The sequence below is a fragment of the Engystomops pustulosus genome, chromosome 3 (genome assembly GCF_040894005.1).
Source record: "Engystomops pustulosus chromosome 3, aEngPut4.maternal, whole genome shotgun sequence".
Taxonomy (NCBI): domain Eukaryota; kingdom Metazoa; phylum Chordata; class Amphibia; order Anura; family Leptodactylidae; genus Engystomops; species Engystomops pustulosus.
In genome coordinates this window covers 236,350,727-236,411,674 of record NC_092413.1, presented here as the reverse complement: position 1 = coordinate 236,411,674, position 60,948 = coordinate 236,350,727, and the positions used below count along the sequence as shown (strand labels likewise).

Genomic DNA, 60,948 nt, shown 5'->3' with positions numbered 1-60,948 from the left:
GTGTATTACATGTGTGATATTACATGGGGGGAGGGGGGTGTATTACATGTGTGATATTACATGGGGGAAGGGGGTGTATTACATGTGTGATATTACATGGGGGGAGGAGGTGTATTACATGTGTGATATTACATGGGGGAAGGGGGTGTATTACATGTGTGATATTACATGGGGGGAGGGGGTGTATTACATGTGTGATATTACATGGGGGGGAGGGGGTGTATTACATGTGTGATATTACATGGGGGAGGGGGTGTATTACATGTGTGATATTACATGGGGGGAGGGGTGTATTACATGTGTGATATTACATGGGGGAGGGGTGTATTACATGTGTGATATTACATGGGGGAGGGGTGTATTACATGTGTGATATGGTGGATGTTGAGTCTCTGTGTTACTCCCGTTGTTACGCTGTGATATCTCGGGGCTGTGTAGTTGCTCGGGGTATGAGGAAGCGGCTCGTGCCCTCCCTGTACATTCCTGCTCCGTGTCCCCTTGTTACTTCCTTGTAGACGCAGTCAGAGGCTGGAGGTGCAGGCGGAGGAGATGTGGCAGGTTTTCTGCAGAACATGTTGTCCCTGCTGTCCGTGCTCTCCCGATGACAATGAACTGCATCGAGATCCGAGCACCTTCTACACACCCCATCCCCCTCACATTTTGGAGGCCAAGGTGGATAATGAAACCAGCAAAACCCAAAAATTACCTGTGCAGGTCATCGATCTCAGGAAGGAGGACAACATGCTGGTCGGTCAGGATAACCCAGGATTTACAGACGTGCTTGATAATCCAAGTACTGAACCCCTTCATCTTAGCTCCCCAATACTGACCATTACACCGAGCTCCCCAAAACCCGAACTCAACCCCCAAAATACGCAACTAGTACAAGCGCAAAAACCAAGAGCACTGAGACATAAACACAGTATGGGCAACCTACAGCGACAGGTGTCAACCTACAACTACCCCCCGCGCTCAGCCCTGGACCTGGACATTGTGAAGGGGCAACATCTGGAAGTGATAGAAGACCAAGGAGAGTGGGTGATCGCGAGGACCATCGACGGCCAGGGACAAAGCAAAACTGGCTACATCCCCAAGACCTTCCTGGCCAACGAGGGCAGTCTGGAGGCGGAGGAGTAAGTAGTCGCTCATATCTCTTATCTTACACTTATAAGATCACATGATATGCAGATAAATCTGGTGAAACTTAAGGTCAGGGCCACCAGTACAGAGGAGATCTCAGGGTCAGGGCCACCAGTACAGAGGAGATCTTATGGTTAGGGCCACCAGTACAGAGGAGATCTCAGGCTCCAGGCCAGCAGTACAGAGGAGATCTCAGGGTCAGGGCCACCAGTACAGAGGAGATCTCAGGGTCAGTGCCACCAGTACAGAGGAGATCTCAGGGTCAGGGCCACCAATACAGAGGAGATCTCAGGGACAGGGCCACCAGTACAGAGGAGATCTCAGGGTCAGGGCCACCAGTACAGAGGAGATCTCAGGCTCCAGGCCACCAGTACAGAGGAGATCTCAGGGTCAGGGCCACCAGTACAGTGGAGATCTCAGGGTCAGGGCCACCAGTACAGAGGAGATCTCAGGGTCAGGGCCACCAGTACAGAGGAGATCTCAGGGTCAGGGCCACCAATACAGAGGAGATGTTAGGGTCAGGGCCACCAGTACAGAGGAGATCTCAGGGTCAGGGCCACCAATACAGAGGAGATCTCAGGGACAGGGCCACCAGTACAGAGGAGATCTTATGGTTAGGGCCACCAGTACAGAGGAGATCTCAGGCTCCAGGCCACCAGTACAGAGGAGATCTCAGGGTCAGGGCCACCAGTACAGAGGAGATCTCAGGGTCAGGGCCACCAATACAGAGGAGATCTTAGGGTCAGGGCCACCAGTACAGAGGAGATCTCAGGGTCAGGGCCACCAATACAGAGGAGATCTCAGGGACAGGGCCACCAGTACAGAGGAGATCTTATGGTTAGGGCCACCAGTACAGAGGAGATCTCAGGCTCCAGGCCACTAGTACAGAGGAGATCTTAGGGTCAAAGCCACCAGTACAGAGGAGATCTTAGGGTCAGGGCCACCAGTACAGAGGAGATCTAAGGGTCAAGGCCACCAGTACAGAGGAGATCTTATGGTCAGGGCCACCAGTACAGAGGAGATCTTAGGGTCAGGGCCACCAGTACAGAGGAGATCTTAGGGTCAGGGCCACCAGTACAGAGGAGATCTTAGGGTCAGGGCCACCAGTACAGAGGAGATCTTATGGTTAGGGCCACCAGTACAGAGGAGATCTCAGGGTCAGGGCCACCAGTACAGAGGAGATCTTATGGTTAGGGCCACCAGTACAGAGGAGATCTTAGGGTCAGGGTCACCAGTACAGAGGAGATCTCAGGGTCAAGGCCACCAATACAGAGGAGATCTCAGGGTCAAGGCCACCAATACAGAGGAGATCTCAGGGTCAGGGCCACCAGTACAGAGGAGATCTCAGGCTCAGGGCCACCAGTACAGAGGAGATCTCAGGGTCAGGGCCACCAGTACAGAGGAGATCTCAGGGTCAGGGCCACCTGTTGAGAGAAGATCTCAGGCTCCAGGCCACCAGTACAGAGGAGATCTCAGGGTCAAGGCCACCAGTACAGAGGAGATCTCAGGGTCAGGGCCACCAGTACAGAGGAGATCTCAGGGTCGGGCCACCAGTACAGAGGAGATCTCATGGTGAGGACCACCAATACAGAGGAGATCTCAGGCTCAAGGTCCCCAGTACAGAGGAGATCTTAGGGTCAGGGCCCCCAGTACAGAGGAGATCTTAGGGTCAGGGCCACCAGTACAGAGGAGATCTCTGGCTTAAGGCCACTTGTACAGAGGAGATCTTAGGGTCAGGGCCACCAGTACAGAGGAGATTTTTCGGGTCAGGGTCACCAGTACAGAGGAGATCTTGGGGTCTGGGCCACCAGTACAGAGGAGATCTTCGGGTCAGGGCTACCAGTACAGAGGAGATCTCAAGCTTAAGGCCACCAGTACAGAGGAGATCTTAGGGTCAGGGCCACCAGTACAGAGGAGATCTTAGGGTCAGGGCCACCAGTACAGAGGAGATCTCCGGGTCAGGGCCACCAGTACAGAGGAGATCTCCGGGTCAGGGCCACCAGTACAGAGGAGATCTCCGGGTCAGGGCCACCAGTACAGAGGAGATCTCCGGGTCAGGGCCACCAGTACAGAGGAGATCTCTGGGTCAGGGCCACCAGTACAGAGGAGATTTTTCGGGTCAGGGTCACCAGTACAGAGGAGATCTTCGGGTCAGGGCTACCAGTACAGAGGAGATCTCAAGCTTAAGGCCACCAGTACAGAGGAGATCTTAGGGTCAGGGCCACCAGTACAGAGGAGATCTCCGGGTCAGGGCCACCAGTACAGAGGAGATCTCCGGGTCAGGGCCACCAGTACAGAGGAGATCTCCGGGTCAGGGCCACCAGTACAGAGGAGATCTCCGGGTCAGGGCCACCAGTACAGAGCAGATCTTAGGGTCAGGGCCACCAGTACAGGAGGAGATCTCCGGGTCAGGGCCACCAGTACAGAGGAGATCTCTGGGTCAGGGCCACCAGTACAGAGGAGATTTTTCGGGTCAGGGTCACCAGTACAGAGGAGATCTCCGGGTCAGGGCCACCAGTACAGAGGAGATCTTAGGGTCAGGGCCACCAGTACAGGAGGAGATCTCCGGGTCAGGGCCACCAGTACAGAGGAGATCTCCAGGTCAGGGCCACCAGTACAGAAGATATCTTTGGGTCAGGGCTACCAGTACAGAAGATATCTCAGGGTCAGGGCTACTAGTACAGAGGAGATCTCAGGGTCAGGGCCACCAATACAGAGGAGATCTCAGGCTCAAGGCCATCAGTACAGAGGAGATCTCAGGCTCAAGGCCATCAGTACAGAGGAGGTCTCAGGCTCAAGGCCATCAGGTTACAGTGGAGATCTCAGACTCAGGGCACCAGCACAGGGTCAGGTCCTCAATCAGGAGGGCACATCCTTCCAATCAGATAAGGAGACTCTTCACTGTCCAGAAGAGGGGATTGTTACTTAAACACATCCTATGGATGCAAAATGTATTGGAGGCCCCCACTGAACATAGCCCAGAGGGTGCACATTTAACATCCTTGTAATAGACGGTGTTCCCCTCAGTCTATAATCCATGTAATAGGAAGGTAATAGTCATGCGCCCGTCTGCTGCTGGTAGGGGCCACCCTTAGGAGTAAATTGGTGGGGGCCCCAGGGCACGTGCCCCGGGAGAACTCCCAATAATCCGGCCGTGGGAGCGATGAAACCAGAGATGAACCCCTACCAATACCTTTTTCCATTTTGCGTTTCAGTTTCAGAATCCATAACTTTTATTATTTTGTGTATGACTTTCGTTTTCCATGTAATAATTTGTTCTTTCTTGAGTCAGTATTTAATATTCCCTACTGTGCACTGGGAAACTTGGGGAAAAAAATTTGAATGCAATGAAATTGACAAGACAAAAACACATTTGTGCCGTTTTCTTGTGGGCGGGGTCTTTACGGCTTTTAACTGTGCGTCCAGATGACTCCTCGGACCATCACGGAGATACAAGCTGTGACATTTTTCTTGCTAACATTTTGGGGACTGTGTGACCTGTTGATTGCTGATTTTTTAGATTTTTGTATGTTGCAAAATGGTGAAAAAGTGACAATTCAGACATTTGGGCGTTTGTTCCCTTTCAGGGTTCAGTGCCGGGAATAATCGTTTTTGATCATTTTTATAAACATTTGGGACTCGGTGATACCTGACATGCTTCTAGGGAAAAGGGGTAATATGAAGTATTAGGTTTTTTACATTGCTTTAAAAAATGTTTCTAATTATTGCTTTGTAGGCCCCCTATGGTACTTGAAGCCTAGGGGGTCTGATCCTCATACTAACGGACTGCAGTTATGGTGAATATATTGCAGTCCATGTTTTTAGATAAAGACAATAAGAACTCCTGAAGGTCTAGGACAGTGGTGGCGAACCTATGGCACGGGTGCCAAAGGCGGCACTCAGAGCCCTTTCTGTGGGCACCTGGGCCATCTCCCCAGCACACCAAACAGGACTCAAAGAATCTTCCTGCAGTTCCAAGAAACTTAAAAGATGCTGCTTTCAGTCATATTTTGATACTTCGCTACTTGGGACTGTAGGAAGAGGGAAAATTAGACAGGGTCGAATTTTTTTTGGAGGACCTCCTGCTGGCCCCACGATTCTCTGTGTACAGAGGGAAACTGGAAAGAAGCTAAAATGATGAAAATTTTCCATCTTTATACTGTGTTGCTATCCTCAGGAGGCAAATGTGATTGAAAGTTGTTGAACATGGAGCAATAAGATACTGCTTTAATTTTAGGTTGGCACCTTGTGATAAATAAGGGGGGTTTTGGGTTGCAGTTTGGGCACTCGGTCGCTTAAAGGTTCGCCATCACTGGTCTAGGAGATGAGGTCCAGACAATTCTTTCACTAGACATGTCCTCCAGATGAAGACCACTAAAGAAGGACAGAGAGCTGATAGACTGTGGCCTAAACTGTTCATAGTCACGAAGGCTCTTCATAGATGTCTCCACTGGGGGTACTAGAGGACACCATATGGAAGCACAGATGATTGAGTCATAAGGTTATCGCTGCACTTTAATCTCCTATAACAAGAGTGCAGCTGGTGGGGAGGAGGTGCCCAGGGTGCGGGAGGTTTGGTGAGATAGGAAGAGCTGGGTTGGTTGTGATCGGTGACTGCTCCACTTCTCCAACCTCCAACTGTCCCCTATTCAGTATCTTTGCTTATGTCAACAGAATAAGGGTCCCCAGGTCACCGAGGATCCTGAGATTCCAGTCTTTCCATGTCTATGGAGTCTTATATTCCTTGATTTATCTTCAATTTTTCATCTAAAGGTTCACTTTTCCTGAACCAGCGTCCTCCTCGCTCCTCAGGTTGTTCTTCTGAGTAGAATGATTTCTTCCAAAACATTGATCACTTCATAAACTGAACCCTTGATAGTCTGAGTACAGCAGGCCCCAGGCTCCTCCATTCTTGTATCGTGATGTCCTCACAAGGAGGAGACAGAACTCAACCTGGAACGTCTTGCCTTGATGTATAACGATTGTGTACTGCTATTACGTGATAGTCCTGAGACGTAGGTCATCCAGTTGCCTCCAGACAATCACCATGGAGAGCCCATTAGATCTTTTCCCCAGAGTCCCCTCCTTCACCAGGGATCCTGGAGGTGGCCATAGCCCAGTTACTGTAGACGTCTCATATCATGGATTCATCTTCCGTCTGGATCTTTGCAGCTCTCCATTATTTCAGGAGGGCTTATAGCTTGGTTCTGTGCACTGACCGGTCATGTAGGATGTAAAATAAGAGAAGTCCCCAGCCATGTATGAGGAGGGTGGAGGGGACGGGCTCCCTCTCTTTAGGACACCCCGAGTACAACAGCCCCTTGATATGTAAGACATCTCCATAACCAGAGACACAGAAGAACATGAACGGTAAGTGAAGTAAAGGGCACCACCGCCCTACAGCCGGGGTATAAACACCTGGGGCAGAAGGACGACTCTTCTACAGAAATCTCCAGGTGTTTATTGCTTATTCTGGATGCCCTAAATATAAGGATGGAAGGAGGGACATGACTCAAGTGATCCATAAATACTGTCAAGGGAGAGAAGAGGCAGGCCCTGAACTCCCCCAAGAGCCCTACCCCCTGCCTAACCAGCCCCGCAACCCTAGTGCTAAAGGACTACTGATTGACAATCCCTACTCTTAGCATGTGTTCAGCACAGAAGGAAAATTACCAGAGAGACAAGAGGATCAGAGAACAGGCACATGATCGGAGGTTCAGGGCTTAGACTACATCTAGGCTCAGAGTTCCTGATCAGGCTGGGGTTCAGGGTTCCAGACTGGATCCGGGCTCCTGCATAGGTTTGGTGTTCCTGATAACACTTGGGTTTGGGGTTCAGGCAGGATCCAGGCTCAGGTACAGGTTTGGGATTCCTCGTCAGCCAATTCTTTATGGTTCTGGATCAGGCTGGGGGTTCGGGGTTCCAGATAAAGCAAGACACAGATTTTCAGATCAGACAGTTGTTTGAAGTTATGGGTCATGGAAGAATACAGGGTACCAGATCAGACAGGATTCAGGCACAAGTCTGGGTCCAGGGTTCTTGATAAGGCTGGGGTTCAGGGTTCTGGATCAGGTCGGATCCAAATTCAGGGTTCCTGATCAAGCAGTAGTTTAGGGTTCTGGATCAGGTAGGATTCAGGTTTAGGAACAGGATTCAGGGAACGGGTCCACCAAAACCACAAAGACACTGTACTGCAGGTCACAGGAGAAAGCATAACCGTTACTCAGTGAACTTGGGATTAGCTGTTTACCCCCCCCAGCAGCTGACTGCCTAGACCCTTCATCACCTACACATGAGAATTAACTCACCCAGCTTTTCAGGGTTCAAATACTGCAAGGCAGTCCTGAGTGTGGCTCGCAAGCTACGAAGTCAGCAGCCAGAGTCCAATCAGAGGACTCACTGCCCCAGAGAACCCTGGAGGATTTCCAAAGCCATGGTCTTCTCCAGTTCTTTACAGACAGCCCCCAATGAACGTGGTGTCAGAAATAAAGGCCATGGTAGCTCCACAGGTAATGGCGCTGTGGCTGAGAAGATTTCCCCATTAACCGCGGCTGCTCAAAACTTTATAAAAATATACATCTCCCAGGCATCGTACCCGCAGGTGCATAATGGTGGACAAAACGTGTCTGGTTCTATAGACTCCCAATACTAAAGCCACAAGCTGTAATATGGTCACCATGAGCTAGAAGTTCTCTGTAACTCCCCCCTTCCATAGAGTCTGACCCTCATCATGGTATGTAAAGCTTTAAGTCTTTCTCCTCTTCTTCTCAGCTGGTATTTTGGATCCATGACAAAACTCGATGCCAAGCGTTGCCTCCTGCAGCAAGAGAACTGCAGCGGCTCGTTCCTGGTGTGGCAGAAGGTGGGAGACAATGGCTATTACATCTCAGGTGAGCGTCCAGGAGGTGCCATCTGGAGGGGTAGAGGACACTGGATGTGGACTAGATCAGCAGAAGACGGGACACGTCATAAGTCTCCCACATGGCACAGACACTAGAGTTGCTGTCCGTGGTCACAGTCCACATTAGTAACATGGGAGAGGAGACTGATGGGTAACATCACATGAAGTTACTTTCCTGATCACCACCCGCACATTCTTCTTACATTTTTCTCAGAATTATTTGGTCTTGGTTTTTTGGCGGCACGTTCATGACCAGCTCCGGGTGATGTTTACATGACAGATAGGGTCAAGTCCTTCCAGTTACAGCTGAGAACCAGTTATTCCACTATTGAATGTGATTACAATGTGACAAGACCATCGTCATACTGTCCTGGAGCACCACAGGTCCCTGACCCTACACATTATCTTCTTCTGGCTCATGGAGGATGTTCATGAGGCTCCATACTGAGCAGGACCCCATAATAATTTCCCAATACTTGTCCCTCTATAGAAGCTGTTCTTTGGTTTTGATAGGATTATTACAGTGATGATAGTTATGATGATAGTTACAGTGACTGGATGTGGTTATCTTCTCCTCCAGTGCGTGTGGATGAGGTGGTGAGACATTACAAAGTCCATCAGTCCACCAATGGCGACTTCTTTCTGGTGAAGAGAGCGTCATGCTCCAGTCTGAAGGATCTCGTCCATCACTATCAACAGCAATGTGACGGACTCTGCACCAAACTAGAGACGCCATGTGTCAAGGTGAGAAATCCCGTCATTAGATGATGACATTAGAGGTGATGCACTTGTCCACAGCACTAAGATCTCCACCAATCACAAGGTAAAGACCATTTTCTGAAGTGTAATCCTACAGAGCTCTAGTATCTAGGATCCTGATATGGGTACAACGTTACTTGAGATCTGTAGGCGCTATATAAATAAAGAACTATTATTATTATTATTATCCTTGCCCTTGGAAACCAAATTGGGGCATCTAAGGTTATGCCGCAATGCTGGGAATAAAACCTGTATAATACTGGTCATCACCATTTTAACACATTGGGGGTCATTTACTATGGGCCCGAATTGCGTTTTTCTGGCGGGTTACCCGAATTTTTTTGTTTTGTGCTGATTTTCCCTGAATTGCTCAGGGTTTTGGCGCACATGATCGGATTGTGGCACATCTGCGCCGGAGTGCACGCAAGGGAAATCGGGGAGCATGACCGTAAGAAAACCCGACGGATTCGGAAAAACCACCGTATTTTTTTTAAAAAGTGTCGCTGGACATGCACTTACCTGCACCCAGCATAGCTTGGTGAAATTCAGGGCAGCAGCGACACCTAGTGGACATTGGGGGAACTACCTTAGTAAATTGCCGGAAGACCCGAATCCTCCGCAGAGAACGCGCCGCTGGATCGCGAATGGACCGGGTAAGTAAATCTGCCCCATAATCGTAAAAGAGCAAGTTCCTGCAGCTGCAAACATTCACCATATGGGAACATGAAGCCCCCACCTCCATATCACTAGACTTTCCAGGAAGAGTGCTTCCTAACACCATAATAAGCAGTATAAATAGTCCAAGTGACCTGCCCTAAGGTCTATGGATCTTTATCCACATCAATATGGAACTATGGTCTAAGTTCCAGGTAAGAAATACCCCCCCCCCTTCTTTTATTTGGGGAATCAAAGAGCTTGAGCCTACGGGAACCTCCAACAACCAGAGGCACAAGTGATAAGCTTGTTGTATTTTGTTCCTCTCCACATGAGAATAATTTACCTTATTACCTCCTTCCCAGGATTGATATTAAGTGATTAGACCTGATTTTCCTTTAGACTTGGAATCTTTAGATTAAAGATAATCAGGGATGTTCATAGAGGACAACAACGTGAGATTTGGTGTCACCGCCCAGGAATGGAGAACCTTCTGACACGCTCTCATATACATGTTTATCTGGTGGCTTTATGACGTTCAGCAATGTTCTCCGAATGTCTTTGTGTGTTGTAGGGTGTTCAGTATCAAGATCTTATAAGTAAGTGTCAGGACCATCAGAGCCGAATGCTCTCCTCACCATCTGGGTATTGGAAATAATCTTCTGATGTCTCGTGTTTGCTATCCAAAGCATCTCCTGGTTCCTGGTGAGGAGATCAAGCACCTCTTCACACGTGTTTTGGGTCTTAAACAACCTAGAGGTTCCTCTCAACAAACTCCTTCCAGAGCGGTCCATCGATCCATCGAGAACACAAGGGGCCGTGGTGAAGCACACATATGTTTATCCAGATATCTTGGACCTCATTGTTAATATCACAGGGACCTGAGGCGGCTCAGTAAAGCGAGAGAACATCTTGTCTACCACGATGAATACTCCTTTTTGGCTGTTGTTTAGGTTGAGGGATTTAGCAGCTTGTTGAGGGCTTTGCCTTCATACCCTGTGGTGGAATCACTTGTCTGCTTTGACGAGGTTTGCAGGCGTAATACATGCCAAACGATGGAAAGTACCGCATTCTTCTCACTCCTGTAGTGGAAGAGCCGGTTCTGTGTGATCTTTGTGAAATATCTTCAGCATGAAATCTAACAAATATTTTACTCCGTCTCGTTTCCTCTTTCCGGTATAAGTTCTAGCGGCCACCTCCATGGTACCAGGATGGTCAGGCTGCAGAGGACTGTTACTGAGCTTCTCATGTCATCAGTGCTAAAGTTAAAGGATTCGGATTGTTATAAAACCTTTGTGGGCTCAGGAGAAGACCCACATGTGGGAACAGGCCGGTCTGCATTGTCCTCTAGGGAGGCTCAGGGGAAGACCTTGACATTGATCTCTCCATAATAAGCTAAAGATTTGTCGATATTCTGTCCACAGCTGGATCTCCCGTCTGTGAACAGCATCTGTTACACCACGGTAGACCACCTGGAGATCCAACCCAGCTCCATAAAGAAAGTCACCAGGCTGGGCAGCGGCAAGTTCGGCATGGTGTGGCTCGGCTTGTGGAACGGGACCACAAAGGTGGCAGTCAAAGAACTACAAGGTGCTTCTTAACGTCTTACCAGATTTCTTCCATAGTGATCTCAATCAACAATGGTTACACAGTATCACAGTATCATAGTTTATACGGCTGAAAAAAGACACTTGTCCATCCAGTTCAGCCAAGGAAGGGAAAGGATTGGATAAGGAAGGGATTCAGGGGAAACAATTCTATATAACAACCATCAATGTTATTCAGGTGTAAAAAGGCATCTAGACACTCCTTGAAGCTCTCTGCTGTCCCTGCTGTGACCAGTGCCTGAGCTCTCTGCTGTCCCTGCTGTGACCAGTGCCTGAGCTCTCTGCTGTCCCTGCTGTGACCAGTGCCTGAGCTCTCTGCTCCCCCTGCTGTGCTCTGCTCCTGAGCTCTCTGCTGTCCCTGCTGTGACCGGACCTGAGCTCTCTGCTGTCCCTGCTGTGACCAGCACCTGAGCTCTCTGCTCCCCCTGCTGTGCTCTGCTCCTGAGCTCTCTGCTGTCCCTGCTGTGACCAGCGCCTGAGCTCTCTGCTGTCCATGCTGTGACCAGCACCTGAGCTTTCTGCTGTCCCTGCTGTGACCAGCACCTGAGCTCTCTGCTGTCCCTGCTGTGACCAGCACCTGAGCTCTCTGCTCCCCCTGCTGTGCTCTGCTCCTGAGCTCTCTGCTGTCCCTGCTGTGACCGGACCTGAACTCTCTGCTGTCCCTGCTGTGACCAACTCCTGAGCCATCTGCTGTCCCTGCTGTGACCAGCACCTGAGCTCTCTGCTGTGACCAGCTCCTGAGCCCTCTGCTGCCCCTGCTGTGACCAGCACCTGAGCTCTCTGCTGCCCCTGCTGTGACCAGCGCCTGAGCTCTCTGCTGTCCCTGCTGTGACCGGCGCCTGAGCTCTCTGCTGTCCCTGCTCTGCTCCTGAGTTCTCTGCTGTCCCTGCTGTGACCAGCACCTGAGCTATCTGCTCCCCCTGCTGTGCTCTGCTCCTGAGCTCTCTGCTGTCCCTGCTGTGACCAGCACCTGAGCTCTCTGCTGTCCCTGCTGTGACCGGAGCCTGAGCTCGCTGATGTCCCTGCTGTGACCAGAGCCTGAGCTCTCTGCTGTCCCTGCTGTGACCAGCACCTGAGCTCTCTGCTGTCCCTGCTGTGACCAGCACCTGAGCTCTCTGCTCCCCCTGCTGTGCGCTGCTCCTGAGCTCTCTGCTGTCTCTGCTGTGACCGGACCTGAACTCTCTGCTGTCCCTGCTGTGACCAACTCCTGAGCCATCTGCTGTCCCTGCTGTGACCAGCACCTGAGCTCTCTGCTGTGACCAGCTCCTGAGCCCTCTGCTGTCCCTGCTGTGACCAGCTCCTGAGCTCTCTGCTGCCCCTGCTGTGACCAGCGCCTGAGCTCTCTGCTGTCCCTGCTGTGACCAGCGCCTGAGCTCTCTGCTGTCCTGCTGTGACCAGCGCCTGAGCTCTCTGCTGTCCTGCTGTGACCAGCGCCTGAGCTCTCTGCTGTCCTGCTGTGCTCTGCTCCTGAGCTCTCTGCTGTCCCTGCTGTGAAAAGCGCCTGAGCTCTCTGCTGTCCTTGCTGTGACCAGCGCCTGAGCTCTCTGCTGTCCCTGCTGTGACCGGAGCCTGAGCTCTCTGCTGTCCCTGCTGTGACCAGCGCCTGAGCTCTCTGCTGTCCCTGCTGTGACCAGCCCCTGAGCTCTCTGCTGTCTCTGCTGTGACCGGCGCCTGAGCTCTCTGCTGTCCCTGCTGTGACCAGCGCCTGAGCTCTCTGCTGTGCTCTGCGCCTGAGCTCTCTGCTGTCCCTGCTGTGACCAGCGCCTGAGCTCTCTGCTGTCCCTGCTGTGACCAGCCCCTTAGCTCTCTGCTGTCCCTGCTGTGACCAGCGCCTGAGCTCTCTGCTGTCCCTGCTGTGACCAGCGCCTGAGCTCTCTGCTGTCCCTGCTGTACCCCTGCTCCTGAGCTCTCTGCTGTCCCTGCCTCGACCAGCACCTGAGCTCTCTGCTGTCCCTGCTGTGACCAGTGCCTGAGCTCTCTGCTGTCCCTGCTGTGACCAGCACCTGAGCTCTCTGCTGTCCCTGCTGTGACCAGCGCCTGAGCTCTCTGCTGTCCCTGCTGTGACCAGCGCCTGAGCCCTCTGCTGTCCCTGCTGTGACCAGCGCCTGAGCTCTCTGCTGTCCCTGCTGTGACCAGCGCCTGAGCTCTCTGCTGTCCCTGCTGTGACCCGCGCCTGAGCTCTCTGCTGTCCCTGCTGAGCTTGGCTTTTCCACAGACAGTTCTCATATTAAAAACGCCCTGTCGCCTTGGTTTCTCCAGACGGAGACCGTGTCCCCTCGTGTTTTGATTTAATCTGGAAAACTTACCACTATATTTTTTGTATAGACCATTCATATATTTATATAAATTAATCATGTCCCCTCATTATTTCTATACTAAATAAATCTAGTTGTTTAAATCTTTCCTCCCTCCATACTTATCAATCTTATCAATTTTGTGGCTCTTCACTTTACCAACCCCTGCCCCCCCCCCCCTCTCCCCCAGACAGAAGCGGAGAATGCTTTGTCATTGGCTCACTGCTGCAGATATTGGCCATGTTATAAAAGTTATTGCCCCTCTTTGCTGGGTGACTGCATGTGTGGAGGCAACACTCCCCTCACTGTATTCTCTATCTGCTCCCTATGACAACAGTCAGTGCCGAATCTCTGCAGCAAACATTGTATGGAGAGGCCGAGACCATGTGGAAGCTGAGCCACGAGAAGCTGCTGAAGTTATATGCTGTGTGTCTGCAGACCAAGCCCGTCTTCATAGTCACCGAGTACATGCCACAAGGAAACCTCAAGAAATATCTGCAAGGTGAGTCACCCATGAGAGCGGCCCGATACAGTGTGACGCACGACTGATCACAAGATATCACAGAGTCACCACCATACTCGGAGAGTCCTTGTCTTATGTCCATCTCTGCTCCATGTTGTGATGTGTTACAACATCAAAGTTTTTTGTTCCATCTCAGCTCATGACAAGTACAAGGACCTGCCCTTTTCCCAGCTGGTGGACTTTGGTGTCCAGGTAAGAACATTCCAATATCATTCTTGTAAGGTTAAGATTTAGGAGGCTACAAAATCTTGGTGCCCTAAGGAGTCCTGAGCATGAACGTTTCATGTTCTCTTCAGATAAGCCAAGGAATGGACTACATGGAGCAGAAGGGCTGCGTTCACCGAGATCTCCGAGCTGAGAACATCTTCCTGTCGGCCATGATGAACTGCAAAATCGGAGACTTTGGCCTTGCACGATTCATGGACAGCACTTCCATGGCTGTCACCGCAGGTGAGCTGTGATCCAGGAGATGGCAATGCAGACCAGCACATGTCCATGTAGATGAAGGGGAAGGCTTCACAACAACAAACACAACAGGTGGAGGATGGTCCAAGTCTAGATTATGTCTAAGGTCACAAAGTATCAGGGGTGTCCTCTGCAATGAAGATAGCGGACAAAGGAATAGATGACAAGGAGCTGATGACAGAGTAGATCACCCGGCACTCCTCACAGGGAGAACTGTGGGTCAAACAATTGATTAGAGACCCCAATGTGATGACCGAGAGGAGGAAACCGGTCACCAGGAGTCACTGGCAATGGTGAGCACTGGGAGGGATGGAGACAGGTAGGTGCACAAAATGTGAGACCAGCGGGGCCACTGAAGTCACATGATCTTCTATACCCAGTTATCACAAGTCCAAAATCTGATTAACCCTTTTGTTACCTTGTTTTCTCCAGATGTGCAGATTCCCATCAAATGGACAGCACCAGAAGTTTTCCAGGACCAGAAATACACCAGCAAGTCTGACTTATGGTCTTTTGGGGTCCTGCTGGGGGAGATCTTCACCTATGGAAAAATGCCCTTCCCGAGTGAGTAACTGAGGAGGACAATTGATGAACTCATGGAGGGGACTGGAAGGATCTAGGCCAAACCAGAGGTCATCTCCCCCCCCCCCCCCCCTTCCCAACTCATCTGCCATCTCCTATCTAAACCTTATGCCTGCTAGGCCCTTCTGTCCCATTCCCTTTCTCCTCCAAACCCCTCTATGTTCCCCTCCACACTGCCATGATCCAGATACCATGTACCGGTCCATATGAGAATGATAAAGGAAGTGAGGACATGGATGAGGAGAGCTTAGATGATAAGTTCACATTCTGACCCAGAGACCAAGAAAGGTTCTGGATCTCTGGTGTCATGGAAGTAGCAGGCAGCTGTAGGTGTCCTCCCCATATACCTCTGGCCGGGCACCATCCCCTGATCTGTGTAGGAGGCCTCAGACCAGGTAATAGTCCAGTCAATACCAGAGATGGAAGCTCCATAGTCTCTAACACCCTGCAGCCATCATAATATCCAATAATATGAATGTATCTTAGAATCTGTCGTGTGACCACCGTTTTTATATCCTGTTGTCTTCAGATAAAACCAACAAGGACTACTGCCAGGATATAATCTATAGGAAGGAGCTGGACCCCCCTGAGGAGAGTCCCGAGAGGATCTCATACATCATGAGAATGTGCTGGAGATACGAGCCCAAATCCCGGCCGTCCTTCTGCGAGATCCAGGGGTTCCTCATGGAACTGGTGACCCCGATGCTGGATGATGATGTGGTGGAGTGACCTCTACACACTGGGAGGAGGCCTCCATATAAACTACAAAGCCCCTATACAACCACCGCCCATCGCTGCTACTCTTCATAAGCCTCATGTAACAAGTGATGGGATGTCGCCAGAAGGCGAGACTGCAACAAACAGGTCCTACTCCCACCACACTATATAGCGGTGGAGACAAGACGGCAGGATACTACGGGAACGGGAACCATTCCAAAGTGGATCCGATGGCTGACGTTCTAGGATATGTCATGGCAGATCCCAGCTGGGGGAGTTCATTATGAGGCCCATGGAAGAGATCACGGCCTCCACCACAGAGCCACCCAATGTCTCACCCACCTATATACAGAACAGGTCTTCATTAGAGGCTATGGAGAAGAGAAGTGATGGAAGGTTATTACAGCCCAGCTCGTAATAACATGTGGTCCTTATGCCAGGGTCAATTGGGCCCCATTGGTTACAGGCGTGTGAGATGAGAAGTCGGAACCGATACCTCAGGAAAAGGGAAGACCCTTCGTATGATATAACAGCCAGGTCATGGTATAAACGCCCTCAAGGGCATAGCCTCCAATATATAAGGTGCAACGTGAGGAGGCAGGGGGTCAGGCCTCCAATCTATAGGATGTGACATCCAGGGGAGGCAGGGGGTCAGACCATGGCCTCCAATCTATAGGGTGTGACATCCAGGAGAGCAGGGGGTCAGACCATGGCCTCCAATCTATAGGATGTGACATCCAGGGGAAGCAGGGGGTCAGGCCATGGCCTCCAATCTATAGGATGTGACATCCAGGGGAGGCAGGGGGTCAGACCATGGCCTCCAATCTATAGGATGTGACATGGAGGGGGCAGGGGGTCAGACCATGGCCTCCAATCTATAGGATGTGACATGGAGGGGGCAGGGGGTCAGACCATGGCCTCCAATCTATAGGATGTGACATGGAGGGGGCATGGGGTCAGGTCATGGCCTCCAATCTATAGGATGTGACATCCAGGGGAGGCAGGGGGTCAGGCCATGGCCTCCAATCTATAGGATGTGACATCCAGGGGGGGCAGGGGGTCAGGCCATGGCCTCCAATCTATAGGATGTGACATCCAGGGGAGGCAGGGGGTCAGACCATGGCCTCCAATCTATAGGATGTGACATCCAGGGGAGGCAGGGGGTCAGGCCATGGCCTCCAATCTATAGGATGTGACATTCAGGGGAGGCAGGGGGTCAGGTCATGGCCTCCAATCTATAGGATGTGACATCCAGGGGAGGCAGGGGGTCAGACCATGGCCTCCAATCTATAGGATGTGACATCCAGGGGAGCAGGGGGTCAGGCCGTGGCCTCCAATCTATAGGATGTGACATTCAGGGGAGGCAGGGGGTCAGGTCATGGCCTCCAATCTATAGGATGTGACATCCAGGGGAGGCAGGGGGTCAGACCATGGCCTCCAATCTATAGGATGTGACATCCAGGGGAGGCAGGGGGTCAGACCATGGCCTCCAATCTATAGGATGTGACATCCAGGGGGAGCAGGGGGTCAGGTCATGGCCTCCAATCTATAGGATGTGACATCCAGGGGGGTCAGGGGGTCAGGCCATGGCCTCCAATCTATAGAATGTGACATCCAGGGGGGGCAGGGGGTCAGACCATGGCCTCCAATCTATAGGATGTGACATCCAGGGGGGGCAGGGGGTCAGGCCATGGCCTCCAATCTATAGAATGTGACATCCAGGGGAGGCAGGGGGTCAGACCATGGCCTCCAATCTATAGGGTGTGACATCTAGGGGAGGTAGGGGTCAGGCCATGGCCTCCAATCTATAGGATGTGACATCCAGGGGAGGGCAGAAGGAAGGCCATGGCCTCCAATCTATAGAATGTGACATCCAGGGGGGGCAGGGGGTCAGACCATGGCCTCCAATCTATAGGATGTGACATCCAGGGGGGGCAGGGGGTCAGGCCATGGCCTCCAATCTATAGAATGTGACATCCAGGGGAGGCAGGGGGTCAGACCATGGCCTCCAATCTATAGGGTGTGACATCTAGGGGAGGTAGGGGTCAGGCCATGGCCTCCAATCTATAGGATGTGACATCCAGGGGAGGGCAGAAGGAAGGCCATGGCCTCCATCGCAGGGGGGAGGGGCTATCCTTTATGTAAAATAATGTTAATAATATTTAAAAACATTTCAATAAAATGAGGGAAAACAACAAGAATATAATTATAATATTAAAAATTATACAACAAAATGATAAAGAGTCATGTTATTAGATAATAGGAAGCAGCACAAAACTATATATCACCACACACCTCCATAGTGTGCTCCTCCCCCCACACACCTCCATAGTGTGCTCCTCCCCCCACACACCTCCATAGTGTGCTCCTCCCCCCACACACCTCCATACTGTGCTCCTCCCCCCACACACCTCCATAGTGTGCTCCTCCCCATCACACACCTCCATAGTGTGCTCCTCCCACCACACACCTCCATACTGTGCTCCTCCCCACCACACACCTCCATAGTGTGCTCCTCCCCCCACACACCTCCATAGTGTGCTCCTCCCCCCACACACCTCCATAGTGTGCTCCTCCCCCCACACACCTCCATAGTGTGCTCCTCCCCCCACACACCTCCATAGTGTGCTCCTCCCCCCACACACCTCCATAGTGTGCTCCTCCCCCCACACACCTCCATACTGTGCTCCTCCCCACCACACACCTCCATACTGTGCTCCTCCCCACCACACACCTCCATAGTGTGCTCCTCCCACCACACACCTCCATACTGTGCTCCTCCCCACCACACACCTCCATAGTGTGCTCCTCCCCCCACACACCTCCATAGTGTGCTCCTCCCCCCACACACCTCCATAGTGTGCTCCTCCCCCCACACACCTCCATACTGTGCTCCTCCCCCCACACACCTCCATAGTGTGCTCCTCCCTCCACACACCTCCATAGTGTGCTCCTCCCCCCACACACCTCCATAGTGTGCTCCTCCCCCCACACACCTCCATAGTGTGCTCCTCCCCCCCCCACACCTCCATAGTGTGCTCCTCCCCCCTCACACCTCCATAGTGTGCTCCTCCCCCCACACACCTCCATAGTGTGCTCCTCCCCCCACACACCTCCATACTGTGCTCCTCCCCCCACACACCTCCATACTGTGCTCCTCCCCCCACACACCTTCATAATGTGCTCCTCCCCAACCACACACCTCCATAGTGTGCTCCTTCACCACCACACACCTCCATACTGTGCTCCTCCCCCCACACACCTCCATACTGTGCTCCTCCCCCCACACACCTCCATAGTGTGCTCCTCCCCCCACACACCTCCATACTGTGCTCCTCCCCCCACACACCTCCATACTGTGCTCCCCCCCCACACACCTCCATACTGTGCTCCTCCCCCCACACACCTCCATAGTGTGCTCCTCCCCCCACAAACCTCCATAGTGTGCTCCTCCCCCCACACACCTCCATAGTGTGCTCCTCCCCCCACACACCTCCATAGTGTGCTCCTACCCCACACACCTCCATACTGTGCTCCTCCCCACACACACCTCCATAGTGTGCTCCTTCCCCCACACACCTCCATAGTGTGCTCCTACCCCACACACCTCCATAGTGTGCTCCTCCGCACACACACCTCCATACTGTGCTCCTCCCCCCACACACCTCCATAGTGTGCTCCTCCCCCCACACACCTCCATATTGTGCTGCTACCCCACACACCTCCATAGTGTGCTCCTCCCCACACACACCTCCATACTGTGCTCCTCCCCCCACACACCTCCATAGTGTGCTCCTCCCCCCACACACCTCAATACTGTGCTCCTCCCACCACACACCTCCATACTGTGCTCCTCCCCCCGCACACCTCCATAGTGTGCTCCCCCACCTCACACCTCAATACTGTGCTCCTCCCACCACACACCTCAATACTGTGCTCCTCCCACCACACACCTCAATACTGTGCTCCTCCCACCACACACCTCCATACTGTGCTCCTCCCACCACACACCTCCATACTGTGCTCCTCCCACCACACACCTCCATAGTGTGCTCCTCCCCATCACACACCTCCATAGTGTGCTCCTCCCCCCACACCTCCATAGTGTGCTCCTCCCACCACACACCTCAATACTGTGCTCCTCCCCCCACACACCTCCATAGTGTGCTCCCCCCACCACACACCTCCATACTGTGCTCCTCCCCCCGCACACCTCAATACTGTGCTCCTCCCACCACACACCTCAATACTGTGCTCCTCCCACCACACACCTCCATAGTGTGCTCCTCCCCCCACACACCTCCATAGTGTGCTCCTCCCCCCACACACCTCCATAGTGTGCTCCTCCCACCAAACAACTCCATACTGTGCTCCTCCCCCCACACACCTTCATAGTGTGCTCCTTCCCCCACACACCTCCATACTGTGCTCCTCCACCACCACACAACTCCATACTGTGCTCCTCCCCCCACACACCTTCATAGTGTGCTCCTCCCCCCACACACCTCCATACTGTGCTCCTCCCTCCACACACACCTTCATAGTGTGCTCCTCCCCCCACACACCTCCATAGTGTGCTCCTCCCCCACCACACACCTCCATAGTGTGCGCCTGCCCCCACACACCTCCAACCTGTGCTCCTCCCCCACCACACACCTCCATACTGTGCTCCTCCACCACACACCTCCATAGTGTGCTGCTCCTCCACCACACACCTCCATAGTGTGCTCCTCCCACCATACACCTCCATACTGTGCTCCTCCCCCCACATACCTCCATAGTGTGCTCCTCCCACCACATACCTCCATACTGTGCTCCTCCCCCACCACACACCTCCAACCTGTGCTCCTGCCCTCACCACACCTCCATACTGTGCTCCTGCCCCCACCACACACCTCCATACTGTGCTCCTCCCCCACCACACACCTCCATACTGTGCTCCTCCCCCACCACACACCTCCATACTGTGCTCCTCCCCCACCACACACCTCCATACTGTGCTCCTCCCCCACCACACACCTCCATACTGTGCTCCTCCCCCACCACACACCTCCATACTGTGCTCCTACCCCCACACCTCCATACTGTGTTCCTCCACCACCACACACCTCCATACTGTGCTCCTCCCACCAAACAACTCCATAGTGTGCTCCTCCCACCACACACCTCCATAGTGTGCTCCTCCCACCACACACCTCCATAGTGTGCTCCTCCCACCACACACCTCCATAGTGTGCTCCTCCCACCACACACCTCCATAGTGTGCTCCTCCCACCACACACCTCCATAGTGTGCTCCTCCCACCACACACCTCCATAGTGTGCTCCTCCCCCCACACACCTCCATTGTGTGTTCCTCCCCCCACACACCTCCATTGTGTGCTCCTCCCCCACCACACACCTCCATAGTGTGCTCCTCCCCCACCACACACCTCCATACTATGCTCCTCCCCATCACACACCTCCATACTGTGCTCCTCCCCACCACACACCTCCATACTGTGCTCCTCCCACCACACACCTCCATAGTGTGCTCCTCCCCCCACACACCTCCATACTGTGCTCCTCCCCCCACACACCTCCATAGTGTGCTCCTCCCCCAACACACCTCCATAGTGTGCTCCTCCCCCCACACACCTCCATTGTGTGCTCCTCCCCCCACACACCTCCATTGTGTGCTCCTCCCCCACCACACACCTCCATTGTGTGCTCCTCCCCCACCACACACCTCCATAGTGTGCGCCTGCCCCCACACACCTCCAACCTGTGCTCCTCCCCCACCACACACCTCCATACTGTGCTCCTCCCCCACCACACACCTCCATACTGTGCTCCCCCCACACACCTCCATAGTGTGTTCCTCCCCCCACACACCTGCATACTGTGCTCCTCCCCAACCACACACTTCCATACTGTGCTCCTCCCCAACCACACACTTCCATACTGTGCTCCTCCATCACACACCTCCATACTGTGCTCCTCCATCACACACCTCCATACTGTGCTCCTCCACCACCACACACCTCCATACTGTGCTCCTCCCACCACACACCTCCATAGTGTGCTCCTCCACCACTACACACCTCCATACTGTGCTCCTCCACCACACACCTCCATACTGTGCTCCTCCACCACACACCTCCATACTGTGCTCCTCCCCACCACACACCTCCATACTGTGCTCCTCCACCACCACACACCTCCATACTGTGCTCCTCCACCACACACCTCCATACTGTGCTCCTCCACCACACACCTCCATACTGTGCTCCTCCCCACCACACACCTCCATACTGTGCTCCTCCACCACCACACACCTCCATACTGTGCTGCTCCACCACCACACACCTCCATACTGTGCTCCTCCACCACACACCTCCATACTGTGCTCCTCCACCACACACCTCCATACTGTGCTCCTCCACCACCACACACCTCCATACTGTGCTCCTCCCTCCACACACACCTTCATAGTGTGCTCCTCCCCCCACACACCTCCATAGTGTGCTCCTCCCCCACCACACACCTCCATAGTATGCGCCTGCCCCCACACACCTCCAACCTGTGCTCCTCCCCCACCACACACCTCCATACTGTGCTCCTCCACCACACACCTCCATAGTGTGCTGCTCCTCCACCACACACCTCCATAGTGTGCTCCTCCCACCATACACCTCCATACTGTGCTCCTCCCCCCACATACCTCCATAGTGTGCTCCTCCCACCACATACCTCCATACTGTGCTCCTCCCCCACCACACACCTCCAACCTGTGCTCCTGCCCTCACCACACCTCCATACTGTGCTCCTGCCCCCACCACACACCTCCATACTGTGCTCCTCCCCCACCACACACCTCCATACTGTGCTCCTCCCCCACCACACACCTCCATACTGTGCTCCTCCCCCACCACACACCTCCATACTGTGCTCCTCCCCCACCACACACCTCCATACTGTGCTCCTACCCCCACACCTCCATACTGTGTTCCTCCACCACCACACACCTCCATACTGTGCTCCTCCCACCAAACAACTCCATAGTGTGCTCCTCCCACCACACACCTCCATAGTGTGCTCCTCCCACCACACACCTCCATAGTGTGCTCCTCCCACCACACACCTCCATAGTGTGCTCCTCCCCCCACACACCTCCATAGTGTGCTCCTCCCACCACACACCTCCATAGTGTGCTCCTCCCACCACACACCTCCATAGTGTGCTCCTCCCACCACACACCTCCATAGTGTGCTCCTCCCCCACCACACACCTCCATACTGTGCTCCTCCCCATCACACACCTCCATACTGTGCTCCTCCCCACCACACACCTCCATACTGTGCTCCTCCCACCACACACCTCCATACTGTGCTCCTCCCCCCACACACCTCCATAGTGTGCTCCTCCCCCCACACACCTCCATAGTTTGCTCCTCCCCCCACACACCTCCATAGTGTGCTCCTCCCCCCACACACCTCCATAGTGTGCTCCTCCCCCCACACACCTCCATTGTGTGTTCCTCCCCCCACACACCTCCATTGTGTGCTCCTCCCCCACCACACACCTCCATTGTGTGCTCCTCCCCCACCACACACCTCCATAGTGTGCGCCTGCCCCCACACACCTCCAACCTGTGCTCCTCCCCCACCACACACCTCCATACTGTGCTCCTCCCCCACCACACACCTCCATACTGTGCTCCCCCCACACACCTCCATAGTGTGTTCCTCCCCCCACACACCTGCATACTGTGCTCCTCCCCAACCACACACTTCCATACTGTGCTCCTCCCCAACCACACACTTCCATACTGTGCTCCTCCATCACACACCTCCATACTGTGCTCCTCCATCACACACCTCCATACTGTGCTCCTCCACCACCACACACCTCCATACTGTGCTCCTCCACCACCACACACCTCCATACTGTGCTCCTCCACCACCACACACCTCCATACTGTGCTCCTCCACCACACACCTCCATACTGTGCTCCTCCACCACACACCTCCATACTGTGCTCCTCCACCACACACCTCCATACTGTGCTCCTCCACCACACACCTCCATACTGTGCTCCTTCACCACTACACACCTCCATACTGTGCTCCTTCACCACTACACACCTCCATACTGTGCTCCTTCACCACTACACACCTCCATACTGTGCTCCTCCCCCACCACACACCTCCATACTGTGCTCCTCCCCCCAAACACCTCCATACTGTGCTCCTCCCCCCAAACACCTCCATACTGTGCTCCTCCACCACCACACACCTCCATACTGTGCTCCTCCCCCCACACACCTCCATACTGTGCTCCTCCCCCCCACACACCTCCATACTGTGCTCCTCCCCCTCTATACTGTGCTCCTCCCCCTCCATACTGTGCTGTTCCTATATATTTGCATACACCAGCAGCTTATCTCTCCTGATTGGCCGGGGCTCCTGTCATGTGATCACTTTTACAGCAGTGAGGTGGTAAAGCAGCTCCGAGACATGTGACACCGGACGCTGCAACTCGTAACCGATCAGGACTGGCTCCTCCTCCCGCCGCTAGATGTCTCCGCCCACTGAAGTGTGTACTGTCACCATGGAGATGCAGGAACGCGCCACAGAGGCACGGAACCGCTGCGGTACCGCAACCCCCTGACACTGCTGTACAGGTATGTGCTCCAGTCACCCCCAGAGCTGCAGATACTGCTATACTACATGTCTCATCCTCCAGTCACCCCCAGAGCTGCAGATACTGCTATACTACATGTCTCATCCTCCAGTCACCCCCAGAGCTGCAGATACTGCTATACTACATGTCTCATCCTCCAGTCACCCCCAGAGCTGCAGATACTGCTATACTACATGTCTCATCCTCCAGTCACCCCCAGAGCTGCAGATACTGCTATACTACATGTCTCATCCTCCAGTCACCTCCAGAGCTGCAGACACTGCTATACTACATGTCTCATCCTCCAGTCACCCCCAGAGCTGCAGATACTGCTATACTACATGTCTCATCCTCCAGTCACCCCCAGAGCTGCAGATACTGCTATACTACATGTCTCATCCTCCAGTCACCCCCAGAGCTGCAGATACTGCTATACTACATGTCTCATCCTCCAGTCACCCCCAGAGCTGCAGATACTGCTATACTACATGTCTTATCCTCCAGTCACCCCCAGAGCTGCAGATACTGCTATACTACATGTCTCATCCTCCAGTCACCCCCAGAGCTGCAGATACTGCTATACTACATGTCTCATCCTCCAGTCACCCCCAGAGCTGCAGATACTGCTATACTACATGTCTCATCCTCCAGTCACCCCCAGAGCTGCAGATACTGCTATACTACATGTCTCTTCCTCCAGTCACCCCCAGAGCTGCAGATACTGCTATACTACATGTCTCATCCTCCAGTCACCCCCAGAGCTGCAGATACTGCTATACTACATGTCTCATCCTCCAGTCACCCCCAGAGCTGCAGATACTGCTATACTACATGTCTCATCCTCCAGTCACCCCCAGAGCTGCAGATACTGCTATACTACATGTCTCATCCTCCAGTCACCCCCAGAGCTGCAGATACTGCTATACTACATGTCTCATCCTCCAGTCACCTCCAGAGCTGCAGATACTGCTATACTACATGTCTCATCCTCCAGTCACCACCAGAGCTGCAGATACTGCTATACTACATGTCTCATCCTCCAGTCACCCCCAGAGCTGCAGATATTGCTATACTACATGTCTCATCCTCCAGTCACCCCCAGAGCTGCAGATACTGCTATACTACATGTCTCATCCTCCAGTCACCCCCAGAGCTGCAGATACTGCTATACTACATGTCTCATCCTCCAGTCACCCCCAGAGCTGCAGATACTGCTATACTACATGTCTCATCCTCCAGTCACCTCCAGAGCTGCAGATACTGCTATACTACATGTCTCATCCTCCAGTCACCCCCAGAGCTGCAGATACTGCTATACTACATGTCTCATCCTCCAGTCACCCCCAGAGCTGCAGATACTGCTATACTACATGTCTCATCCTCCAGTCACCCCCAGAGCTGCAGATACTGCTATACTACATGTCTTATCCTCCAGTCACCCCCAGAGCTGCAAATACTGCTATACTACATGTCTCATCCTCCAGTCACCCCCAGAGCTGCAGATACTGCTATACTACATGTCTCATCCTCCAGTCACCCCCAGAGCTGCAGATACTGCTATACTACATGTCTCATCCTCCAGTCACCCCCAGAGCTGCAGATACTGCTATACTACATGTCTCATCCTCCAGTCACCCCCAGAGCTGCAGATACTGCTATACTACATGTCTCATCCTCCAGTCACCCCCAGAGCTGCAGATACTGCTATACTACATGTCTCATCCTCCAGTCACCCCCAGAGCTGCAGACACTGCTATACTACATGTCTCATCCTCCAGTCACCCCCAGAGCTGCAGATACTGCTATACTACATGTCTCATCCTCCAGTCACCCCCAGAGCTGCAGATACTGCTATACTACATGTCTTATCCTCCAGTCACCCCCAGAGCTGCAGATACTGCTATACTACATGTCTCATCCTCCAGTCACCCCCAGAGCTGCAGATACTGCTATACTACATGTCTCATCCTCCAGTCACCCCCAGAGCTGCAGATACTGCTATACTACATGTCTCATCCTCCAGTCACCCCCAGAGCTGCAGATACTGCTATACTACATGTCTCATCCTCCAGTCACCCCCAGAGCTGCAGATACTGCTATACTACATGTCTCATCCTCCAGTCACCCCCAGAGCTGCAGATACTGCTATACTACATGTCTCATCCTCCAGTCACCCCCAGAGCTGCAGATACTGCTATACTACATGTCTCATCCTCCAGTCACCCCCAGAGCTGCAGATACTGCTATACTACATGTCTCATCCTCCAGTCACCCCCAGAGCTGCAGATACTGCTATACTACATGTCTCATCCTCCAGTCACCTCCAGAGCTGCAGATACTGCTATACTACATGTCTCATCCTCCAGTCACCACCAGAGCTGCAGATACTGCTATACTACATGTATCATCCTCCAGTCACCCCCAGAGCTGCAGATATTGCTATACTACATGTCTCATCCTCCAGTCACCCCCAGAGCTGCAGATACTGCTATACTACATGTCTCATCCTCCAGTCACCCCCAGAGCTGCAGATACTGCTATACTACATGTCTCATCCTCCAGTCACCCCCAGAGCTGCAGATATTGCTATACTACAGGTCTCATCCTCCAGTCACCCCCAGAGCTGCAGATACTGCTATACTACATGTCTCATCCTCCAGTCACCCCCAGAGCTGCAGATACTGCTATACTACATGTCTCATCCTCCAGTCACCCCCAGAGCTGCAGATACTGCTATACTACATGTCTCATCCTCCAGTCACCCCCAGAGCTGCAGATACTGCTATACTACATGTCTCATCCTCCAGTCTCCCCCAGAGCTGCAGATACTGCTATACTACATGTCTCATCCTCCAGTCACCCCCAGAGCTGCAGATACTGCTATACTACATGTCTCATCCTCCAGTCACCTCCAGAGCTGCAGATACTGCTATACTACATGTCTCATCCTCCAGTCACCCCCAGAGCTGCAGATACTGCTATACTACATGTCTCATCCTCCAGTCACCCCCAGAGCTGCAGATACTGCTATACTACATGTCTCATCCTCCAGTCACCCCCAGAGCTGCAGATACTTCTATACTACATGTCTCATCCTCCAGTCACCCCCAGAGCTGCAGATACTGCTATACTACATGTCTCATCCTCCAGTCACCCCCAGAGCTGCAGATACTGCTATACTACATGTCTCATCCTCCAGTCACCCCCAGAGCTGCAGATACTGCTATACTACATGTCTCATCCTCCAGTCACCCCCAGAGCTGCAGATACTGCTATACTACATGTCTCATCCTCCAGTCACCCCCAGAGCTGCAGATACTGCTATACTACATGTCTCATCCTCCAGTCACCCCCAGAGCTGCAGATACTGCTATACTACATGTCTCATCCTCCAGTCACCTCTAGAGCTGCAGATATTGCTATACTACATGTCTCATCCTCCAGTCACCTCCAGAGCTGCAGATACTGCTATACTACATGTCTCATCCTCCAGTCACCCCCAGAGCTGCAGATACTGCTATACTACATGTCTCATCCTCCAGTCACCCCCAGAGCTGCAGATACTGCTATACTACATGTCACATCCTCCAGTCACCCCCAGAGCTGCAGATACTGCTATACTACATGTCTCATCCTCCAGTCACCCCCAGAGCTGCAGATATTGCTACACTACATGTCTCATCCTCCAGTCACCCCCAGAGCTGCAGATACTGCTATACTACATGTCTCATCCTCCAGTCACCTCCAGAGCTGCAGATACTGCTATACTACATGTCTCATCCTCCAGTCACCCCCAGAGCTGCAGATACTGCTATACTACATGTCTCATCCTCCAGTCACCCCCAGAGCTGCAGATACTGCTATACTACATGTCTCATCCTCCAGTCACCCCCAGAGCTGCAGATACTGCTATACTACATGTCTCATCCTCCAGTCACCCCCAGAGCTGCAGACACTGCTATACTACATGTCTCATCCTCCAGTCACCCCCAGAGCTGCAGATACTGCTATACTACATGTCTCATCCTCCAGTCACCTCCAGAGCTGCAGATACTGCTATACTACATGTCTCATCCTCCAGTCACCCCCAGAGCTGCAGATACTGCTATACTGCATGTCTTATCCTCCAGTCACCCCCAGAGCTGCAGATACTGCTATACTACATGTCTCATCCTCCAGTCACCCCCAGAGCTGCAGATACTGCTATACTACATGTCTCATCCTCCAGTCACCCCCAGAGCTGCAGATACTGCTATACTACATGTCTCATCCTCCAGTCACCCCCAGAGCTGCAGATACTGCTATACTACATGTCTCATCCTCCAGTCACCCCCAGAGCTGCAGATATTGCTATACTACATGTCTCATCCTCCAGTCACCTCCAGAGCTGCAGATATTGCTATACTACATGTCTCATCCTCCAGTCACCCCCAGAGCTGCAGATATTGCTATACTACAGGTCTCATCCTCCAGTCACCTCCAGAGCTGCAGATACTGCTATACTACATGTCTCATCCTCCAGTCACCCCCAGAGCTGCAGATACTGCTATACTACATGTCTCATCCTCCAGTCACCCCCAGAGCTGCAGATACTGCTATACTACATGTCTCATCCTCTAGTCACCTCCAGAGCTGCAGATACTGCTATACTATGTCTCATCCTCCAGTCAGCCCCAGAGCTGCAGATACTGCTATACTACATGTCTCATCCTCCAGTCACCCCCAGAGCTGCAGATACTGCTATACTACATGTCTCATCCTCCAGTCACCCCCAGAGCTGCAGATACTTCTATACTACATGTCTCATCCTCCAGTCACCCCCAGAGCTGCAGATACTGCTATACTACATGTCTCATCCTCCAGTCACCCCCAGAGCTGCAGATATTGCTATACTACAGGTCTCATCCTCCAGTCACCTCCAGAGCTGCAGATACTGCTATACTACATGTCTCATCCTCCAGTCACCCCCAGAGCTGCAGATATTGCTATACTACATGTCTCATCCTCCAGTCACCCCCAGAGCTGCAGATACTGCTATACTACATGTCTCATCCTCCAGTCACCCCCAGAGCTGCAGATACTTCTATACTACATGTCTCATCCTCCAGTCACCCCCAGAGCTGCAGATACTGCTATACTACATGTCTCATCCTCCAGTCACCCCCAGAGCTGCAGATACTGCTATACTACATGTCTCATCCTCTAGTCACCTCCAGAGCTGCAGATACTGCTATACTATGTCTCATCCTCCAGTCAGCCCCAGAGCTGCAGATACTGCTATACTACATGTCTCATCCTCCAGTCACCCCCAGAGCTGCAGATACTGCTATACTACATGTCTCATCCTCCAGTCACCCCCAGAGCTGCAGATACTGCTATACTACATGTCTCATCCTCCAGTCACCCCCAGAGCTGCAGATACTTCTATACTACATGTCTCATCCTCCAGTCACCCCCAGAGCTGCAGATACTGCTATACTACATGTCTCATCCTCCAGTCACCCCCAGAGCTGCAGATATTGCTATACTACAGGTCTCATCCTCCAGTCACCTCCAGAGCTGCAGATACTGCTATACTACATGTCTCATCCTCCAGTCACCCCCAGAGCTGCAGATATTGCTATACTACATGTCTCATCCTCCAGTCACCCCCAGAGCTGCAGATACTGCTATACTACATGTCTCATACTCCAGTCACCTCCAGAGCTGCAGATACTGCTATACTACATGTCTCATCCTCCAGTCACCTCCAGAGCTGCAGATACTGCTATACTACATGTCTCATCCTCCAGTCACTCCCAGAGCTGCAGATACTGCTATACTACATGTCTCATCCTCCAGTCACCTCCAGAGCTGCAGATACTGCTATACTACGTCTCATCCTCCAGTCACCCCCAGAGCTGCAGACACTGCTATACTACATGTCTCATCCTCCAGTCACCCCCAGAGCTGCAGATACTGCTATACTACATGTCTCATCCTCCAGTCACCTCCAGAGCTGCAGACACTGCTATACTACATGTCTCATCCTCCAGTCACCCCCAGAGCTGCAGATACTGCTATACTACATGTCTCATCCTCCAGTCACCCCCAGAGCTGCAGATACTGCTATACTACATGTCTCATCCTCCAGTCACCCCCAGAGCTGCAGATACTGCTATACTACATGTCTCATCCTCCAGTCACCCCCAGAGCTGCAGACACTGCTATACTACATGTCTCATCCTCCAGTCACCTCCAGAGCTGCAGATATTGCTATACTACATGTCTCATCCTCCAGTCACCCCCAGAGCTGCAGATACTGCTATACTACAGGTCTCATCCTCCAGTCACCTCCAGAGCTGCAGATACTGCTATGCTACATGTCTCATCCTCCAGTCACCCCCAGAGCTGCAGATACTGCTATACTACATGTCTCATCCTCCAGTCACCCCCAGAGCTGCAGATATTGCTATACTACATGTCTCATCCTCCAGTCACCCCCAGAGCTGCAGATACTGCTATACTACAGGTCTCATCCTCCAGTCACCTCCAGAGCTGCAGATACTGCTATACTACATGTCTCATCCTCCAGTCACCCCCAGAGCTGCAGATACTGCTATACTACAGGTCTCATCCTCCAGTCACCCCCAGAGCTGCAGACACTGCTATACTACATGTCTCATCCTCCAGTCACCCCCAGAGCTGCAGATATTGCTATACTACATGTCTCATCCTCCAGTCACCCCCAGAGCTGCAGATACTGCTATACTACAGGTCTCATCCTCCAGTCACCTCCAGAGCTGCAGATACTGCTATACTACATGTCACATCCTCCAGTCACCCCCAGAGCTGCAGATACTGCTATACTACAGGTCTCATCCTCCAGTCACCTCCAGAGCTGCAGATATTGCTATACTACATGTCTCATCCTCCAGTCACCCCCAGAGCTGCAGATTCTGCTATACTACATGTCTCATCCTCCAGTCACCCCCAGAGCTGCAGATACTGCTATACTACATGTCTCATCCTCCAGTCACCTCCAGAGCTGCAGATAGTGCTATACTACATGTCTCATCCTCCAGTCACCCCCAGAGCTGCAGATACTGCTATACTACATGTCTCATCCTCCAGTCACCCCCAGAGCTGCAGATACTGCTATACTACATGTCTCATCCTCCAGTCACCCCCAGAGCTGCACAAACTGCTATACTACACGTCTCATCCTCCAGTCACCCCCAGAGCTGCAGATACTGCTATACTACATGTCTCATCCTCCAGTCACCCCCAGAGCTGCAGACACTGCTATACTACACGTCTCATCCTCCAGTCACCCCCAGAGCTGCAGATACTGCTATACTACATGTCTCATCCTCCAGTCACCCCCAGAGCTGCAGACACTGCTATACTACATGTCTCATCCTCCAGTCACCCCCAGAGCTGCAGATACTGCTATACTACATGTCTCATCCTCCAGTCACCCCCAGAGCTGCAGACACTGCTATACTACATGTCTCATCCTCCAGTCACCCCCAGAGCTGCAGATACTGCTATACTACATGTCTTATCCTCCAGTCACCCCCAGAGCTGCAGATACTGCTATACTACATGTCTCATCCTCCAGTCACCCCCAGAGCTGCAGATACTGCTATACTACATGTCTCATCCTCCAGTCACCCCCAGAGCTGCAGATACTGCTATACTACATGTCTCATCCTCCAGTCACCCCCAGAGCTGCAGATACTTCTATACTACATGTCTCATCCTCCAGTCACCCCCAGAGCTGCAGATACTGCTATACTACATGTCTCATCCTCCAGTCACCCCCAGAGCTGCAGATACTGCTATACTACATGTCTCATCCTCCAGTCACCTCTAGAGCTGCAGATACTGCTATACTACATGTCACATCCTCCAGTCACCCCCAGAGCTGCAGATACTGCTATACTACATGTCTCATCCTCCAGTCACCCCCAGAGCTGCAGATACTGCTATACTACATGTCTCATCCTCCAGTCACCCCCAGAGCTGCAGATACTGCTATACTACATGTCTCATCCTCCAGTCACCTCTAGAGCTGCAGATATTGCTATACTACATGTCTCATCCTCCAGTCACCTTCAGAGCTGCAGATACTGCTATACTACATGTCTCATCCTCCAGTCACCCCCAGAGCTGCAGATACTGCTATACTACATGTCTCATCCTCCAGTCACCCCCAGAGCTGCAGATACTGCTATACTACATGTCACATCCTCCAGTCACCCCCAGAGCTGCAGATACTGCTATACTACATGTCTCATCCTCCAGTCACCCCCAGAGCTGCAGATACTGCTACACTACATGTCTCATCCTCCAGTCACCCCCAGAGCTGCAGATACTGCTATACTACATGTCTCATCCTCCAGTCACCTCCAGAGCTGCAGATACTGCTATACTACATGTCTCATCCTCCAGTCACCCCCAGAGCTGCAGATACTGCTATACTACATGTCTCATCCTCCAGTCACCCCCAGAGCTGCAGATACTGCTATACTACATGTCTCATCCTCCAGTCACCTCCAGAGCTGCAGACACTGCTATACTACATGTCACATCCTCCAGTCACCTCCAGAGCTGCAGATACTGCTATACTACACGTCTCATCCTCCAGTCACCCCCAGAGCTGCAGATACTGCTATACTACATGTCTCATCCTCCAGTCACCTCCAGAGCTGCAGATACTGCTATACTACATGTCTCATCCTCCAGTCACCCCCAGAGCTGCAGATACTGCTATACTACATGTCTCATCCTCCAGTCACCCCCAGAGCTGCAGATACTGCTATACTACATGTCTCATCCTCCAGTCACCCCCAGAGCTGCAGATACTGCTATACTACATGTCTCATCCTCCAGTCACCTCCAGAGCTGCAGATACTGCTATACTACATGTCTCATCCTCCAGTCACCTCCAGAGCTGCAGACACTGCTATACTACATGTCTCATCTTCCAGTCAGCCCCAGAGCTGCAGATACTGCTATGCTACATGTCTCATCCTCCAGTCACCCCCAGAGCTGCAGATACTGCTATACTACATGTCTCATCCTCCAGTCACCCCCAGAGCTGCAGATACTGCTATACTACATGTCTCATCCTCCAGTCTCCCCCAGAGCTGCAGATACTGCTATACTACATGTCTCATACTCCAGTCACCTCTAGAGCTGCAGATACTGCTATACTACATGTCTCATCCTCCAGTCACCCCCAGAGCTGCAGATACTGCTATACTACATGTCTCATCCTCCAGTCACCCCCAGAGCTGCAGATACTGCTATACTACATGTCTCATCCTCCAGTCACCCCCAGAGCTGCAGATACTGCTATACTACATGTCTCATCCTCCAGTCACCTCTAGAGCTGCAGATATTGCTATACTACATGTCTCATCCTCCAGTCACCCCCAGAGCTGCAGATATTGCTATACTACATGTCACATCCTCCAGTCACCCCCAGAGCTGCAGATACTGCTATACTACATGTCTCATCCTCCAGTCACCCCCAGAGCTGCAGATACTGCTATACTACATGTCACATCCTCCAGTCACCCCCAGAGCTGCAGATACTGCTATACTACATGTCTCATCCTCCAGTCACCTCCAGAGCTGCAGATACTGCTATACTACATGTCTCATCCTCCAGTCACCCCCAGAGCTGCAGATACTGCTATACTACATGTCTCATCCTCCAGTCTCCCCCAGAGCTGCAGATACTGCTATACTACATGTCTCATCCTCCAGTCACCCCCAGAGCTGCAGATACTGCTATACTACATGTCTCATCCTCCAGTCACCCCCAGAGCTGCACACACTGCTATACTACATGTCTCATCCTCCAGTCACCACCAGAGCTGCAGATACTGCTATACTACAGGTCTCATCCTCCAGTCACCCCCAGAGCTGCAGATACTGCTATACTACATGTCTCATCCTCCAGTCACGTCTAGAGCTGCAGATATTGCTATACTACATGTCTCATCCTCCAGTCACCCCCAGAGCTGCAGATACTGCTATACTACATGTCTCATCCTCCAGTCACGTCTAGAGCTGCAGATACTGCTATACTACATGTCTCATCCTCCAGTCACCCCCAGAGCTGCAGATACTGCTATACTACATGTCTCATCCTCCAGTCACCCCCAGAGCTGCAGATACTGCTATACTACATGTCTCATCCTCCAGTCACCCCCAGAGCTGCAGATACTGCTATAATACATGTCTCATCCTCCAGTCACCCCCAGAGCTGCAGATACTGCTATACTACATGTCTCATCCTCCAGTCACCCCCAGAGCTGCAGATACTGCTATACTACATGTCTCATCCTCCAGTCACCCCCAGAGCTGCAGATACTGCTATACTACATGTCTCATCCTCCAGTCACCCCCAGAGCTGCAGATACTGCTATACTACATGTCTCATCCTCCAGTCACCCCCAGAGCTGCAGATACTGCTATACTACATGTCACATCCTCCAGTCACCTCCAGAGCTGCAGATACTGCTATACTACATGTCTCATCCTCCAGTCACCCCCAGAGCTGCACACACTGCTATACTACATGTCTCATCCTCCAGTCACCTCCAGAGCTGCAGATACTGCTATACTACATGTCTCATCCTCCAGTCACCTCCAGAGCTGCAGATACTGCTATACTACATGTCTCATCCTCCAGTCACCCCCAGAGCTGCAGATACTGCTATACTACATGTCTCATCCTCCAGTCACCACCAGAGCTGCAGATACTGCTATACTACATGTCTCATCCTCCAGTCACCCCCAGAGCTGCAGATACTGCTATACTACATGTCTCATCCTCCAGTCACGTCTAGAGCTGCAGATACTGCTATACTACATGTCTCATCCTCCAGTCACCCCCAGAGCTGCAGATACTGCTATACTACATGTCTCATCCTCCAGTCACCCCCAGAGCTGCAGATACTGCTATACTACATGTCTCATCCTCCAGTCACCCCCAGAGCTGCAGATACTGCTATACTACATGTCTCATCCTCCAGTCACCTCCAGAGCTGCAGATACTGCTATACTACATGTCTCATCCTCCAGTCACCCCCAGAGCTGCAGATACTGCTATACTACATGTCTCATCCTCCAGTCACCCCCAGAGCTGCAGGTACTGCTATACTACATGTCTCATCCTCCAGTCACCCCCAGAGCTGCAGATACTGCTATACTACATGTCTCATCCTCCAGTCACCCCCAGAGCTGCAGATTCTGCTATACTACATGTCTCATCCTCCAGTCACCTCCAGAGCTGCAGATACTGCTATACTACATGTCTCATCCTCCAGTCACCCCCAGAGCTGCAGATACTGCTATACTACATGTCTCATCCTCCAGTCACCCCCAGAGCTGTAGATACTGCTATACTACATGTCTCATCCTCCAGTCACCCCCAGAGCTGCAGATACTGCTATACTACATGTCTCATCCTCCAGTCACCCCCAGAGCTGCAGATACTGCTATACTACATGTCTCATCCTCCAGTCACCCCCAGAGCTGCAGATACTGCTATACTACATGTCTCATCCTCCAGTCACCCCCAGAGCTGCAGATACTGCTATACTACATGTCTCATCCTCCAGTCACCCCCAGAGCTGCAGATACTGCTATACTACATGTCTCATCCTCCAGTCACCTCCAGAGCTGCAGATACTGCTATACTACATGTCTCATCCTCCAGTCACCCCAGAGCTGCAGATACTGCTATACTACATGTCTCATCCTCCAGTCACCCCCAGAGCTGCAGATACTGCTATACTACATGTCTCATCCTCCAGTCACCTCCAGAGCTGCAGATACTGCTATACTACATGTCTCATCCTCCAGTCACCCCCAGAGCTGCAGATACTGCTATACTGCATGTCTTATCCTCCAGTCACCCCCAGAGCTGCAGATACTGCTATACTACATGTCTCATCCTCCAGTCACCCCCAGAGCTGCAGATACTGCTATACTACATGTCTCATCCTCCAGTCACCCCCAGAGCTGCAGATACTGCTATACTACATGTCTCATCCTCCAGTCACCCCCAGAGCTGCAGATACTGCTATACTACATGTCTCATCCTCCAGTCACCCCCAAAGCTGCAGATATTGCTATACTACATGTCTCATCCTCCAGTCACCTCCAGAGCTGCAGATATTGCTATACTACATGTCTCATCCTCCAGTCACCCCCAGAGCTGCAGATATTGCTATACTACAGGTCTCATCCTCCAGTCACCTCCAGAGCTGCAGATACTGCTATACTACATGTCTCATCCTCCAGTCACCCCCAGAGCTGCAGATACTGCTATACTACATGTCTCATCCTCCAGTCACCCCCATAGCTGCAGATACTGCTATACTACAGGTCTCATCCTCCAGTCACCTCCAGAGCTGCAGATACTGCTATACTACATGTCTCATCCTCCAGTCACCCCCAGAGCTGCAGATACTGCTATACTACATGTCTCATCCTCCAGTCTCCCCCAGCGCTGCAGATATTGCTATACTACAGGTCTCATCCTCCAGTCACCCCCAGAGCTGCAGATACTGCTATACTACATGTCTCATCCTCCAGTCACCCCCAGAGCTGCAGATATTGCTATACTACAGGTCTCATCCTCCAGTCACCTCCAGAGCTGCAGATACTGCTATACTACATGTCTCATCCTCCAGTCACCCCCAGAGCTGCAGATACTGCTATACTACATGTCTCATCCTCCAGTCACCCCCATAGCTGCAGATACTGCTATACTACAGGTCTCATCCTCCAGTCACCTCCAGAGCTGCAGATACTGCTATACTACATGTCTCATCCTCCAGTCACCCCCAGAGCTGCAGATACTGCTATACTACATGTCTCATCCTCCAGTCTCCCCCAGAGCTGCAGATACTGCTATACTACATGTCTCATCCTCCAGTCACCCCCAGAGCTGCAGATATTGCTATACTACAGGTCTCATCCTCCAGTCACCCCCAGAGCTGCAGATACTGCTATACTACATGTCTCATCCTCCAGTCACCCCCAGAGCTGCAGATACTGCTATACTACATGTCTCATCCTCCAGTCACCCCCAGAGCTGCAGATACTGCTATACTACATGTCTCATCCTCCAGTCACCCCCAGAGCTGCAGATACTGCTATACTACATGTCTCATCCTCCAGTCACCCCCAGAGCTGCAGATACTGCTATACTACATGTCTCATCCTCCAGTCACCCCCAGAGCTGCAGATACTGCTATACTACATGTCTCATCCTCCAGTCACCCCCAGAGCTGCAGACACTGCTATACTACATGTCTCATCCTCCAGTCACCCCCAGAGCTGCAGACACTGCTATACTACATGTCTCATCCTCCAGTCACCCCCAGAGCTGCAGACACTGCTATACTACATGTCTCATCCTCCAGTCACCCCCAGAGCTGCAGATACTGCTATACTACATGTCTCATCCTCCAGTCACCTCCAGAGCTGCAGATACTGCTATACTACATGTCTCATCCTCCAGTCACCCCCAGAGCTGCACACACTGCTATACTACATGTCACATCCTCCAGTCACCCCCAGAGCTGCAGATACTGCTATACTACATGTCTCATCCTCCAGTCACCCCCAGAGCTGCACACACTGCTATACTACATGTCTCATCCTCCAGTCACCCCCAGAGCTGCACACACTGCTATACTACATGTCACATCCTCCAGTCACCCCCAGAGCTGCAGATACTGCTATACTACATGTCTCATCCTCCAGTCACCCCCAGAGCTGCAGATACTGCTATACTACATGTCTCATCCTCCAGTCACCCCCAGAGCTGCAGATACTGCTATACTACATGTCTCATCCTCCAGTCACCCCCAGAGTTGCAGATACTGCTATACTACATGTCTCATCCTCCAGTCACCCCCAGAGCTGCAGATACTGCTATACTACATGTCTCATCCTCCAGTCACCCCCAGAGCTGCAGATACTGCTATACTACATGTCTCATCCTCCAGTCACCCCCAGAGCTGCAGATACTGCTATACTACATGTCTCATCCTCCAGTCACCCCCAGAGCTGCACACACTGCTATACTACATGTCTCATCCTCCAGTCACCTCTAGAGCTGCAGATATTGCTATACTACAGGTCTCATCCTCCAGTCACCTCCAGAGCTGCAGATACTGCTATACTACATGTCTCATCCTCCAGTCACCTCCAGAGCTGCAGATACTGCTATACTACCGGTCTCATCCTCCAGTCACCCCCAGAGCTGCAGACACTGCTATACTACCGGTCTCATCCTCCAGTCACCCCCAGAGCTGCAGATACTGCTATACTACATGTCTCATCCTCCAGTCACCCCCAGAGCTGCAGACACTGCTATACTACATGTCTCATCCTCCAGTCACCACCAGAGCTGCAGATACTGCTATACTACATGTCTCATCCTCCAGTCACCCCCAGAGCTGCAGACACTGCTATACTACATGTCTCATCCTCCAGTCACCCCCAGAGCTGCAGATACTGCTATACTACATGTCTCATCCTCCAGTCACCCCCAGAGCTGCAGATACTGCTATACTACATGTCTCATCCTCCAGTCACCCCCAGAGCTGCAGATACTGCTATACTACATGTCTCATCCTCCAGTCACCCCCAGAGCTGCAGACACTGCTATACTACATGTCACATCCTCCTGTCACCTCCAGAGCTGCAGATACTGCTATACTACATGTCTCATCCTCCAGTCACCCCCAGAGCTGCAGATACTGCTATACTACATGTCTCATCCTCCAGTCACCCCCAGAGCTGCAGATACTGCTATACTACAGGTCTCATCCTCCAGTCACCCCCAGAGCTGCAGATACTGCTATACTACATGTCTCATCCTCCAGTCACCCCCAGAGCTGCAGATACTGCTATACTACATGTCTCATCCTCCAGTCACCCCCAGAGCTGCAGACACTGCTATACTACATGTCTCATCCTCCAGTCACCCCCAGAGCTGCAGATACTGCTATACTACATGTCTCATCCTCCAGTCACCCCCAGAGCTGCAGATACTGCTATACTACATGTCTCATCCTCCAGTCACCCCCAGAGCTGCAGATACTGCTATACTACATGTCTCATCCTCCAGTCACCCGCAGAGCTGCAGATACTGCTATACTACATTTCTCATCCTCTAGTCACCCCCAGAGCTGCAGATACTGCTATACTACATGTCTCATCCTCCAGTCACCCCCAGAGCTGCAGATACTGCTATACTACATGTCTCATCCTCCAGTCACCTCCAGAGCTGCAGATACTGCTATACTACATGTCTCATCCTCCAGTCACCCCCAGAGCTGCAGATACTGCTATACTACATGTCTCATCCTCCAGTCACCCCCAGAGCTGCAGATACTGCTATACTACATGTCTCATCCTCCAGTCACCCCCAGAGCTGCAGATACTGCTATACTACATGTCTCATCCTCCAGTCACCCCCAGAGCTGCAGATACTGCTATACTACATGTCTCCTCCTCCAGTCAGCCCCAGAGCTGCAGATACTGCTATACTACATGTCTCATCCTCCAGTCACCCCCAGAGCTGCAGATACTGCTATACTACATTTCTCATCCTCTAGTCACCCCCAGAGCTGCACAAACTGCTATACTACATGTCTCCTCCTCCAGTCACCCCCAGAGCTGCAGATACTGCTATACTACATGTCTCATCCTCCAGTCACGTCTAGAGCTGCAGATATTGCTATACTACATGTCTCATCCTCCAGTCACCTCCAGAGCTGCAGACACTGCTATACTACATGTCTCATCCTCCAGTCACCCCCAGAGCTGCAGACACTGCTATACTACATGTCTCATCCTCCAGTCACCTCCAGAGCTGCAGATACTGCTATACTACATGTCTCATCCTCCAGTCACGTCTAGAGCTGCAGATATTGCTATACTACATGTCTCATCCTCCAGTCACCCCCAGAGCTGCAGATACTGCTATACTACATGTCTCATCCTCCAGTCACCCCCAGAGCTGCAGATACTGCTATACTACATGTCTCATCCTCCAGTCACCCCCAGAGCTGCAGATATTGCTATACTACAGGTCTCATCCTCCAGTCACCCCCAGAGCTGCAGATACTGCTATACTACATGTCTCATCCTCCAGTCACCCCCAGAGCTGCAGATACTGCTACACTACATGTCTCATCCTCCAGTCACCACCAGAGCTGCAGATACTGCTATACTACATGTCTCATCCTCCAGTCACCCCCAGAGCTGCAGACACTGCTATACTACATGTCTCATCCTCCAGTCACCCCCAGAGCTGCAGATACTGCTATACTACATGTCTCATCCTCCAGTCACCCCCAGAGCTGCAGATACTGCTATACTACATGTCTCATCCTCCAGTCACCCCCAGAGCTGCAGATACTGCTATACTACATGTCTCATCCTCCAGTCACCCCCAGAGCTGCAGACACTGCTATACTACATGTCACATCCTCCTGTCACCTCCAGAGCTGCAGATACTGCTATACTACATGTCTCATCCTCCAGTCACCTCCAGAGCTGCAGACACTGCTATACTACATGTCACATCCTCCAGTCACCCCCAGAGCTGCAGATACTGCTATACTACATGTCTCATCCTCCAGTCACCCCCAGAGCTGCAGATACTGCTATACTACATGTCTCATCCTCCAGTCACCCCCAGAGCTGCAGATACTGCTATACTACATGTCTCATCCTCCAGTCACCCCCAGAGCTGCAGATACTGCTATACTACATGTCTCATCCTCCAGTCACCTCCAGAGCTGCAGATACTGCTATACTACATGTCTCCTCCTCCAGTCAGCCCCAGAGCTGCAGATACTGCTATACTACATGTCTCATCCTCCAGTCACCCCCAGAGCTGCAGATACTGCTATACTACATGTCTCATCCTCCAGTCACCCCCAGAGCTGCAGATACTGCTATACTACATGTCTCATCCTCCAGTCACCCCCAGAGCTGCAGATACTGCTATACTACATGTCTCCTCCTCCAGTCACCCCCAGAGCTGCAGATACTGCTATACTACATGTCTCATCCTCCAGTCACCCCCAGAGCTGCAGATACTGCTATACTACATGTCTCATCCTCCAGTCACCCCCAGAGCTGCAGATACTGCTATACTACATGTCTCCTCCTCCAGTCAGCCCCAGAGCTTCAGACATTGCCCCTAAGTAATGTGCCTTTGCCCCCCCCCCAGTAATGTGCCCCCGCCCTCCCCCCCAGTAATGTGCCCTCGCCCGCCCCCCAGTAATGTGCCCTCGCCCGCCCCCCAGTATGTGTGCCCTCGCCCGCCCCCCAGTAATGTGCCCTCCCCCCCAGTAATCTGCCCTCGCCCCCTCCCCCCCAGTAATGTGCCCTCGCCCCCCCCCCAGTAATGTGCCCTCCCCCCCAGTAATCTGCCCTCGCCCCCCCCCCCCAGTAATGTGCCCTCCCCCCCAGTAATCTGCCCTCTGCCTCCCCCTCCAGTAATGGTCGCAGTTGCTTAGTTTGGCTGGACGGACAGTTTCAGGAAGAGTTGTGGACGTCCAAACTCTCATGTAAGGATTATGGATACCCCTGTGCTCTTAGAAACCTTAAGTGCAGCAGAATTGTTTTTGTAACCTTGGCCAGATCTGTGCCTTTCCACAATTCTGTCTCTGAGCTCCTTGGGCAGTTCCTTAGACCTGATGATTCTCATGTGCTCTGACATGCGCTGTGAGCTGTGGGCTCTTATATAGACAGGTGTGGCCTTTCCTCATCAAGTCCAAACAGTTCAATTACCAATGCTGGACTCCAGTAAAGGAGTAGTACCATCTCAAGGAGGATCAGAAGGAAATGGACAGCATGTGAGTTACATATAAGAAGGGGGCTCTGCACCCCCGGGGCGGTGTCGGGGGCTCTGCACCCCCGGGGCGGTGTCGGGGGCTCTGCACCCCCGGGGCGGTGTCGGGGGCTCTGCACCCCCGGGGCGGTGTCGGGGGCTCTGCACGCCCGGGGCAGGTGCTGTACAACGCCATGGATCATGTGGGCCACTCTTACTGCCCCCCCCCCCCATGATCTCTATATGACCCTCCCATTGTGCCCGCTGAGGGCGGAGCTCTTCTCTATATGACTCTACCCTTGTATTGTGAGGGGGGTCTCGTATCGGTGGGATCTATTAGACCTTTTACCACTTTTATTATTTATTTCACAGATGGCACCAATGAAGAAAGCGCCAGGAAAACCCTCCAAATCCCCCAAACGTGAGACCCCCGAGGAGTCAGAGGAGGGAGGGGAGGAGAAGGAGGCTGTGGTGAGTGAGCGCGAGTCACGGCTACAGGATGAGCACAACCAGCTGGTGGTGGAGCAGGAGGCTCTGAGGAGAAGACTGGAGCAGCTGAGGAGGGAGAATGAGTTCCTTCAGGAGGAGGCTGAGAGAGTTCGGGTGGAGAGTCAGGAGTATCTGCTGTACATGAGCAAGAGAAGCCAGCGACGCCAAGATGTCATCATCAGCCTCAACGACCAGAACCAGAGGGAGCTGCACAACATCACCAGCCACAGGCAGGAGCTCCAATCCAAATTCTCCGCTGAGGAAGAAAGGTTGAGGGACCTTCTACTCAGAAGAGAAGCAGAACTTACCAGCCTGAGGAGAGAGCTTACAGAACTGCAACCCATGAGAGACCTCCAGAAGGAGCAGATCTCCCTCATCAAACGTCTGGAAGATGAAGTCATGTCCCACAGGGGGAAGCACGCCGAGGCTCTACTGAGGGTAAAGAGCGCCTTCCTGAGAGACAAAGCCCAATGCCAACAAAACTCTGAGCAGCAACTCAACCGGCTGAGCCACAAGGCCCACGAGGAGGCCAAGAAAGCCCTGCAGGAGGTCAGCACCAAGGTCAAGGAGGAAAACCAGAGCCTGAGGCAAGAGCTGCTGCACCTCATCCAACAATACCGACTCCTGCAGCAGCAGAAGAAAAGACTGGAGGCGAAGAACAAGGAGCTCCTGAGGGAGCAGCAATGTCGCAAAGAGGTAGGGAACCTTCAGAGGAAGCTACAGATGGCCGCCATCCTTCCTGATCAATGAAAAAGGACCTGCAAAGTTCAGCAGACCCGCGGAGAAGGTTTACCTACGCATCCAGCAGATATATGTGACGCTTCATAGAGGTGGTCCAGTATATATCACAAGAATGGACTGTCAGCTCTATTGTCTTTATTGAAATGTATGTATTCACATCGGGACTACTCATGACCCTATGGCAGTTCCTCCTGGAAACCAATCACACACAGGCCCCACCCCTCTTATTGGACAGAGATCTAATACCTGGAATCCATGGCTGTGGCCACATACTGTCCATCAGATGGTGATATCATGAAGGAATAGATGTCTATTCAGCAGATGTCACGTGGTGTACGCCGTGTCCCGGGACACCCTACATTACAGACCTGTGAGACCCACATCCCCACACATCACCAAACACTGGTTATGCTTCATGTTCACCGATCATTGTCCAATGGGTCAGCCCACTCCCCGTGTCCACACACTCACATACTGTCCATTGTCCACAATGCTGTTATAAATCTCGGATGAAGGTTCTTCGTGGTGGTCTTCATAGTTGGAGCATCAGCTCTGCAGGACGAGTTTGTTTAAGATGTTCCTGTGCCGCTCATTTGTCTTCCATGGCCGCGGTCAGCCGCGCGGTGTCTTGTACTGTGAATATTTCTGTAGCTTTGGAAGGAGGAAAAGGTGAGAGAGGTTTATAGCAGAAGTAACCAAGGATGAGCTTGGCTCCTCTGAAGAGCTCTTCCCTGAATTTGGTGACGGTTAGGGAGTAGATGCAGACATTGCTGAATGAGCTGAAGACGATCAGCATGTTACACAACATCCGCACCACGTTGATAGGGTGGTAGAAGTTGTAGCGGTTGACGGGTGGGTTAGTGAATCTTTCCAACACTTTGACCACCATTTTGGGCAGCCAATGAGCCAGAAATGAGATGGAAATCATGGCCAGCAGAGTCACAGACTTTTTCCTCCTCGCCATCTCTGGGTCCTCCGATTGCTTTCCAGCAGATGCCCCCTTCAGGCTTTGTCGAACTTTGGTTGTCACAGTGATATGCCAGACAGTCAGACCATTGGTAAGGACTAGAGATACGAGGGGGAAGACAATCCAAACGGTGGTCTGGATGTGGTCATAGACTGACAGGAAAGGTATGGAACTCAGGTTGCGATGTAAAGAACAAATGTGAAATAGGGTCCCGTCTGGTTTGGTGGTACGGACTGGTACATACATCCAGAAAGTCGGCATGGCTACCAGGAATGCACTGACATACACACCAAGGATGACCAACCGCGTGACTGAGGGCTTACAAAACATCAGCTTCAGCTTCATACAACATACAATGATATACCGGTCTACAGAAAAGGCCACGGTGAGCCAAGTCAAGGAGTAGACACACGTGAAATAGATCCAGTTACTGACCCCACAGGATGGCTCGGGCCACCACAGGGTTATGTCCACATAGAAGTAGAAGATATCCCGGAAAATCGTTACCACAAGGATGAGTAGGAAATTGGCCAACGCCAAGGCCACCAGGTAGTATACAATGGACTTCGACATGTCCAGGTTCCCCTTCCACAAAACTGCCATGGTGACAATGCTGGCTGCAAAAAGAAAATGAAACACCGGTCAAGGGTTAATAGTATGAATTAGCTCATCAGCTTTACACTGGGTAGTCTGAGGACCAGGAGGGAACTTACAACTCCAAAGACCTACCCATCCCTAAGCCCCACAGAGCATCCTTCATCACCATCTTCCTGAAATATATGACATTCACTGCGGTTTGGCAACTCCCGCTACTAGAAGTTGTAGCCCTAGATTTATTTCATATAAATATTTGTCAACGACCCCCGGGCAATAAACTCATCCTTTATAGTGGTGGGGGTCGGGCACAGAGACATAACGGTGGAGACATGAGGAGGAGACGGCAGGGAGCCTTAGAAGGATGAAGATGAAGAGGAGACGGCAGGGAGTCTTAGGAGGATGAAGATGAAGAGGAGACGGCAGGGAGTCTTCGGAGGATGAAGAGGAGACGGCAGGGAGCCTTAGAAGGATGAAGATGAGGAGGTGATGGCAGGGAGTCTTAGGAGGATGAAGAGGAGATGGCAGGGAGTCTTAGGAGGATGAAGAGGAGACGGCAGGGAGTCTTAGAAGGATGAAGATGAAGAGGAGACGGCAGGGAGTCTTAGGAAGATGAAGAGGAGACGGCAGGGAGTCTTAGAAGGATGAAGATGAAGAGGAGACGGCAGGGAGTCTTAGAAGGATGAAGATGAAGAGGAGACGGCAGGGAGTCTTAGGAGGATGAAGAGGAGACGGCAGGGAGTCTTAGGAGGATGAAGAGGAGACGGCAGGGAGTCTTAGGAGGATGAAGAGGAGACGGCAGGGAGTCTTAGAAGGATGAGGAGGTGATGGCAGGGAGTCTTAGGAGGATGAAGATGAAGAGGAGACGGCAGGGAGTCTTAGAAGGATGAAGATGAAGAGGAGACGGCAGGGAGTCTTAGAAGGATGAAGATGAGGAGACGGCAGGGAGTCTTAGAAGGATGAAGAGGTGATGGCAGGGAGTCTTAGAAGGATGAAGATGAAGAGGAGACGGCAGGGAGTCTTAGAAGGATGAAGATGAGGAGGTGATGGCAGGGAGTCTTAGGAGGATGAAGATGAAGAGGTGATGGCAGGGAGTCTTAGAAGGATGAAGATGAGGAGACGGCAGGGAGTCTTAGGAGGATGAAGAGGAGACGGCAGGGAGTCTTAGAAGGATGAAGATGAAGAGGAGACGGCAGGGAGTCTTAGGAGGATGAAGAGGAGACGGCAGGGAGTCTTAGAAGGATGAAGATGAAGAGGAGACGGCAGGGAGTCTTAGGAGGATGAAGAGGAGACGGCAGGGAGTCTTAGAAGGATGAAGATGAAGAGGAGACGGCAGGGAGTCTTAGAAGGATGAAGATGAAGAGGAGACGGCAGGGAGTCTTAGAAGGATGAAGATGAAGAGGAGACGGCAGGGAGTCTTAGAAGGATGAAGATGAGGAGACGGCAGGGAGTCTTAGAAGGATGAAGATGAGGAAGAGACGGCAGGGAGTCTTAGAAGGATGAAGATGAAGAGGAGACGGCAGGGAGTCTTAGAAGGATGAAGATGAAGAGGAGACGGCAGGGAGTCTTAGAAGGATGAAGATGAAGAGGAGACGGCAGGGAGTCTTAGAAGGATGAAGATGAAGAGGAGACGGCAGGGAGTCTTAGAAGGATGAAGATGAAGAGGAGACGGCAGGGAGTCTTAGGAGGATGAAGAGGAGACGGCAGGGAGTCTTAGAAGGATGAGGAGGTGATGGCAGGGAGTCTTAGGAGGATGAAGATGAAGAGGAGACGGCAGGGAGTCTTAGAAGGATGAAGATGAGACGGCAGGGAGTCTTAGAAGGATGAAGAGGTGATGGCAGGGAGTCTTAGAAGGATGAAGATGAAGAGGAGACGGCAGGGAGTCTTAGAAGGATGAAGATGAGGAGGTGATGGCAGGGAGTCTTAGGAGGATGAAGATGAAGAGGTGATGGCAGGGAGTCTTAGAAGGATGAAGATAAGGAGACGGCAGGGAGTCTTAGGAGGATGAAGAGGAGACGGCAGGGAGTCTTAGAAGGATGAAGATGAAGAGGAGACGGCAGGGAGTCTTAGGAGGATGAAGAGGAGACGGCAGGGAGTCTTAGAAGGATGAAGATGAAGAGGAGACGGCAGGGAGTCTTAGAAGGATGAAGATGAAGAGGAGACGGCAGGGAGTCTTAGAAGGATGAAGATGAAGAGGAGACGGCAGGGAGTCTTAGAAGGATGAAGATGAAGAGGAGACGGCAGGGAGTCTTAGAAGGATGAAGATGAAGAGGAGACGGCAGGGAGTCTTAGAAGGATGAAGATGAGGAAGAGTCGGCAGGGAGTCTTAGAAGGATGAAGATGAGGAAGAGACGGCAGGGAGTCTTAGAAGGATGAAGATGAAGAGGAGACGGCAGGGAGTCTTAGAAGGATGAAGATGAAGAGGAGACGGCAGGGAGTCTTAGAAGGATGAAGATGAAGAGGAGACGGCAGGGAGTCTTAGAAGGATGAAGATGAGGAGACGGCAGGGAGTCTTAGAAGGATGAAGATGAGGAAGAGACGGCAGGGAGTCTTAGAAGGATGAAGATGAAGAGGAGACGGCAGGGAGTCTTAGAAGGATGAAGATGAAGAGGAGACGGCAGGGAGTCTTAGAAGGATGAAGATGAAGAGGAGACGGCAGGGAGTCTTAGGAGGATGAAGAGGAGACGGCAGGGAGTCTTAGAAGGATGAAGATGAGGAAGAGACGGCAGGGAGTCTTAGAAGGATGAAGATGAAGAGGAGACGGCAGGGAGTCTTAGAAGGATGAAGATGAAGAGGAGACGGCAGGGAGTCTTAGAAGGATGAAGATGAGGAGACGGCAGGGAGTCTTAGAAGGATGAAGATGAGGAAGAGACGGCAGGGAGTCTTAGAAGGATGAAGATGAAGAGGAGACGGCAGGGAGTCTTAGAAGGATGAAGATGAAGAGGAGACGGCAGGGAGTCTTAGAAGGATGAAGATGAAGAGGAGACGGCAGGGAGTCTTAGAAGGATGAAGATGAAGAGGAGACGGCAGGGAGTCTTAGAAGGATGAAGATGAAGAGGAGATGGCAGGGAGTCTTAGAAGGATGAAGATGAAGAGGAGACGGCAGGGAGTCTTAGAAGGATGAAGATGAGGAGACGGCAGGGAGTCTTAGAAGGATGAAGATGAAGAGCTGGTACTGGAAGGACGAGAGGGAAAGATGAAAGTGGATAGTAAAGAAGTTCAGAGATGCAGATGAAGAGGTGGAAATTGAGGGTGAAGAGGGAAAGATAGCAGATGGAAGGGATAAAGATGAAGAGGCCATTGGGGCACATTTACTAAGGGCTTTGGGGCACCACAAAAAAGATGTCGGACCAGTGCGGGGAAGCACTGTCTGACTGTGTAAGTAAATGTGCCTCAAAGTGTCACAGCTGGAAAGGGTAAGGGTGGAGGAAACATTAAGAGGTCATGATGGAGGGTTGAGGTGAAGGGAAGAGATAAAGAGATAGCAGGGAGAGATGAAGATGAGGAGGTCATGATGGAGGGTAGAGGTGAAGTGGAGAGATAGCAGTAAGGCTTAGAGGGATAATGGTGGAGAGATGAAGATGAGGAGGTCATGATGGAGGGTTGAGGGTAGAGGTGAAGTGGAGAGATAGCAGTAAGGCTTAGAGGGATAATGGTGGAGAGATGAAGATGAGGAGGTCATGGTGGAGGGTTGAGGGTAGAGGTGAAGTGGAGAGATAGCAGTAAGACTTAGAGGGATAATAGTGGAGAGATGAAGATGAGGAGGTCATGGTGGCAAAGCTTAGAAGGGTAAGAGTAGGGAGCAGAAGAGGTTTGAGGATGTTCCGCTTGTGTCCCTTGGTTTCTAACCTCATAAGGGCTACTGACCTTTATGTACAGGGACCTACCATCTAAGCTCTATCCTGCTCTCCTGTATAATCCCTGAGAATCTGAGCACTGAAGATGTTAGAGACCTGCCAGGATCTGAACCTTACGCAGCCCTGATCTTCAATAGTGGAGACCTGAGGAGCTGAAATTGTGGAGTCAGACAAGATCATTCTTGTCCATAATTGGACTTGTGCCTTCAGCAGGGCCCCGGGGGTCTGTGGTGCCATCATACAAGGCTCCTCATATCTGCCTGATCCCCAGGGAGTCGGCCTACTTTACTGTCTCCCTGTGGTCCCACATACAAGCTTTTCTAACCAATGATACAATTCCTACTTACTAACAAATATGTTCAGAGCAAGATAGGATTATTAGTGTCAAGCGTGTCTCCAGGCAAACAACTTACACAACATAGAGACACTTGATGCTGGAAGAGGCTGCACAAGCTCAATAACCAGATGTACATGACTCCACCTTGCAATCGCTCTTCGACTACATTACACAATCGTGAGTTGATTAGAAAGATTTCGCAGACAAGAACACAATGCAAATCCCTCTATCCCTGTCTTCATAATAAGAGGCGGTGAACATAACAGCTGAAGGAGCTGGTGGAAGCCACTGATGGCCAACAAGTAGCCAGGACATTTATCATGCGGCTTTTTGTAGTCAGTCCTGGTGAAGTCTCTGGGGACTTGTGCACAACGTATGAATTGATAAATGGAACACATCTCCATGATCGTCCTTCGTCTCCTCACATTTACTGGAATCAGACTGAGAGGATTCTTCTGATCCCCATCTCCCAAAACTGAAGAGAACTACAAATTCTCCTTGAAATGTTGCACTGATATCTCCAGGGGGAGACTTGTACAAATCTACTCACTATAAAGAGCAAAGTTCTTAGTGATATGTATGGAAAAGACCACATGGACGTCCCACCATGCTCCTGGGACACGATGCACTAGTTTTATGCTTTGGAGTGAGGGGGTCTGTGATGTGTTGGGGCCTAGACGCCTCATAATCATTGCAACAATCTCTATAGTGTAACCTGGACATCTGCAGTAGAATGTAAGGAACACAAGGTATAGGGCAAGGTCCGGAACAGGAGGTCCTCTACTAAAGGGATCACTAGGATCCCAGCATCGTCCCCCACTAGCTGTGCCCATATAAAATAATTCAGGGTAAACCCTTAACTATAAGAATAACATTATGAATGTGTGATGGGATTTGGTTTCTGCTGTTACCATGTATATCCCGGACAAGACCCCAATATAATGGAAATGGCAGACTATAGTAGAGAGAAGGTTTGATGCCCCAATACGACCCCTACTCCTAATGCGCATTTAATGAAAACATATGAACATGTGCACCCTCTGCCATCACATTTATGTGGGGAGCGCACCCCCGGTCATTACACTGGGCAATCACTGGACATAATTTTAGATATTTAGAAACATGTGGCCGATACTCGCTCTGAGCCCCTGCACTGCACTAGAGAAATCTATGGAGGGTCAAATCACCGAGTTTACTGGACACATGAAACCGGCCATGAAGAGTGACCGTAGCCGCTTCATCATAGTGACATGATACAATGGGACATCTCATTACCCCCGATCTTACATCATCAACTCACCAGGCATCCCAAACACACACATGATGGGATAGAAGAGCCTCTGCACCGTCCGGATCCACGGCTCATCCGAATCCATTGCTGCTGCTATGTCAGAGCTGATCCACCGCCCCCCCCCCCCCTTACTACCCTCAGGTGATGCCGAAACAGGTCAAAAGTTACAGACCCAACAACTCAAGCCAACACCTCTCTGCAGCCCCAATACACTGCGCCTACCTAAAGCATGCACTCCTGTCTAGAGGTGCCCATACACCCTGCGCCCCTCTCACACTGGTGCATGGTGGCCCTACACAACCTCCATAGTTCTCCTTTCCTTCACGATCTACCTATAGATAACATACTGCTCTCAACACCCCGTGATGTATCCAAGCACTGGCCAAAAAGTGCCCCCTACAGTTACTGCCCCAGGACACTGAACCCGCTCTGTGCCTGATGACTGTAGCCCTTGTGTGGATATATCCTTAGGATTGTACACCCCTATCAAACTTTCCTATGTTCCTGACTGTTCTGTCACACACTCCCCTCCACACAGCCCCCATCCTTGCTCTGGCCTTTATCAATGCTCCAGTTACCCCTCCTCTTTGGTGCGTGGTAAGTACTGCCTCCCCAGGGGGCTCATACACATTCTGACAGTGGTTGCACATCCCAGCACACAGCATCATTACATCCGGCACCTGGGCTCTGGCGTCATGTGAGAATATCGCCATCTAATAGGCTGAGACCCCAGAGAGGCTTCTCACCTGTGTTACTCACTGAACCATGAATGGTATGACAGATACTGATACAGCGCCATTATACTACCATGTACACCAATACTGCCTGGGTGCATTCCAGGACTTTTCTTTTCCATCACCTATAGATAGATGATCAATATCAGACGGCTGGGGTCTGACTCCTTGCATCTCCATGAAAGAACAACAGACTGTATCTCACCACTGAGGTGTCCTAGACTGTATCCCACCACTGAGGTGTCCTAGACTGTATCCCACCACTGAGGTGTCCTAGACTGTATCCCACCACTGAGGTGTCCTAGACTGTATCCACCACTGAGGTGTCCTAGACTGTATCCCACCACTGAGGTGTCCTAGACTGTATCCCACCACTGAGGTGTCCTAGACTGTATCCCACCACTGAGGAGTCCTAGACTGTATCCCACCACTGAGGTGTCCTAGACTGTATCCCACCACTGAGGTGTCCTAGACTGTATCCCACCACTGAGGTGTCCTAGACTGTATCCCACCACTGAGGTGTCCTAGACTGTATCCCAACACTGAGGTGTCCTAGACTGTATCCCACCACTGAGGTGTCCTAGACTGTATCTTACCACTGAGGTGTCCTAGACTGTATCTTACCACTGAGGTGTCCTTGACTGTATCCCACCACTGAGGTGTCCTAGACTGTATCCACCACTGAGGTGTCCTAGATTGTATCCCACCGCTGAGGTGTCCTAGACTGTATCCACCACTGAGGTGTCCTAGATTGTATCCCACCGCTGAGGTGTCCTAGACTGTATCCACCACTGAGGTGTCCTAGACTGTATCCCACCACTGAGGTGTCCTAGACTGTATCCCACCACTGAGGTGTCGTAGAATGTATCCCACCACTGAGGTGTCCTAGACTGTATCCCACCACTGAGGTGTCCTAGACTGTATCCCACCACTGAGGTGTCCTAGACTTTATCCATCACTGAGGTGTCCTAGACTGTATCCCACCACTGAGGTGTCCTAGACTGTATCCCACCACTGAGATGTCCTAGACTGTATCCACCACTGAGGTGTCCTAGACTGTATCCCACCACTGAGGTGCCCTATAACTGTATCCCACCACTGAGGTGTCCTAGACTGTATCCCACCACTGAGGTGTCCTAGACTGTATCCACCACTGAGGTGTCCTAGACTGTATCCCACCACTGAAGTGTCCTAGACTGTATTCACCACTGAGGTGTCCTAGACTGTATCCCACCACTGAGGTGTCCTAGACTGTATCCCACCACTGAGGTGTCCTAGACTGTATCCACCACTGAGGTGTCCTAGACTGTATCCACCACTGAGGTGTCCTAGACTGTATCCACCACTGAGGTGTCCTAGACTGTATCCCACCACTGAGGTGTCCTAGACTGTATCCCATCACTGAGGTGTCCTACACTGTATCCCACCACTGAGGTGTCCTACACTGTATCCCACCACTGAGGAGTCCTAGACTGTATCCCACCACTGAGGTGTCCTAGACTGTATCCCACCACTGAGGTGTCCTAGACTGTATCCCACTACTGAGGTGTCCTAGACTGTATCCACCACTGAGGTGTCCTAGACTGTATCCCACCACTGAGGTGTCCTAGACTGTATCCATCACTGAGGTGTCCTAGACTGTATCCCACCACTGAGGTGTCCTAGACTGTATCCACCACTGAGGTGTCCTAGACTGTATCCCACCACTGAGGTGTCCTAGACTGTATCCACCACTGAGGTGTCCTAGACTGTATCCCACCACTGAGGTGTCCTAGACTGTATACACCACTGAGGTGTCCTAGACTGTATCCCACCACTGAGGTGTCCTAGACTGTATCCCACCACTGAGGTGTCCTAGACTGTTTCCCACCACTGAGGTGTCCTAGACTGTATTCCACCACTGAGGTGTCCTAGACTGTATCCACCACTGAGGTGTCCTAGATTGTATCCCACCGCTGAGGTGTCCTAGACTGTATCCCACCACTGAGGTGTCCTAGACTGTATCCCACCACTGAGGTGTCCTAGACTGTATCCCACCACTGAGGTGTCCTAGACTGTATCCCACCACTGATGTGTCCTAGACTGTATCCCACCACTGAGGTGTCCTAGACTGTATCCACCACTGAGGTGTCCTAGACTGTATCCCACCACTGAGGTGTCCTAGACTGTATCCCACCACTGAGGTGTCCTAGACTGTATCCCAACACTGAGGTGTCCTAGACTGTATCCCACCACTGAGGTGTCCTAGACTGTATCTTACCACTGAGGTGTCCTAGACTGTATCTTACCACTGAGGTGTCCTTGACTGTATCCCACCACTGAGGTGTCCTAGACTGTATCCACCACTGAGGTGTCCTAGATTGTATCCCACCGCTGAGGTGTCCTAGACTGTATCCACCACTGAGGTGTCCTAGATTGTATCCCACCGCTGAGGTGTCCTAGACTGTATCCACCACTGAGGTGTCCTAGACTGTATCCCACCACTGAGGTGTCCTAGACTGTATCCCACCACTGAGGTGTCCTAGACTGTATCCCACCACTGAGGTGTCGTAGAATGTATCCCACCACTGAGGTGTCCTAGACTGTATCCCACCACTGAGGTGTCCTAGACTGTATCCCACCACTGAGGTGTCCTAGACTTTATCCATCACTGAGGTGTCCTAGACTGTATCCCACCACTGAGGTGTCCTAGACTGTATCCCACCACTGAGATGTCCTAGACTGTATCCACCACTGAGGTGTCCTAGACTGTATCCCACCACTGAGGTGCCCTATAACTGTATCCCACCACTGAGGTGTCCTAGACTGTATCCCACCACTGAGGTGTCCTAGACTGTATCCACCACTGAGGTGTCCTAGACTGTATCCCACCACTGAAGTGTCCTAGACTGTATTCACCACTGAGGTGTCCTAGACTGTATCCCACCACTGAGGTGTCCTAGACTGTATCCCACCACTGAGGTGTCCTAGACTGTATCCACCACTGAGGTGTCCTAGACTGTATCCACCACTGAGGTGTCCTAGACTGTATCCACCACTGAGGTGTCCTAGACTGTATCCCACCACTGAGGTGTCCTAGACTGTATCCCATCACTGAGGTGTCCTACACTGTATCCCACCACTGAGGTGTCCTACACTGTATCCCACCACTGAGGTCTCCTAGACTGTATCCCACCACTGAGGTGTCCTACACTGTATCCCACCACTGAGGTGTCCTAGACTGTATCCCACCACTGAGGTGTCCTAGACTGTATCCCACCACTGAGGTGTCCTAGACTGTATCCCACCACCGAGGTGTCCTAGACTGTATCCAACCACTGAGGTGTCCTAGACTGTATCCACCACTGAGGTGTCCTAGACTGTCTCCCACCACTGAGGTGTCCTAGACTGTATCCCACCACTGAGGTGTTCTAGACTGTCTCCCACCACTGAGGTGTCCTAGACTGTATGCACCACTTAGATATCCTAGACTGTATCCACCACTGAGGTGTCCTAGACTGTCTCCCACCACTGAGGTGTCCTAGACTGTATCCCACCGCCGAGGCGTCCTAGACTGTATCGCACCACTGAGGTGTCCTACACTATATCCCATCACTTAGGTGTCCTAGACTGTATCCCACTACTTCAATAAGGTGTCCTAGACTGTATCCAGCACTGAGGTGTCCTAGACTGTATCCCATCGCTGAGGTGTCCTAGACTGTATCCCATCACTGAGGTGTCCTAGACTGTATCCCACCACTGAGGTGTCCTAGACTGTATCCCACCACTGAGGTGTCCTAGACTGTATCCACCACTGAGGAGTCCTAGACTGTATCCCACCACTGAAGTGTCCTAGATTGTATTCACCACTGAGGTGTCCTAAACTGTATCCCACCACTGAGGTGTCCTAGACTGTATCCCACCACTGAGGTGTCCTATACTGTACCCACCAGTGAGATGTCCTAGACTGTATCCACCACTGAGGTGTCCTAGACTGTATCCCACCACTGAGATGTCCTAGACTGTATCCCACCACTGAGGTGTCCTAGACTGTATCCCACCACTGAGGTGTCCTAGAATGCATCCCACCACTGAGGTGTCCTAGACTGTATCCCACCACTGAGGTGTCCTAGACTGCATCCCACCACTGAGGTGTCCTAGACTGTATCCCACCACTGAGGTGTCCTTGACTGTATCCACCACTGAGGTGTCCTAGACTGTATCCCATCACTGAGGTGTCCTAGACTGTATCCCACCACTGAGGTGTCCTAGACTGTATCCCACCACTGAGGTGTCATAGACTGTATCCCACCATTGAGGTGTCCTAGACTGTATCCAACACTGAGGTGTCCTAGACTGTATCCACCACTGAGGTGTCCTAGACTGCATCCCACCACTGAGGCGTCCTAGACTGCATCCCACTACTGAGGCGTCCTAGACTGTATCCCACCACTAAGGTGTCCTAGACTGTATCCCACCACTGAGGTGTCCTAGACTGTATCCACCACTGAGGTGTCCTAGAATGCATCCCACCACTGAGGTGTCCTAGACTGTATCCCAGCACTGAGGTGTCCTAGACTGCATCCCACCACTGAGGTGTCCTAGACTGTATCCCACCACTGAGGTGTCCTAGACTGTATCCAACCACTGAGGTGTCCTAGAATGCATCCCACCACTGAGGTGTCCTAGACTGCATCCCACCACTGAGGTGTCCTAGACTGTATCCCACCACTGAGGTGTCCTAGACTGTATCCCATCACTGAGGTGTCCTAGACTGCATTTCACCGCTGAGGTGTCCTAGACTGTATCCCATCACTGAGGTGTCCTAGACTGTATCCCACCACTGAGGTGTCCTAGACTGTATCCCACCACTGAGGTGTCCTAGACTGTATCCACCACTGAGGAGTCCTAGACTGTATCCCACCACTGAAATGTCCTAGACTGTATCCACCACTGAGGTGTCCTAAACTGTATCCCACCAATGAGGTGTCCTAGACTGTATCCCACCACTGAGGTGTCCAACACTGTATCCAACCACTGAGGTGTCCTATACTGTACCCACCAGTGAGATGTCCTAGACTGTATCCACCACTGAGGTGTCCTAGACTGTATCCCACCACTGAGATGTCCTAGACTGTATACACCACTGAGGTGTCCTAGACTGTATCCCACCACTGAGGTGTCCTAGAATGCATCCCACCACTGAGGTGTCCTAGACTGCATCCCACCACTGAGGTGTCCTAGACTGTATCCCACCACTGAGGTGTCCTTGACTGTATCCACCACTGAGGTGTCCTAGACTGTATCCCATCACTGAGGTGTCCAAGACTGTATCCCACCACTGAGGTGTCATAGACTGTATCCCACCACCGAGGTGTCCTAGACTGTATCCCACCACCGAGGTGTCCTAGACTGTATCCCACCATTGAGGTGTCCTAGACTGTATCCACCACTGAGGTGTCCTAGACTGTATCCCACCACTGAGGTGTCATAGACTGTATCCCACCACCGAGGTGTCCTAGACTGTATCCCACCCCCGAGGTGTCCTAGACTGTATCCCACCACCGAGGTGTCCTAGACTGTATCCCACCCCCGAGGTGTCCTAGACTGTATCCCACCATTGAGGTGTCCTAGACTGTATGCACCACTGAGGTGTCCTAGACGGTATCCACCACTGAGGTGTCCTAGACTGCATCCCACCACTGAGGCGTCCTAGACTGTATCCCACCACTAAGGTGTCCTAGACTGCATCCCACCACTGAGGCGTCCTAGACTGTATCCCACCACTAAGGTGTCCTAGACTGTATCCCACCACTGAGGTGTCCTAGACTGTATCCACCACTGAGGTGTCCTAGACTGTATCCCACCACTGAGGTGTCCTAGACTGTATCCCATCACTGAGGTGTCCTAGAATGCATCCCACCACTGAGGTGTCCTAGACTGTATCCCAGCACTGAGGTGTCCTAGACTGCATCCCACCACTGAGGTGTCCTAGACTGTATCCCATCACTGAGGTGTCCTAGAATGCATCCCACCACTGAGGTGTCCTAGACTGTATCCCACCACTGAGGTGTCATAGACTGTATCCCACCATTGAGGTGTCCTAGACTGTATCCAACACTGAGGTGTCCTAGACTGTATCCACCACTGAGGTGTCCTAGACTGCATCCCACCACTGAGGCGTCCTAGACTGCATCCCACCACTGAGGCGTCCTAGACTGTATCCCACCACTAAGGTGTCCTAGACTGTATCCCACCACTGAGGTGTCCTAGACTGTATCCACCACTGAGGTGTCCTAGAATGCATCCCACCACTGAGGTGTCCTAGACTGTATCCCACCACTGAGGTGTCCTAGACTGCATCCCACCACTGAGGTGTCCTAGACTGTATCCCACCACTGAGGTGTCCTAGACTGTATCCCACCACTGAGGTGTCCTAGAATGCATCCCACCACTGAGGTGTCCTAGACTGTATCCCACCACTGAGGTGTCCTAGGCTGCATCCCACCACTGAGGTGTCCTAGGCTGTATCCCACCACTGAGGTGTCCTAGACTGTATCCCATCACTGAGGTGTCCTAGACTGCATCCCACCGCTGAGGTGTCCTAGACTGTATCCCATCACTGAGGTGTCCTAGACTGTATCCCACCACTGAGGTGTCCTAGACTGTATCCCACCACTGAGGTGTCCTAGACTGTATCCACCACTGAGGAGTCCTAGACTGTATCCCACCACTGAAATGTCCTAGACTGTATCCACCACTGAGGTGTCCTAAACTGTATCCCACCACTGAGGTGTCCTAGACTGTATCCCACCACTGAGGTGTCCAACACTGTATCCAACCACTGAGGTGTCCTATACTGTACCCACCACTGAGGTGTCCTAGACTGTATCCACCACTGAGGTGTCCTAGACTGTATCCACCACTGAGGTGTCCTAGACTGTATCCCACCACTGAGATGTCCTAGACTGTATACACCACTGAGGTGTCCTAGACTGTATCCCACCACTGAGGTGTCCTAGAATGCATCCCACCACTGAGGTGTCCTAGACTGCATCCCACCACTGAGGTGTCCTAGACTGTATCCCACCACTGAGGTGTCCTTGACTGTATCCACCACTGAGGTGTCCTAGACTGTATCCCACCACTGAGGTGTCCTAGACTGTATCCCACCACTGAGGTGTCATAGACTGTATCCCACCACCGAGGTGTCCTAGACTGTATCCCACCACCGAGGTGTCCTAGACTGTATCCCACCATTGAGGTGTCCTAGACTGTATCCACCACTGAGGTGTCCTAGACTGTATCCCACCACTGAGGTGTCATAGACTGTATCCCACCACCGAGGTGTCCTAGACTGTATCCCACCCCCGAGGTGTCCTAGACTGTATCCCACCATTGAGGTGTCCTAGACTGTATCCACCACTGAGGTGTCCTAGACTGTATCCACCACTGAGGTGTCCTAGACTGCATCCCACCTCTGAGGCGTCCTAGACTGTATCCCACCACTAAGGTGTCCTAGACTGCATCCCACCACTGAGGCGTCCTAGACTGTATCCCACCACTAAGGTGTCCTAGACTGTATCCCACCACTGAGGTGTCCTAGACTGTATCCACCACTGAGGTGTCCTAGACTGTATCCCACCACTGAGGTGTCCTAGACTGTATCCCATCACTGAGGTGTCCTAGAATGCATCCCACCACTGAGGTGTCCTAGACTGTATCCCAGCACTGAGGTGTCCTAGACTGCATCCCACCACTGAGGTGTCCTAGACTGTATCCCACCACTGAGGTGTCCTAGACTGTATCCCACCACTGAGGTGTCCTAGAATGCATCCCACCACTGAGGTGTCCTAGACTGTATCCCACCACTGAGGTGTCCTAGACTGTATCCCACCACTGAGGTGTCCTAGACTGTATCCACCACTGAGGTGTCCTAGACTGTATCCCACCACTGAAGTGTGCTAGACTGTATCCACCACTGAGGTGTCCTAGACTGTATCCCCTCACTGAGGTGTCCTATACTGTATCAACCACTGAGGTGTCCTGGACTGCATCCAACCACTGAGGTGTCCTGGACTGTATCCACCACTGAGGTGTCCTAGACTGTATCCACCACTGAGGTGTCCTAGACTGTATCCACCACTGAGGTGTCCTAGACTGTATCCCACCACTGAGGTGTCCTAGACTGTATCCACCACTGAGGTGTCCTAGACTGTATCCCACCTTTGAGATGTCCTAGACTGTATCCCACCATTGAGATGTCCTAGACTGTATCCCATCACTGAGGTGTCCTAGACTGTATCCACCACTGAGGTGTCCTACACTGTATCCCACCACTGAGGTGTCCTAGACTGTATCCCACCAGTGAGGTGTCCTAGACTGTATCCACCACTGAGGTGTCCTAGACTGTATCCCACCACTGAGGTGTCCTAGAATGCATCCCACCACTGAGGTGTCCTAGACTGTATCCCACCACTGAGGTGTCCTAGACTGTATCCCACCACTGAGGTGTCCTAGACTGTATCCACCACTGAGGTGTCCTAGACTGTATCCCACCACTGAAGTGTGCTAGACTGTATCCCACCATTGAGATGTCCTAGACTGTATCCCCTCACTGAGGTGTCCTAGACGGTATCAACCACTGAGGTGTCCTGGACTGCATCCCACCACTGAGGTGTCCTGGACTGTATCCACCACTGAGATGTCCTAGACTGTATCCCACCACTGAGGTGTCATAGACTGTATCCCACCACCGAGATGTCCTAGACTGTATCCCACCCCCGAGGTGTCCTAGACTGTATCCCACCATTGAGGTGTCCTAGACTGTATCCACTACTGAGATGTCCTAGACTGTATCCACCACTGAGGTGTTCTAGATTGTATCCCACCACTGAGGTGTCCTAGACTGTATCCCACCACTGAGGTGTCCTAGACTGTATCCACCACTGAGGTGTTCTAGATTGTATCCCACCACTGAGGTGTCCTAGACTGTATCCACCACTGAGGTGTCTTATGCTGTATCCACCACTGAGGTGTCCTAGACTGTATCCACCACTGAGGTGTCCTAGACTGTATCCACCACTGAGGTGTCCTAGACTGTATCCCACCACTGAGGTGTGCTAGACTGTATCCCACCATTGAGATGTCCTAGACTGTATCCCACCATTGAGATGTCCTAGACTGTATCCCATCACTGAGGTGTCCTAGACTGTATCCACCACTGAGGTGTCCTGGACTTCATCCCATCACTGAGGTGTCCTACACTATACCCACCCACTGAGGCATCCTAGACTGTATTCCACCACTGAGGTGTCCTAGACTGTATCCCACCACTGAGGTGTCCTAGACTGTATCCCACCACTGAGGTGTCCTAGACTGTATCCTCCCACTGAGGTGTCCTAGACTGTATCCCACCACTGATGTCTCCTAGACTGTATCCCACCACTGAGGTGTCCTAGACTGTATCCATCACTGAGGTGTCCTAGACTGTATTCCACCACTGAGGTGTCCTAGACTGTATCCCACCACTGAAGTGTCCTAGACTGTATCCACCACTGAGGTGTCCTAGACTGTATCCCACCACTGAGGTGTCCTAGACTGTATCCACTACTGAGGAGTCCTAGACTGTATCCACCACTGAGGTGTCCTAGACTGTATCCCACCACTGAGGTGTCCTAGACTGTATCCCACCACTGAGGTGTCCTAGACTGTATCCCATCACTGAGGTGTCCTAGAATGCATCCCACCACTGAGGTGTCCTAGACTGTATCCCAGCACTGAGGTGT

At 51.9% G+C, this 60,948-nt stretch overlaps 3 protein-coding genes across 3 annotated transcripts; 2 read left to right on the top strand and 1 right to left on the bottom strand.

Moving 5' to 3' along the window:
• Positions 1–460: 460 nt before the first annotated feature.
• LOC140120760 (tyrosine-protein kinase FRK-like) lies at positions 461–16,381 on the top strand. Its single transcript, XM_072139707.1, has 9 exons — positions 461–1,133; positions 7,912–8,030; positions 8,622–8,785; positions 10,879–11,044; positions 13,693–13,857; positions 14,015–14,070; positions 14,175–14,328; positions 14,776–14,907; positions 15,455–16,381. The coding sequence occupies exons 1-9, from the start codon at positions 550–552 to the stop codon at positions 15,652–15,654; spliced, it is 1,740 nt and encodes a 579-aa protein (XP_071995808.1). The 5' UTR covers positions 461–549; the 3' UTR covers positions 15,655–16,381.
• Positions 16,382–24,125: 7,744 nt separating this feature from the next.
• On the top strand, positions 24,126–43,524 carry CCDC121 (coiled-coil domain containing 121). The gene is made up of 2 exons (XM_072144085.1): positions 24,126–24,306; positions 42,544–43,524. Exon 2 carries the CDS (start codon positions 42,544–42,546, stop codon positions 43,408–43,410), a length of 867 nt encoding a protein of 288 aa, XP_072000186.1. The 5' UTR covers positions 24,126–24,306; the 3' UTR covers positions 43,411–43,524.
• Positions 43,525–43,660: 136 nt separating this feature from the next.
• LOC140123038 (probable G-protein coupled receptor 139) lies at positions 43,661–50,532 on the bottom strand. Its single transcript, XM_072144290.1, has 2 exons — positions 50,457–50,532; positions 43,661–44,985 (listed from the first exon to the last, which is right to left on the bottom strand). The coding sequence occupies exons 1-2, from the start codon at positions 50,530–50,532 to the stop codon at positions 43,991–43,993; spliced, it is 1,071 nt and encodes a 356-aa protein (XP_072000391.1). The 3' UTR covers positions 43,661–43,990.
• Positions 50,533–60,948: the final 10,416 nt, after the last annotated feature.

Coding starts and splice junctions, on each gene's coding strand:
- CCDC121 (XM_072144085.1), top strand. CDS start 42,544: ATGGCACCAATGAAGAAAGCGCCAGGAAAACCCTCCAAATCCCCCAAA.
- LOC140123038 (XM_072144290.1), bottom strand. CDS start 50,532: ATGGATTCGGATGAGCCGTGGATCCGGACGGTGCAGAGGCTCTTCTAT. Junction 44,986..50,456: donor GTGTGTGTTTGGGATGCCTG/GTGAGTTGATGA, acceptor TTCTTTTTGCAG/CCAGCATTGTCACCATGGCA.
- LOC140120760 (XM_072139707.1), top strand. CDS start 550: ATGTGGCAGGTTTTCTGCAGAACATGTTGTCCCTGCTGTCCGTGCTCT. Junction 1,134..7,911: donor GGCAGTCTGGAGGCGGAGGA/GTAAGTAGTCGC, acceptor TCTTCTTCTCAG/CTGGTATTTTGGATCCATGA. Junction 8,031..8,621: donor CAATGGCTATTACATCTCAG/GTGAGCGTCCAG, acceptor CTTCTCCTCCAG/TGCGTGTGGATGAGGTGGTG.